The sequence below is a fragment of the Thermobia domestica genome, chromosome 6 (assembly GCF_964235325.1).
Source record: "Thermobia domestica chromosome 6, izTheDome1.hap1.1, whole genome shotgun sequence".
Lineage (NCBI taxonomy): Eukaryota > Metazoa > Arthropoda > Insecta > Zygentoma > Lepismatidae > Thermobia > Thermobia domestica.
This window is the reverse complement of record NC_137459.1, coordinates 46,319,004-46,379,951: the sequence shown is the minus strand read 5'-3', so window position 1 is coordinate 46,379,951 and position 60,948 is coordinate 46,319,004. Positions and strand designations below refer to the sequence as shown.

Sequence of the window (60,948 nt, the reverse complement as noted above, 5' to 3'; positions counted from 1 at the left end):
TTCTAATTCGTGTAGTTAGCAATACCTATTTAATGAAACTCACGTTTTTTTTTTCATGTAGATTACAGAATGTTAACTTAATGTGTGTATGTAGGGGGGAATAATAGAATCATGTAGAAGCAAAATACTTAAACATTCAAGAGCAGATTTGATGAATTGCTGATGTTACTATTTGATGAACTATAATATGGTTGGCTTGGACCCCCTCTACATTTTTGGGCTGGCTACGGGCCTGGTACAGAGCCTTCTTGAAAAATTGAGAGGCACAAGGGTGATATATGTATTTTAAAATTCACTGTCTGCATTTCCAATTGAGTTATTTCTCTGAAAAATTAGCCTGTAAGCAATGAACAGGGTGAGTGTTTTCACCCTGGTTTCCAGAACAGATTGCAGATGGAAAAACGTTAATAAACGGAAATGAGTATAACCACTTGACCAGCAGGGAGAGCGCAATATACAATATATACAGGGGTGTCCATAAAGTCCGTTGTCACTCCGTGTATCTTCGAAATGACTGCGAATATGACAAAAAGCAAAAACACCTCCGTTATTATTCTCAGGGGCTTGAATTTTGAGCTATAAGAGGCCCACCCCAGACATCCCCATATAGTGGTACATGGGGTCAACTTGAAAATTTTAAATAGCAAAGGGGGTCGAGTAATATATCGTTGGAAAGGCCTTGGCAATAGAAATATTTTGTTGGAAGTTTCAAGTCACTTTGTTGACCCCATCCAAAATGGCGGGCGTTCACATTTCTTGTCCATAAAATCAGTTGCCACGCCATGTATCTGCGAAACGACTGAGAATATAAGAAAACGCAAAAACACGTCTGTCATTATTTTGAGGGGTTGCAATTGTGTGCTTTAGAAGTTCCACCCCAGATCCCCCAAATAGAAGAACGGGTATAAACTTCTCTACCACTCCGGTAGTACTGACCCCTTTTTCTGATGTCGATATTTTCGCAACTCTTTATTTCCACTTTTGACGTAACCATTCCATAAAACCTTACTTTCATGACAATACAGTATAACACCAAAATTGGCCTCCGCTTCCCAAACTAGGAGCAACATAAACACAAACAAAGTCTCCACCAAATAACTCATCATTTTCTAGTTTACAAACGTATTTATACGATACTTACACCCTGCCTACAAATAACAAGAACATATAAGACCACATTCACAAGCCATATATATCTAAAACTCATCATAGGCCTTCACTTCGAAATTAGATTTCACAGTTAATTTAGATGTCGGCAACCTAGCAAATTTAGAACTTACAGATAAAGATCTTTTGTCGAGCCTGTTCAAATTACTCGACCTCCTTTCCTATTTGAAATGTTCAAGTTAACCCCTTAGCCCTATTTGGGGGAGGGGTCTGGGGTGGAACTTTTACAACATACAATTACAACTCCTTCAATAATGACGGACGTGTTTTTGCGTTTTGTCATATTCGCAGTCGTTTTGCAGATATACGGGGTGGCAACGGACTTTTTGAACACGAAATATGAAACCCGCCATTTTCGATGGGGTCAACATGGTGACTTGAGACTTTGAGCAAAATATTTATGTTGTTGAGACTTTTTCAACGATATATTACTCGACCTCCTTTGCTATTTGAAATTTTCAAGTTGACCTCTCTTACCCCTATATGGGGGTGTCCATGGTGGGTCTTTTATAGCTCAAAATTCAAGCCCCTCACAATAATAACGGACGTGTTTTTGCGTTTTATGATATTCCCAGTCGTTTCGAAGATACATGGGATGGCAAAGACTTTATGGACACCCTGTATATATATTCGGTGAGAAAAGGAAACGCACAGACATTATCATAGACAAGGACAGAACAACGCTAATAGAAGACGAGCAAATAACAAGAAGATGCAAGGAATCAAGGATGTTATAAATAGAGGATCTGCCCATATGTATCTTCATCCTATTAAATCGGTGAAGCCATAAAGCAACCCAGCATCGTCAAGTCTGATTGGCTACTCTCGTCTCTACCATCGTTTGATTGGCTACTTTCGTTTCTGCCATGATTGTTGGCTCAAAACATTGCGATCCTATTGGGCGGAGTGGGCAGAGTAGGGATGGCGAAACTGTGACGTATGGCTTCAAGATTTTGTTGTAAGGGCAGATCCTCTATTTTATGAGATCCTTGCAAGGAATACATTGAAGAACTCTACAAAGGAGACAGAGTGAACGAAGAAGAGATAGAAAAGGAAGAAGACGTGGATGAAAATGAATTAGGACCATCAATTTTTTAGTGCGAATTTGACAACGCTTTGGAGAAAATACAACATAGTAAAGCCCCAGGAATAGATCAAATACCAACGGAAGTGATTAAGAATCTCGGAATAGCAACAAAGAAGAAACTATTTAATCTTATTAATGAAATGTACATCTCGGGAAAAATACCAAGAGACTTCGAGAAAAGCATATTGGTAGCTATCCCGAAGAGGAAAGGCGCACGGAAATGCGAAGAACACAGAACGTTAAGTTTGCTTTCCCACGCATCAAAAATACTGTGCAAAATTATCGCACAACGAATAGAATGGAAGATCGAAGAACGGTTATCAGAGGACCAGTTTGGATTTAGGAGGAAAAGAGGAACAAAGGAAGCAATACTGAGTCTATGGTTATCATGGAACATCACATCAGAATAAACAAACGAATTGTGATAGCATTTGAAGATATAGAGAAAGCTTTTGACAACGTAGATTGGAATATCATGTTCACAGCGTTGAAGCATCTGAAAGTAGATTACAGAGACAGAAGAATTATATACCATAAAACGGGGCCACTTTGGTAGATTTTGTACTATATTAGATGTGTACAGGGGACACTAGCTACAACCACTCAATGATACTATTTTCATCATAACAATCGGTATCTAGGTTATCACATCCACTACTGAACTTAAGTTTTTGCAAGTAGGTTTTGGCGGAAACAATTAAAGAATTACCTGTCAAAGTAGCCCCCGGGGTGGGGCTACTTTGACACCTTATGTATTTGCTGCGTAAGGTCAAAGTTACCCGGCGTATGGAGTTACTTTAACATGGAATTAATGTAAATCCAATGTAAAACACTGTTTTGGTGTATGCTTTTTAACCAGGGAATCTTGATTTGTTTTACATCATTGTACAGTACACCATATTACAAGTGTTACTTAAAGCTTTACTTTTAACATACCTTTACATGTAATAACGGAGTGAAAACCTTAATCGTCAACCCCACAATCGTAACTAGCATACTGTGGATTTTTGGATCCATTATTGCAAATCCCACACACCACTGAATCCACTCTTTTTTGCCCTTGTAGTTTCGAAAGTCACACATACAGATGACACAGGTGTTTTCGTCAAACCCTTTTATTTTCTTCGCCTTCTTTCCTTTGCGGGGTTCTTTTAGACCTGTGATAGTTGTCCGGTTTCCAGTTCTTCTATCAGGGATTCCTCGACGACCATCTCTTCCGACGTCTTCCCCTTCCACCCTCATATCTGGTTCCAGTTTCCAGTTCTTCCCGTGGGAACAACCGCTTTCTAGGAGAAACCAAAACATTTTTCCTGGCTTCCCTACGTTCGTCCTCGCTCTGACATTTGGCCTCGCTATGGAATAGTGAAGAAACTGCAGGAGACTTGCGTCCATGTCTTTCTCGACCTGTGTTCGAGCTCTTTGGATAACTTTGAGAGGGGAGCTTCAACGTTTAGGGGAACCAGACCTGTAGCGCAGAATCCTGCCTTCAGGTTCTCGTCTACGGTGGGAGCCAGGGAATCCATGAGTCGGGACAGTAGACCAAGGAACTGTTTCTTGGGAACTGATCCGCTTCGTCGAGTTTCCTTCCACCATGAGCTCAGTACGGCTCTCCACTTCTTTAGTGGTCCATAAACGCTCACGTCCAACAGCTGGAGCAGATGCCTCGAGATGCAACGACGCTCACAGAATGGAAGAATCACTGATATGTAACAGTAGCCCCGCTCTATGTCAAAGTAACCCCAGTGTCAAAGTAGTCCAACTTTATAGGAACTAGACAGCTGTTATAGGAAGAGATCAGAAGGAAACAAGAATAAGCAAAGGAGTGAGGTAAGGATGTGAACTTTCACCCCTCCTATTCAACGTCTATATAGAAGAGGCAATGAAAAAATTTTTTGATAAAAGCGAGAAAGGCGTAAAAAAAATGGTCAGGTTTTCAGCACAATAAGATTTGCTGATGACATAGCAAATATAGCGGAGAACGATGAGGACATGCAGGAAGCACTTTCAAACTTCAACGACCAACTGGAAAAAACATTCAAAATGAAGATAAATAAGAAGAAAACGAAAGTGATAAAATGCTCAAGAGCAGGACAGGAAAGGGCAAACGTATGGCCAGGTGGAGAGAAAATCGAAGAGGTTAAGACGTTCTCCTATTTAGGAAGTCTAATATCCTCGGACGGAAGAAGTGAAAAAGATGTAAGTTCCAAAATAGCACAGGCTAAACAAGCATTCAATAGGAAAACAGGACTACTAACATCAAAAAATGTGTCGCTGAACGTTTGTAAACGATTTATTAAAACATTGGTATGGAGCGTGGCGCTGTACAGATCAGAGACGTGAACATTGAGAAGAGCTGAAATATCCAAGATTGAAGCATTTGAAATGTGGCGTTGGCGCAGAATGCTACGCATATCATGGACCGAAAGGAAAAGGAATGAAGACGTACTAAAGGACGCGAATGAAGGACGACAGATCACGAAGATAATAGGAAAAAGGAGAAAGAACATGCTTGGCCATCTTATTCGACACTCCGATTGGATCACTGTGCAGATAGAGGGAAAGACAGAAGGAAAACCAGGAAGAAGAAGACCAAGGATAGAATATCTAGATGCAGTTACGAAGAAGAGGCCTTATCAAAGTATAAAACAGCTCTCCCAAGCGAGAGAAAAGTTTTAAAATTTCCATGTTGCCCACCAATCTATGGTTGAGGTGAACAAGAAGAAGAAGCGTTAAAACAGGGGGTCCAGAGGGAGAAAAGGGATATTTTAACAAAAATCCCTTTTTTCGCGTTTTCTCACACTTCAGATACATGTTTTGGGGGAGTAATTTTGTGATTCATTGGCGTATCGTCATGTCTCTCCCGCTGATTGTATAATTTTCAAAACGGAATTTGGGGCCACCATGGATCGTCGCTACGGGGCCGCTAAGTTTTGGCGAGATGTCGCTAGTTCCCCATCAGTGGTTCACCGACGCTTACGGCGTGGGGTAGATGTCATGTCCTCAGGTACATACTGTTCCTTGGTTGAGCAATTTCCCTATCGCGAGAAAATCCAAGGACACGATGTAGTCTACCAAAAACTTATTTGGCCGGAGGTGGAACCAGACAGAAACCCTACGCACCAGAGGTAAGCGCTCTACCACTGAGCCCCCGTGCTCTTCCACTTGCGGTTCAAATAGAAAGTTAACTGATAAGATAAAACCTGTTCTTGGGACGGTGAATTGGTTGCGAAGGAACTTCTTGATATCTCTTACCGTTTTTTTTTTTTTTGTTTGCTCTATGGCTATCAACCCTTAACTGCCCGATTTTTTTTTTCTGATTTGATAATATTTTCAGTTTCGTTTGTTCCATATGATTGTAGCAAATGTGAAAATAACACAATTTTTGTTGTTATTGTTGTAATGTGTTCGCTATGAGCCGTGTCCATATGGATATACTGGGCAGTTATGGGAGCATTTTGAGTAGATTTTCAGCTGATCTTAAAAATAATTTTAATATGTGAATTAGAACTTTCACCTATACATTCACACACACACATACACACATGAATATGCGTATTTACAAACACACATTCGCACAGACACACAAACACAAATAGAAAACATCAATATAGTGATTTTTGAAGAAAATTCTATTTCTGAATGAATACAAATGAATGACAAACTGACAACAATACATATAACATTTTTCCTAATATACTGTTCTGTGAGCATCGCTCATACGATGTATTCCACATCAACGCACTTGTCTCTGACAATGTCTTTTCACTATTTAGATATGTGAAAACTCTAAAACAAAATTAAAAAAAAAATAGACGCACAATCCAAAATTGCACTTTCCACATTGTGTGCGAACAGCTTCAGAAATTACTTGTGAAGTGCACTCATGGGCGTCTGCAAGGATAGTCGCTCGGTCCGTATGTGAAATGTCTTGAATGTCCTAAGTAATAAAATGAAGCCTACATTTTTAGAAATTTGGAGTGACCCTTGGGGCAACTTGTTCAGGAACCTACCCCCTCCAAAATACAATACCTGTTTCCATAATTATGGGTTCTTCTATCTTGTTACTCATTTAATTACAATAATTACAAAATAGAAAAATACGTAGAGTTGTTAATTGATGTAATAATATATTGATTTAGATTCATAAGGGGCAGATGTTTCTGTAAACATTGTTTCCAATTTAACTAGGCCCAAGTTTTACTTTATAGAGTGCATTCAAAGGGTTACACAAGTATTTCTATCTCTATATACAAGACGTCAAACTAAATTAGCGGTTCTTTCATGGTGCAGGTAGTACAAAACTTCCGTGTATCGAAAAATTAACACTTTCTGCATAGTGTACAAGAGTTCTATTTTGTGATAGTCTCACATGGAGTGCGTCATATAAGATACAACCTCCAGTTAGTTTCGTTCATAACTTGATCAAAATTACATCATTACTGCCCAGCGTATCCATATGGACACGCATCAATTTGTTTATGTGCTGAATGCACAGAATTTTGAACAAACGATTTCCAACTATATAACATGTTAGACTACAATGTTGGTAAATAACATAAACAGTTATGGCGCAATAATCAATTGTAATAATTATATAATAAATACATATTTGGTATCTACACTCATATATTTCCAGCGTAAAGGAACGCCGCTAAAAGTATTCAGCAGGCCTAGTTTCAAGTGCTTTCTATCCAAATTCTGCTCTATGCAAACAAAAGACACATGTTTAGCCACTCCTAACAGAGTAGTCAGGTCACAAAATTCCAGACACACAATTTTCCAGGCATAAAAAATTATCCCTATTTACGTGTTCATATGGACACGCTGGGAAGTTATGGGTTAAAACCGAATGTCAGGAGCGTCATTTGGAAGGTGACAGGAGGGGGCAATTACCCCTCCAAGAGTTTGAACAATACATGTACTTTAAAGGATTGTCTACTAGTATACTAGTAGGAAACGTGAAAGTCTTTTGTTAGTCGTGCTCTTGCAGTGGCGTAGCAATAGGGTAGGCAGAGTAGGCATTCCCTACGAGCGCATTGCATTTCGGTATATTCGGGAACGCCCAGATTTTTAATGAAAAAAGCAAGTTATATAAACAGAGCCTCAAGTTTTCACAGTCTTCATTTCCGAACTTGGCAAGAATAAAAATTCCTGCTCACTTCACTCGCAGTTTATTACATTTGCATCAGGGGTCTCTCGGGATAGCTTTTCTGCTCTCATTTTCCCAGGATACTTTGCGGTCGGTGACGTCACGTGGAGGTATCGCGGTATTTTTCAAAATAAATGAAATTCTGCATAAACAATAACACTACTGTTTCAAGATGGAGAAAAGTTATTTTATTTGTGCAGTAGCTCATTCTAACATAGGAAGCAATACAAACGAAATAATGTTCCATCGATTCCCTAAAAATGATGAACTTCGAAGAAGATTGATTTCCCGCTGTAAGCGAAAGAACACTTTTAATGTGGATAACGCATGAATATGTTCTGCTCGCTTTTCACCAGAGGATTATCAAAGAGTTTGAAAAAACGAGTTTCTAAGTTTCCTGCAAAAGTAATGTTTAAGATCTGTTTCTTCATTATTGATACCAAACTGGCATTGGGGAAAAATAAACTAGACACTAGTCAAGTTGAAAAAGAGGTGTGTAACAACAATATTAATTTTACTTTTATGACATTTGTTTCTGAGGGCCTGAAGCTTAAGGAGTTTATGTACGTAAAGTGAAGTGGATGGGGGTATCAACGAGAATATAAATGTATACCCTCATATATTCTTTAGTTTAAATGATATTCGTAAGTTTTGCTAAGTATCTGAAACATTATTCTAGCTAAGAGTTCAAAGTGCATTTGAGCAGAACATTCATAGGAACCTATTACGAACCGAACCTTACCTAACTTTGCCTAATCTAACCTAATCTAATCTTGTTCAACCGAACCGTACCTGTTACGTACAAATCACATTGATTTTATTCCTTCTCGAATGCCACATCGTGTGACAAAATCATTTGTTCTGATCAAAGTGCACTCTTACCATATTCTTATAATTGAAGGGCTGGCCGAGAGAGGGGGCTAAGCCACAAAAACTAATTTCCGATAAATCGAAGGGCAAAGTATAGGAGAAATAACTGCAAATTTTCCCCTGTGAAGGTGGTTCTTTGATGTATGTATACCACTCTATAGATAACTGTGCAACTTATAACCTGTAATACATACTGTAAAATGTGTTATATTGAGTAATAAACAAATATTAGTAATGTAAAGGAAATATTTTGCTGTCACGATTTCTGACAATTTGGTTAATACACACTAAATACAAGGGTTAGGCTATATTTCTAACCTGTTCTAACTTAACATAACCTAATCAAATTAGGTTAGGTTAGATTCAATTATATTAGGTTAGGGTAGATTAGATTTCTAACATAACATAACCTATCCTAACACAACCTAACCTAATTTGTTATTACATACCCGGAATCTCTGAAATTTTTAATTGTGTTTGCTTTATGTATTTTACTACCTATAATGCTCTTATTGAGAGGATTGGTTAATGGAAAGTATTTGAACTCCTTCCACCCTTAGAATTTACGTTTCAATGAAAGTGCAATGACAAAAATCCATAATGCCACCCCTTCCCCACGCCCAAAGAGGATGAATTTGGTTTTAAACGGCATCGGGATGGTCACTATTCATTTTAGTGACTCTGAAAATCATGGACTGGACACCAATTTCGGCTAAGTTAGTTAGTCCTGGCTGCATTAAAGTACCAAAAATCGTTAAAGTTGGTCGAATAGAGTTGGCAATCAAACATTGTTACAATGAATAGAAAATGCCCCCTCTTCCCTTAAAACGGAAATTTTCAAAAACAATGGGACACATTTTTCTTTAAGCTTAATGAGAGTTTGTATACCGAGTTTGATAGGTTCTAACTCGATAGGTTCGTGAGATACTGTATTTTAGGTACAAATTTTGAACCCCTTCTACCCCTTAGGATTCGCCCTTTAATCAAAGTAATAAGGGCAAGGTCAACTCATGTACGGTACTAAAAATTATAAAAATCGATCCAAAGCTCTAGAATGAATTAGCGAGTAAACATTATATTCATTTTTATTTGTATAGATAATTAACCATTATTGACGATATTTATATATTTATTACATTATATTGTCTCATCTGTGAGTAGAAATAACTTATTATTTGTATTTGGAAAGACAAGGAATATCATAATTATATTTTGAATCCAGTTTTACGAATAAAGTGCGAAGTGTAACAAGCAGGCAAGCGAAAACAATCTTCACAGATATCTCCACATGACGTCACGAACAGGAAGCCAATCAGAACGCTAATCGCGAACTAGGGCTACCTGTTATTTTATATACCTTGATTTGCATATCAAATTATTGACATTACTGTAAACTCATTGAGGTTATAACACTGTATGATTAAGAAATTAATTTTCCTGTATTAATACGATATCAGTCCTATATTACATGTACTGAGGGTACTAACTTTAAATACAATTCTCTTGCGCAAGAGGCTTTCAACAATAATGACAAATTCTATGACCTATAAGATCTGGATTAAAACTAGTTAAGAGGTGTTGCCATGATTATGACACAGCGCAAGTGCCACGTACCGCGGCTACACAGAACGAAGCAAAACACCAAGGGTCGTCGTGCATACCGGGCAACTACTTATTGCGCCAACGTCAGGGGGTGCCTGAATGAGCACCCCAAAATAAATTTTCGAACGTATTTTTTCAAGTATTCGAGGAAGCCACTGCTTGCGCGCTAATTTTGGCGTTTCAGATAAGTTAGGAGAAAGAAGGAAGAAAGTGTCGAAAATATTCTTTGATGAATTGGCAAAAAAAAAAAAAAAAAAAAAAAAAAAAAGAAAAAAAGAAAAAAGAAAAAAAAAGCGATTTACTGACCCTGTCAAAGAATTCGAAATCAAAGTGTATTGCCTATCCTCGACTCTGTAATAGTAAACATAAGGGTACGCTTCGATTGAATGAGGGAACTTTGTGACAGATTTTCATTCTTATGCCCCTCAAGGTTACGAACCACTCCTGAAGAAAAGGGTACTACGCAGCCTTAAGACTTTGCTCTTATGGATGCAGACGATTTATTCAGTTACTTTTCACGAGAAATGTTGACTTTCCGAGACACTTTTCAAGACAGACTTTCAAATCTTTCAACCCACCAAATCTGGTGACTGTGCTTTGTTTATATGTAACTCTTCCTGTCACAGTTGCAGCGATCACTCTCTAAGTTAAAATTAATCAAGACTTATCTCACAAGGGAACCTTCCGAAAATGATAGTTACAGTGAAAGATGTGACCTATGCCAATTGAAAGAGCAGTAACAGAGATGTTCATTCCCAAAAAATTAGCTGCCCATAGCAATAGGTTCAAGAAATATAAGGGGTGGAAGTTCGGGAAACAGCAAGGTTGGACAAGGGGAGAAAGTGCAAATTCCGCAAAAAAGGCGGGGCACGGCAAAATACAATGCTGACAAGTGATGTATAGAAAGAGACTTGCCACAATAGAATCCAAATGAAGGCCACCAGTGGGGTTAACAGCGTTGCCAGCTGCAATGAAAAGTACATGTTTTGCAAAGAGCACTATATGAAGTGAGTGCAATATTCAGTGTCAATCTGTCATGTGGAACATAAGATATGACGTGTATAATCAGTGGTACAATCTAACAAAACAGAAGTACGAAAAATACAGAAAAGACGAAGTTAGCCATAATGCGCCACATTTGATCACGAGCTGTGCATATTAGAATGAACAAAACAAGAAAGCACCAACTATGCAGGAAACCGACGTACCTAGAGTCGAAAAGAAAAACGAGTTCCAAAGTTGGCAACACTGGCCATGAAATATGTTAACGTACACTCTGAGGATACACTCCTACAGACATGTTAGTGAAAGTGATTTTCAGGTGAATAAGCGCATAATTGAAGATTTGTTTCAGCATTTATTAATACAACAGGTTCTCCGTGTCTGTATTATCATTTCAACTGGAGCGGGTGTTTTAAAATTAACCCTTCATTTTTCCATCTTTCTTTTCGCTGCACAGTTTGCTGTCCACGCCAATAATGTTATCTGAAAAACTTCAATGTAATGTTTTACTTTATTTGAATAAAGTAGCCCATAGTGAATCAACTCATCTGTAACCTAACAGTAAAGTAATTGTACGTGTTGTTTTCCTGAGCTCCATCACGAAATCGAAATTTCGAGAAAAAAGTCGTGAAGAGCGCAGCTTTAGCGGGGAGTAGGAGCACAAGCTCAAAATTTGAATCCAGAGTTTTTAAATATTTGGCCTTCGATTTGACCTTGATGTCAGAAATCGGGACCAGCAACAATCCATTTCTTGTTTGATAGGCTAATATCTAGATTTTTTTTTTAAAGTATGTCCGGTTTAACTGATAATTTTAGTGGTTTTCATAAGACTGAAGTATGTTTTATTTTTTTGCAACCTGCATGTAATAACGCAAAGTGGAAAATTTCAATATGAGTGGAAAATTAACACATGCTTGTGATCATGGCTATCGCTTGGGCCGAATTATTAACTAAATAAACCTTAGAGAGCTACGGGAACAAGAGTGAGTACAACATTTAAACACGTTCAGAAAGGTTTAGTGGGGTGTGTGTATGTCAGACAATATATATGTGCATAGTTATTGTCGGTAGATTTATTAAATTAATAAATCTCTTATTTATTAGAGATGTCATATATATATATATATATATATATATATATATATATATATATATATATATATATATATATATATATGGGAGTAAGGCATTATTGTCTCATTTTGAAATTTGCACCTTCAGATTTTATGTCCTGTTGGCCTAATTTTATCTCCCCCAATATACTTATCTAATTCGCACAATGGTAGTGATCGTACGTATTCCTACTTTTACTGAACATTCCCTTTCTTTCCTGTTTTCATTATATTCTATATAATTATTAGTCGTTTGAACCTTCGATATAAATTAAAGAAAATAAAGAGCGGCCGATACTGTACATTATTTAAACTTAAGTCTAAACAACGAATGACTAAATTTTCAGGTTATGTACCAAGTTTTATCCCGGTAACACGAAGGGCTCCAGGGCAGGGGTAAAAGTGGATCTGAAAAGGTAGGGGGACGCATGATAACACACCGTTCTCCGTGCCTATGTTTACCCATTATATATTTATTTTTAGGAAGTGGGGTACGCCATAGATATTTTCTGGAAGCGGGGAATAGCATTCTTCCACTTCTCCCTCACTTTTACCCCTGTTCCAGAGTTCAGGGATAGTCTATTTTTAGCACACGTTTTGAACCTCTTTTCCCCCTTTAGGATAAACATATTTTTTAATCAGTGACATGATAAAATTCAGTTCGATGTGTGCAATATATTCAAAAATTTGTTTCAAACGGTATAGCCAAGGATGTTATAAAATTTTATAACATCCTTGATAGCCGTTTCCTATGACAGTAATGGGGCGTTTACACTTAGTTGATTTGCGTTCGATTCAGTTGAATTGACGTCACTTTCAACTTAATGGACCGTGTAAACGGGACTTCAACTTAATAGCTAGTTGATCGAAGGCGACTAATCGACTGGCAACTGAATTGAAAGACGTTCTATTTTCTGTGGTTGAAATAATTGAACACATCCATCGATCTGATTCGGCCTAGTTGCTTCGATTTAGTGGCAAATGCAGCGAGTCGATTTAGTCGTGCGACTAAATCGACCAAGTGTAAACGCCCCATTAAGGAGACAAACAAAGTCGATCTCATTATAATAATGTATTGCATCTTACTGTATTCATGTAAAGCAAATAAAATCAGGGAAAATTCTGAATTCCCTCAGCAGGTGGCAGAAGCTTATTAGTGCAAACTGTCTTGATCTACCACCTTGTATCAATAATAATAACTACGTAGCTTTTCTTCTGCTACATTGTGACGTCATATTACGAAAAAAAATTGAAGTGAGAAAAATGGCTGGTTCAAACGCGAAGAAGAGTGTACTTTTCATTTGCCTAGGTAACTTGCATGATTTGTTGTTTTATGTTGCTAAACTATATCACGCCCTTACGGGGAACTGAAATACATACAAGAAAACAGTGTATCTTATTCACACCTTTCTGTTATATAGAATTTCCAGTACACACGTGTTGCGGTTTCATTTGAAACCACTAGTTTTTCATTTTGTATTTTCAAAATAATTTGCACATTCATGAGTATTTATTATTTTTCGCATGTAAATCAAGCTATTAATCACTATAAGAAACAATTCTATTGTAGTCTTATACGACAGTTTTGCCAGACTTCACAGCACCAACTCATTTCTTGTAAGTTTAGTACTGCAAGTACTTAACGTGTAATTTATGCCTAATTTTTGTGTTATCACATTTTATAGAGACATATTTATAAAATATGAACTTAGCAGGATACACACTCTTGCTGCCTTAGTGTTTTTTGTTTTTGTTTTTAAGGGAGAAGTTGCATTGATGGGTGCAGATTGTCTTTAAGAGGGCTGAGTATAAATACAGCGTGAGGTCGTATGACAATAAGTACTGTGTATAAAATAGGAACTCATAGAAATTTATATCAACTAGCACTAGGTGACCATTAAAAGGCAAGAATACTTTCGAACCGGGTCAGAGCAGGAGCGCAGCAAGAGGTGCATCCGTAGGGGACAAGCACGTCCGCAACGGTGGGTATATGCTCATAAACTAGTATAATAGAAAGCCAGGCTAAGTTTACGTTGATGGCCCCTTGTGATTGGAGGAATGAAATGCTGTTTTAAACGTTAGAGTTAACTTTCCAATGTCCGCTCTAGCTGGTATGCTCAACTAGAAGTGAAAAATTAGTCTGTTAATTTTATGAAAATGGATCAAAATTTCCCTAACCTGAAGCTAACCCGTTCCTACTCCTACCCTATTTATCCCTATGCGTACCTACCCTACCCTACCCTACTCTACTATACCCTTCTAGCGGCCCTACTTATCGATGCACAGCTGGAGCATGTATTGTAAAGTTTACCCAAACGTTATTTTACTGTGTATTATGACTTATGTTAGTATACCTATCCTTTGTGCCATGGAGTAGGTCTAGTATTTTCATGTTGAAAATCGTGAATTTTTTATCATTTATGAGGAAATTCATTCATTCCCTTAAAAAGTGTTTCTTAAGAAGTCCTCGGCGCATATTCATTTTAAGAGGAGTTCTAACGTTTCGCATGTAAATATTGCGTCCAGAAATATGACATGAAAACTAGTATAAAATCACAAATCAACTTGTGCTAAGTGGCCACTAACAAGCATGAATGCTATGTAACCGAATCAAGGCGGCAGGGGATCCGAGCGGAAGCTAGTCGGTGTCCTCAGGGAGCAGGCGCGTCAGCGATGGTGAATATGCTTGTAATCGAGGATGTCCCTAAAAATACTGGATTAGATACCTTCCCATCGACAACTTTGCGTCGTCGGTAAAAGTATCTTTCAGTGCTGAATTTTCCAATGTCATTTCACACCATCATCTGATCTTCCATTTCTTGATTTTGAATGCTACATTTGTCACATTTTCTACTCAATTTCAATAATCTGTTACCGGCCCACATAGCGTAATCTCTCTTTCTTCACCAACATAGCTGGTCATAAAGCTCACGATCGAAATGTCATATTTGGCGCCATTGGAAATGTATGTTCAAAAATTAAAATTGATGGACTAAAATATCGCTATAAGTGTAGTACTTATTTAAAATCAAATAAAATAATGGTTGTAGATGTGTGTGCTTGTTAGTGACTTTTCATTTGTACTAGGTATAGACGGACCTGATATGATCCATTGCAAACATATTTCTGTGATTAAATATGGCTATGTTGTCACTTAATACCTTACAGGACCGCGTTCTGTTAGTGACATTCCATTTATATCCCCTTGGCCTAGTCGGAATACTTCACTAGATAACTACAGTGTGTAAGTTACCTGTAGCATCCGCACATTGGTGCATTCTGTATTCCCAGTATCCCACTTTCTATGACGTATAGCACTTTGCGGCCTACGTTCTCAGATTATTAATGTATGCGCGGTATCCCCTAACTGTCTTGCGTGATCCCTGCAAAGTTCTTTTCTTCCAAACGTTCCGCTGCAGGCTACGACCATTCGCACTCTGATGTATCGTCTTGCCAATCGGAATATAAGTTGATCACACAGGTATACCTTGAATATGTATTTTGTTTTCTACAGTTTCTCTCATTGTAATTGTCATTCCACGCCAAAATTCTCCCTGTATTTCTTGCTTCATTTCCTCCAATTTGATATATGATACACTAGTTATTTCTAGTACAAAGTTGTTTAAAACCTAAAAAGTTCGGTGAAACTCTTTGTATTGTGGTTCCCACCTGTTTAAATGGTCTTTACCTTTTGCTGCCCCCTGGTGGTCAACTTTTGGAATAACAATTCTTTTCTACCAATCTACTAGTCAATGTAAACAAACATCTATAGCAGAAGGATACATGTGAATTCAATGTAAAACTAGATTACACAATAATAAAATATTTATTTCCATGTTGGTTAGTGTATGACAATTCATATTTTTGTCATGATCACTGAAATGTATCCACGACTACACAGGTGGCTGCTAACAGCAGAATAAATGTTTGCAACTCCGATGTTACCAGATATCAGAAGGAATATTAATATACAAATAGTTGATTAACTTGTTTTAGAAGTCTGAAAAAGAAAAACGCGTTGCAAAAATTTATTATCAGTGTTCGTGGCTTCTAAGTGGTATTCCTAGCATGCTTAGTTTACATTTTCCACTGCAGATATTTAGATCAGATTCTAACATTGCGTTCAAAGTGAGTGTCACTGTCCTGGGCTCGCTTTCCAAGCTGCGTCAACGAATTTTACTAAAAAGTTTAACACTTCTGGAAGTACGTGATGTACAGGAGATTCTACGAAGACATGCCAAAGCTGTATAACGCAAACCAAGACGAACGTCTCCAAACAGCTGCTGTGAAAAAGCATTGGCAAAGCCACGTATTCTTCTATACAGTTCTATTTTGATTTTCTAATTTGTTTTACGATACAGTTTGACACAAATAGAACTGCAGGTTCAATGACCTCTCAACCTCTGTAACTGTGCGATGTTCTTCTCGTTTGCTCTGAAGTTTTCCAATGCTGGCTTTGAAAAAAGGAATTATAAAATAAGGATGTCTTTTAGCCTTATTTTTAAATTAAAACTCGAAGATATGACTTCTTTCATATAGTAGTTACATAAGTATCTTATTACTTTATTTTACATATATTTATGAGCTAGCGTTGATTACCCGCCTCGCTGGGTTGACATAAGAACTTTGAATGCAAAACTCCTTTATATATATATATATATATATGTAATCTCCGCCTTACCCAAATTACGGGGCTAATTTAAATTTAAACGGCATCGGAAGTGTTACTGTTCATCTCAGCGACCCGAAGATTATGGATTTGACATTCGATCATTTGTAAATATCCCTTCCTCCCCTTCCCCTAAGTTGCACCGTCAAAGTGAAATAATAAAAGCTATTCCATCCCCGAACCTCATCTATGTGGCAAATTTGATCGAGTTCAATCTCATGGTTCAAGAATTATTAAGTTATATATAATAGGCTTTCCAATGCTCCTATATTTCCTATTTTTCCTATTTTGCGTTTCTTCCTATAAACTCCTATATTTTTGTGACATTGCTACTTCCACTTGGGAAAGTAACATGAGGAAACAAAGTGTGGGTGGTTATAGGGCCTTTTGTCTCCACAGAAGGATGATTGAATGGAGCCCTTTCTGCGTTTCGTTTTTTCCTGCTTATTGTGTAAAGATAATTACACCAAACAATATACAAACTACTGTCTCATGACATGTTCCTCATGCTGGAAAGTGATGGACCTAATGTAAACGTGTCTCTTCGGCGAATGTTAAATGAAGCATGTATTTGCAGATTGTAAAAACATGGATGTCATCATGGTCGACTGGAAACTCTATTCTGTGGAGCCACTTACCGAAGATTCTTGGTTTATGGAAAGAAATGAAATTGGTGATGTCAAATACTTGCCCGTGGATCAGTACTGGGCAAGAATATATGATATAAGAAACTCATGTGGAAATCCAATGATGTCTAAAGTGGTCAGAGCTTGCCTGTCAGTATTTCATGGTAGTGCTGATGTGGTTTCTCAGAGAACAAACACGTTTTAGGAAATGATGGATCCCATCTTGCACACGAGAGTATAAAGGCTCTGAGGACTGTAAGGGACAGCATTAGAATGTATGGAGGAAAAGTTGAAAACCTACCTGTTCCAAAGCAATTAATAGATGCTATGCAGAACGCCAGTAGATGCTATGGAGAAAGTATAAAGATTACTTAGAAGAGTGCAGATCCAAAGAGGCCGCTGTGGCAAAAATTTCCAGAGAAGAAAGTGCGTTAAGAAATGCGAAGCAAGAAGCTATATCCAAGCAAGTTTCAAAGAGTGAATCGTCTCTGAAGAGATTAAATGAAATGGACGTAACAGTACAGAAGGAAATGTAAGTAGGCTACTAGACTGATTAAAGATGCTCAGACAAGATTGTTATATCCGCTATATATATATGGCTGACGTGTTAATGTTGCCCAGTCAATGATCCAGACCGCATCCTTGAAGAATGAACTACACAAAATTCAAGATGAGTAGAACAAAGAGAAACGGAAGATGGCAAATAAGTATATTCAGGCACTGAAGAAAATGAAAGTGTAACTGATACTTTTACTGTTGTATATATTTCCTTAGATGCACTAAGTTCTGTGTGTAATTGTGTATTTAGATACTTAACAAACCAACTCTTTGTACCATGTGTTTTCTCATTTTTTAAAATGAATTTTGTATTGAATTTTACAACTTATGTATATTATTATTATTTATATATATTTTAAAGGAATTAACATAGAATTCCTTGAATTGTGTGTTAGATTAGGAGAGTCACAGGATGCTACATAGTCCCTTTGAGCTCAAATGTGCTCGTGCGCTCCATTATTGAGTTCAAGGTCAGTTGAATGAGGTAGCCTGTCTTGTGAATTTGGACATCACTGCAAAGTGTGTTACCATCTGTATACTCTTTGCATGATATTATCGTTAGGCCAAAATAAATTATGGGCAAAATTCCGTTAGCTTCGCTCCGATTACTTATATTATGATAAATGAAACAGAACCTAATCTAAACTAAACTAATCTCAACCTTGTGATTCTTCACGCCTTCTCCTCTCCTTACCGAAAATGAACTAAAACATAACGTAGACCAATGCACACACATTGACCAAAAGCAATCAGAATCGTCGCAGCTAGAAAATTGGGGACAAACATAGTTAAATTCATTTTACATACATAGAAGATGCACTCCTTCCCACCTCTTAAAATGGGAATATTAGGAAAACACTGGGACTTGGGTCCTGTTATTTTAGATGAAGAATTTCTATACCAAGTTTCATCTTCCTAAGTTGATAAGATCGTGAGATACTCAATTTTTCGTATAAATTTTGGACCTCCCGAGTTTCCTCTTAGAATACACATATTAATCAAAGTAACATGATAAAAACCTAAGCTAGGCAAGAGTCAAGTCTGGTGCCATGTCATTAAATTCTGTCAAGCGGTCGATGAGGAGTTGAGTAACATAGTTACACTCATTTATATATATAGAGAATATACAGAATATACAGATATTATACAGAATATACTTAATTCATTCTCTCATATATAGATCGTGGCGTATAAAACAAAGACTTTTATAACATTTTAATTAATTTTTGATGTATTATTTCCGTATCAGGCAGAGCACTTTAGATTTTGACATTAGCGCCACTAATCATTTAACGAGATATTGTGGCAGTCGTGTTACAATTTTAATAATCAGAAAAGAGAGAGATTATTTGTGGATGAATTACACACACACAAATAGCTTTGAGTGCTTTATACTAAAATAATTTTGCAACTAGACTTTGAGTTTAATATTTGTTAAGAGATCTGTCACTCAAGACGTTTATACATTTATTAACAAATTTGGATTACTGAAGCAAATAAATGCTTCGACTGAGTATTTTTCAGCCTTTTGTGTTGATTACATATATACATATATATATACATGTTGCTTATTTTTTTCAGGTAATATATGTCGTTCACCTATGGCAGAGGCTGTATTTAAACATTTAGCAGAGCAGAAGGGTATAATAAATAACTGGTGTGTGGATAGCGCTGCACTAGGAGCTTGGCATGTTGGAAAATCTCCTGACCACCGAGCAACTACTGTGTTAAAGAGACATGGAATTAATTTTAAACATAGTGCTCGGCAGGTAAATTGTCATTTTCACCTTGTCCTCTTCAGTCAGACTTAGTTGTTTGTACTTGCATGATTTTTTTTTTTTTATATCGTCGCTGCGCCTCGAAGATCCGCTATGTGACGTTTTTGTCGAAAATGAGGTTTTTATGCCGTGCAAATAAACCTGAAAGCTGTCAGGCAGCGTCCCTTATAATGTGATAAGTGAATATTCAATTGTTTCGCCACAATAATGAAAAAAATAATAGATTGAAATTAAAGGCTTTAAATTCTCATCACGTACGTATTGATTCTCTATATACTTATAAAGGCGCAAAAGATAAACCGACATGTGCTACGTAAACACAAAACTAATAATATAATATTGTTAAAGCAAGCTACAACAATGTCCAGTGCATAATATATGCAGAACCGACTTTATTATATTTTTGTTGTATATTTGACCCGTGCATATTTGACAAAATTTTAAGTTTGGAATGTTTTTTGCTTCTGAAAAGTTGTGGTTTTAACACAGTGGTTCTTCGAGGTGCAGCGACAATATAAAGTACCAGATAATAGGGAAAATGTAATCGCATGCTTAAAAACATGCACTACAAGTGCTTCACTAGATACGAAGAACAGGAGAAAAATACCAGAGAAATAACTGTCAAGTGTCCAAGCGCACACTGCCGTATTGGAATGCAAGGACGCTCAACAGTTGGTTTTTTTGATATTTCAAATTTTCTCTCTTTTTCTGGTTCTTTCCATCTAGTGAAACGTTTAGTGAAAGAGCTTATAATGTAAGCTTTAGTGTGTGTAATTGGTTTTTGTCTTTTGTCTAATTCATTGTCGATTCCCGATGTGAAATTCCTATTTTCAGCTATTTATTTTCTGTATATAATATTGATTTTGTGCGCAGGAATATTAGTTGGGCTTGTAGTTTGACATTTCATTTTTTTTCCAATATACGTTAAGTCACAAAATATGTCCTCATATGTAAATTGAGATCTTTTTCTTTCTTTCAGTACAGAACAGAAGGCATTTCACAACCGTAGAGACACTTTCGTTGATCTTGAACATTTGTGCTGAAATATTGTCTCATTAATAAAGTGTTTTAGAAGACCGCCCTTAGTAAAATGAAAGTTACGGGGCACCACACTAGAATTTCTCACTCTGATTTCTTAAACTAAATCATGTTGCAGTTCTTAATAATAATAATAATAATAATAATAATAAAAGAAGTGGAATACGAACAAAGCGTTTTCGGAAGACTTTTTCCAAAGAAACTTATCTCCAAGAGTAATGTACCATTTGTAGATTTTTCCATGAGAAATGGCGTACACTATACGGTGGAGTTATTAACGAAATATTTGTTCATAAAATAACAACAGAATCATGAGTAGTGTTTACAAAATTGTCGAGGAAATTCACTTCAAATCAAAAGTAAACTACCCTTTGTAATATTTTTCGTAAGGTTTAATTTACAGAACACTATATAAAGTTATTAATGAAAAATTAATTTTTTGAAATATGATCGAACTTGCTTAAGTCGTCTTTGATAAAATCGTCCAAGTAGAACTCTCCCCCAAGAACAAATTCCTCGTAAAGCTTTTCAGAACAAATGAGTTATGCCTATTGTCAGGTTATTAATGAGATGTTTTTGAGAAAATTGTAATTTTTTGATTTTTACACTTCAGAAAACTACTATTAGTTTAGGCGTAGGAAGAAACTGCGAAACCCTCCCATGGATAATCATATAAAAACTTCTAACTTATTACATAGCCATTTCCCGGATAAGTCTCTGCAAGGTATCCGAAATAAGAAGTGCATTCTGGTTCACCAGAATAGGCTTTCTGGGTAAGTATTTAGGAAAGACTCAGATAATATATTGGAGGAGGAGTTAGAAGTTTACCTGAAGTTAATTTTCAGGATGAAGTAGGTCAAATAGTTTACAGAGGTGTTTTGTGGTGATAAGGATAATAGGTTGCAAATTAGGGAAAAATATAGGGTAACTCAGCTAAGCAAGACTGTCTCTTAATTGTTTATTGGGGCCCCCCTTTGAGCGTGCCTGTGGTGCGAGGAATCCTGGGTTCGATCACAGTGGAAGACATTTTTTAACGTCGATGCTACTTCGTATTCTGACTGACTTTGGTCGCGATCACTGATACCACGATAGAGGGGGTAAGGGGGACAAGCCCCCTCTGTCCCCAGACATGTTGTATGTTGTGTAGGTCAAGTGGTAAAAAATTATTATTTTCATTATACCAAAAACTAACTGCTCCCCCCCCAAAAATATATCTTCCCTCCGTTTGCCTCCCCCAAAGATATTAAAGCTGGCGTCGTCACTGGCCGCGATGCTGAAATGGGATAACAAAATACAATATATTGATTTGAGAGAACGCAGAAGCGTCAGTTATTTAATACGAGATGCTCTGAAACATGCGAAACACTTTAAAAGTGTACAACATCAAAATTAATAATAATAGAAACATCAAGCAGTCCAACAGACTACTCATGGTCACCATTACAGGAGCTTTACCACAAGATCTTCATTGTGGTTGGGTTGGATGGTAAAAAGGTCATCGTTATCTTCTGAGCTACTTTCGAAACTGTCCTCACATTGCCGAAGGTGACAATAATTTTCTGCTATACTTTCCTTCTTTCACACTTCAAAATTATCCCTTTTGTATGCTTTACAGCACGTGCCAGTTTTTGTATGTCACTTTTCTTACGGCATCTTGCGTTAACTGGAGAACCTTAGCTGGAGTGAAAAGGCGTGAGGTATTTTTTCGCGCTATTATCCCCTTTACTTTTGCCCAAATAAGTTTTATACTGTAAAGTACCCAAAATCCTTACATGTATTTTTTTAAATTTACTTTGTTTACTATAAAACAAGGAAGTGATATTCAAACTGCTTAGAAAAAATAAAAACAGATAACGTCGGCATCACACCACAATGATAGGAAGTTTTCCTATACGGAAATAACTAGGTAAGACATTGCAGAAAGAGACCTGAGCTAAGCTCTACGCCACAACCAGGAAGCACCTGAATCCCGGAAAATGGGTTGTCCTGGTTGAGGACGGGGAGTTGTAATTAAGATCGCAAAGTGTAAAGACATCGATTGGAGATTATCTGAGCTGAACTACCTGTGAGTACTGCATCTATTTACGATGTTGGATAATCATAATGGTTAAGTTTCTGTGCCATTACGATGTAGTAGATTTTTATAGTTAAAACCATTTCGAGTCCTAATAACTTGTGGTGTGATGTCGAAAATATCCAAAAGAAATTGATTATTTTATTTCGTATCCTAAGATGATTAGTTAAATTCATCCTTGAGTTGTCTAAATACGCGGTGTTACAAATTTCAGATGAGCTGCGCTCTACCCCCAAGTATAAAAAGTTTCTAAGATACTAAATCATTCCAGTTAGAAATTTGTAGCACACGTTAATACTGTTATACATGTAATGATAATGGGGGAGGAGGGGGCAGTTGCACTACTGTATATCCTCCTCCTTGGGCTAGCACATTTACTGTGTATGCTGAAACTATTTCTTAGATATTCTTACAAGTTCCAAGAGTTCAGTTTGTCGTAAGCCATCACTGCATGGTACATTCTGACGTTCCAGCCAACTGATTTTCTCCGCCTATCTGGAAGCTACTGTCGGACGTCTATTTACTTGAGTGCAGTGGTACGTAGCATTATCAATCATGATAATTTGTCCGGGAGGAATTTTTTTAAGTAGTTTCTCTTTGAGTCATCTCATATAATTTGCTGCCATTTCCTACAACTTGCTGATCTTGGTAATTCACGCTTTTTTTTGGACTGGAATGCCCAGAATTCTCCACCCACATTCATGGACAGATCTTGGATGGTATATGATCACACTCCCTCTTCTACCCAGAGGTTGCCTTTAAGTTCTAAGAAGCAGTATCATCTGTCCATATCTGGGAGACATCATTATTAGCATTAACCTGTGCCTCGTCTGTGAAGATAATATTGTTAAAATCCACTGCAGTTAGCTTGCGCAATAATCATCAGCTCTAACTAACAATGCTCTTCCGTTCCATTAATACTTTTCGTGCGTTGAATTTTTTGTATTTAAAATTGAGGGCACAGAGAACAGGGAAACAGAGTTTTTTTTTTTTTTTTCTCAAGAGAGGAGGTATTTGCATTCAGAGAAAGTACTAATTTTTCCTTCGTCGGAACTTCACCACAAGCATTATATATATATATAAAAAATATATGCCTTCGAATTGCTTCATAATTGTCCAAACAGGTGACATTTCTGCGTTTTTTTTTTTTTTTTTTTTTTTTTTTCTGGGGGCTCGTAGTTTGTTGTCTTCACTGTCTTCCCCAAACTTTTCTTTCATCATTTAAGACCCCTTGCACTTATTCACCCCAATAGCAGCTACAGTTCTGCGAACAACTTGCATACTTGGTAGTAAAGGTCCGCTGTTATCTAGCTTCCCCAACATATTTTCTCACATTTAGCACAGTTTCCCTTCCCTGGGAGATAATGTATTCTGTTTAACGTGATTGAAGTACATCGATAAATAAACAGAAAACAATATAAAATAACTAACAACAAAATAATTGCAGAAGAACGTAAACAATAATAACTAAACACTTCAACTTCAAAATACAATAATAACATGCGAATTTAGAGAACACACACGCACACCCCAATAAGGAAAGGTTGTACAGGTGTAACTGACTGGGGAAGTTCACGGGTGTGCTCTAAATTGCAACTCAGCATTAACTCCACGTGCTTCCATGTCAGCGAGGGTAAACAAGTGGGTTGGGCCAGGCAGGGAGTAACAGCGGCGGAAGTATAATCAAGGAATGGAAATAAAGGCCTAGGTATAGCGTACAAATGAGTTTCCCTCTCTTACATAAGGTATCTAAATGCGAAAGAAATAACTTTGTTTGTGCTTCTCCATAAATGGGATTCTGGTTCTTGATAAGTTGATGGTACTAGTAGAGGTGAATTTTCTAAGATTTCGAGGAACAAAGCATGGGAGTTACATTGTCAGTTGTAGTTAGCACTATTAAAACATCCTTAAAAGTTAGTAGTTCTACAGCACAACACGGTATACCATTATTTAGAAGTGGAGAATCCCACCGAGTCTGTTTGAACCTTCCTTTTGTCCTATGTTATAATTTTTTTCATTTATTTATTTGTGATAAAGCTAGTTTTTTAAAAAAGTTTTTTTTTTCCTAAACCTAGTTTTTTAAAAAGCTTTTTTTTTCTTTGTGTATCTGTGTTCTAAGAGGAATACATGGTTCATTCATCTAACCCATCTGTACATGCAGTTAAGTACGAAGCTCTAAAATATACTTTTGAAGTAAATTATCACTCGGAGACTCAAATTATTATTATTATTATTATTATTATTTAAAAAAAAAAAAAAAAGAAGTTTAACCTGCTTAGGAGGGGATTTCCAATATATTGGACACTCTAATACTTATATGTCTATAAGGGCCATGGTATTACAGAAATAAAATTCACGTATGATCCCATGTGTTCTCTGAACTTCGAACTTAAAGATAATATGAATATAATGTAACAAATAATAATAATAATAATAATAATAATAATAATAATAATAATAATAGGATTTTACTTAGTATATAATGCGAGCCGTAGCTAAACTGCAGAACTTCATTTTCGCTTCTTCTTCCGACGCGTTAACTAACAGTATTGTAACAGCATGTCACGAAATAAAATTACTTCGGGTTCTAACGTTATCTTCAAAATAAATAGGCACATCTAAAACCATTTTTCGTTTAATTATTCTGTCATTTCTGAACGTGTAATATATTGGACGTTATGCTCTTTTGGGTTAAATTAACAGTTTAAGGTGGAATACAAAAGAAGTTAAAAATTTCCCACGCAAAGAAGCCATTGGACAAAGTTCTTTTCTTCGAAAAACTCTGTTTCTACAATAATTCAACTCCAGGAATATGTAAAGATTCATGATAAGGAAAATATCAATCCTCACAGTGATTTTTACCTCGATATTAATTACATGTGATTTAAGTTAACCAGCAGAAACTTGTCATGGTAAATGACACAGGTAATCTAATGCAGACTCTCAGATAAACAGGCTGCAGCCTACACGAAGCACCTGATATTTTTGGCTTCTGGTTTTCTTTAATCCATTATTATCATTGTTAATATCATTGGTAAGCTACATGTATGATTTATAGCTGTACAAAAATATGTGAAAATTCTATTTGATTTCTAGCAAATTTAACGTTGCTTTCGTGTTTTGTTTGCTTAGAATGGTATACGACTTTACTCCTTAAATGAAAATCTAGTCAATTATTCCACAAATTAAGATTTAACTTTGTTAAAACGTTAACTAGGAGAGTGAAAGACTGATTGTTCTAATGAGAGTAGTTAGAAACAGTATGCATAAAATCTGGCAGTCAGTTTATAAGATGGCACATCATTTGAATTTAGGTCTGGTGTGTCTGTGGTAAAAATTCAATTCATGGTCGCGCTGGGTCGATGTCAGTTTCATAGAATATGCAAGCTCAGCATGTTAATACCAAGTGATGAGAGCGGTAGTGTAGCCAAATGTTATTTTTTCTTTTGTTTTTTTCAGATCAGAAAGGCAGACTTCACAACCTATGATTACATCTTTGGAATGGACGAAGAAAACATGAAGGAGCTGAGGAGGATGAGTCCAGCAGGGGCAAAGGCTCAAATTTTGTTGTTAGGAAGTTTCGATCCAAATGGTCGTAAGATAATCCGCGATCCTTATTACGTGAGTATTGTGTATTAGTTTCTTCTCTGCTTGTGTAAACAGTTCTGCATAAAATCATAATCCTTCATGAATGTCAGGTACCATAATATATACTGAGATGTGAAATAAATTGTCACACCACTTGGTAAGGTGCGTATCAACTTTTTGCCTAAAGTAATTGTCTTGACAGAAAATATTCATCAGATGTTGGAAATCGTAAACAATAAGTAGTACTTTACAAATACTGTAAGTATTTATTAACTCCATTTGAAACCAAGATACATTTGGTATTTGGAGAATCAGACAGTCCTCTATCTTGTTTCAAATACACTTAAAAAAAAGGAAACATGTTACACTATTTAATACACATTATTGCAAAGATAACCTGCTACGCTGTAATATACTTTATCCACTAGGAATCTCTTGAGTTTCTTTTTAAAAACATTTATATTTTCTTCATTTTTTATTTCTCTGGGCAGCTTATTGTAAATTTATACTCCCATATGGCTTGGGCCTTCCTGTACTGTTAGTTTTGTAAAATATTGTCTTCTTTCATTTTGCTGTCTGGTATTATAAACGTGACTTATTTGGGTTCCGTCTTTCAATTTTGCTGCATAGATTGCAGTTACGTATACATGCATAGATGGTAGGGTAAGGATGTGGTGCTGTTTAAATTTATCTTTGCATGATGTTCTCATGTGTAGACCAAATATTATCCGTATTGCTTGTTTCTGTTTCATGAAAACTGCTTTGCTGCTTGAAGATTTGCCTAAGAAAATTATGCCCTAATTTAGTATAGGGTGTGTAAGTCCGTAGTATACTTGGGTCAAAGCTTTAGTGTTTAACGTTTCTTTTAATATCCTGAGTGCATAAAGTCTGGAATTTAATTTTCCTATTATTTCTTTTATGTGGGTTTCCCAAGTTAGATTTTCATATATATTTAGTCCTAAAAAATTAATTTCATGGGTGAAATCTACTTTCAGATCAGTCAGTCTATTTTTGGTTTCTTTTATTTTTGTGTTTTGTTTTGTGTGAAAAAGTAGGTATTTTGTTTTTGTACTGCATAAGCAGTTACTTTCGAATCATTTTTTTTTTTTTTTTGGCTTGATCTAATACTCTGTATATGTTATTCCTTAGCTCACTTATGGTTTTACATTCCACAATTACGCTTGTGTCATCTGCATATAAAATTACTTCGAAATTCTTCAATATTCCAGGGAAATCATGTATATACAATAGAAATAGGGTTGGACCTAATATTGAATCCTGAGGCACACCGTTGCGGACTTGTCTTCGGTTTGATAAATATGTTTTTATATTCCCATTTTGTATGTGGGTCACTTCAACTGCTTGCGTCCTACCCTGTAAATAGGTTTCCATCAGCTGTAACACTTTTCCCCTTATGCCATAGTGCTCAAGTTTTCGTAAGAGTATTTTGTGGTTTACGAGATCGAAAGCTTTGCTTAAATCATAGAAAATGCCTAAAATTAGTATTTTATCATTTAGCCCTTTTAGTATGTTTTTTATAAGCGTATATGTTGCCGTAGTTGTGTTTTTCCCAGTTACAAAACCGTGTTGTTCATGCCATAGTATCTGTTGTTTGTTCAAGAAATTTATTAGTCTCTTTTTAATTAGTTTCTCAAATATTTTATTTATTGGGTGTAAGAGCGATATCGGTCTGTAGTTTTGTATCAATGTTCTGTCTCCCTGTTTAAAGATTGGTTTTATTTTAGCTTCTTTTAATTTTATGGATATTTTCCTGTATTGAGACTTTCATTGAATATGTATGTGAGTATTGGTACTAAATTCCGGCTGTTCTGCTTGATTATTTCAATTGGAATTTCGTCGTTTGTAGCTTTATTTGGGTTTAGTGTATTTATTTCATAAAATACCTCATGTTCTATTATCGGCATGAGAAACATAGTTTTGCATGTCCTAGGTTTAAAATTTCTTAATAGTTCAATAGCCTTTTCGCTGTCTTGCATCTTATTCGTTAATTTATCTGTAATATCGATAAAGTAGTCATTAAATATTTCTGATGTTTGGTCAGGATCCGTGATCTGTGTCTGATTGACACAAAGGCTAATATTGTTTTGTGTGCGTTTATTTTTCCGTCGTGTAATTTGATTAACTACCTTCCACAGTGTTTTTGTTTTGTTATTTGCTGTCATTATTTTGTTTGTGTAGTAACCTTGTCTAATATTACGTAATTTTCTTTCGTATTGATTTACAAATGCCTTATTTAGTGTTTTATTTCCTGTTTGTTGAGAGTTTTCCAGTAAGCGTCTTTTTATTTTACTGAGTTCCCTAACTTCTGGTATCACCCAACATTTTTTTAGTGTTTTTTGTATTATTTTTTATTATTATTTTCGGGAAGGATAAGTCAAAAATACAGTGAATACGATCAAAAAAGGCGTTATATTTTTGGTCAGTTGTGGATTTGTTATACACGTCCACCCATGTTTCGTTTGTTACTAATCTTGTAAACTTTTATTTATGTCTTAGGCTGTAGTTTGTGATTGTGTGTGTTTCGTGTGTATTGTCAATTTTTTGTTGTGTTTCTATGTACATCATCTGGCATGTGTGATCAGATAGTCCATCAATTATATCATATTTGATGTCATCTTTTATATTAGTAAATACATTGTCAGTAGCCGTTTTTGAGTGCGTGGTTATTCTTGTGGGTTTATTTATGATATATGTTATGTTATACGTGTTTAGAAGTGTAATTGCGCGTTCTTTTTGTGGGCAGTTTTTTAGGAAATCTATTTTGAAACCTCCGCATATTATAATTTTTTTCTTATGTATATTCCGAATGCTTTCTAGAAACATTTTGAGTGAATTAAAGAAAGTGTCAAGAGATCCCCATTGGCTACGATATACTACAGCAATTATTAAATTTAACTTTTCTGTAATAATGACTGCACATTCATAACCGAACTCGGTACTTGGCATGTCTATTTTTTAACATCTTGTGTCAAGTTTTCTACGACTAGGATTACTGATCCTTCCCCGCTGTTTATTTCCCTACAAAAGTGACTTAACTACTTCATAGTTTCGTATTTTTATTTGTTCAATATTGTCTTTTGTTAACCAATGTTCGGTCATGCACACGATTTGCGGTTGTTTGTCTATAGTATGCAAGAATGCTTCAAGGTCAGTTATTTTTGATGTCAGTCCTTGGATATTGTGGTGCATTAATGTCACAATGGGTTTCTGCGTGTTTCTCCTTATCTGGATATGTGTGTCGATGCCCTGTCCTGTCTGTTTTGCATTCGTTCCATCTGTTCTTCCACTCCCTCCCACTTCCCCCGTCTTCTCTGGAGTTAAACGATAGTAGACTCTGTGTGTTAGAATCGTGGCGGAGTATTTCCCATTCTGGCTTCACCTACTTGTTTATTTATGTTCTTTCCGGAACGCATAAAATGGCTTGGTGTTGCAAATTTAGTAGCGGAACTCTCATCTCCATGCCAGTTAACGCTGTTCAGCTTTCGTTTTAATCATGGGTGTGTACTAGGGATGGCCAGATCCGGATATTCGGATCCACTTGGGTTCGAATCCGAAAATTCGGATCTTTGGTCCGGATCCGAAATTCCGTGTCAGAAAATTCGGGTATTCCGAATCAGCAAAGTTTTCGAAATCATTGACAAAGTGGTTTTCAATCCTATGATTAAAATAAGATTTTAAGACACTCGTGGCACGTCATCGTGTGACGGCCATGCGTTCTCTTCATTCTGTCGATATTTGATTCCCGTGCCTTAATATGTCATAGTTACTCCAAAGTAGATTGACTAACACTGTTGACTTTAGTGAGAGAAATCTCACTGTCAGATTCGATTCTAGTGGAAACACTCGACCGAGAAGGTAGTAAATCTTTTTTAAAGCAGTCGTCTTGATTGAAGTTTGTCCTTTGTTTTCTGAAACACTAGTCAAATGCTGGGATGAAACCTTAGTTGCAAGCCCAGGCTTCTTCATTAGGCTCAGGCTGTGCTTCCTTTCCTAATCCTTTCTGAGTTATTGTAGTCACTGAATGGCATCATTTCCTAGTCGTGATGGGCTGGGCTATAGCTAATAGAACAGCTCATAAAATATAGATCAAATCAAATTAAGGAGCAACTTTCTTCTCTTGCTCTTGATGAGCTTTTTTTTTTTTTTTCTTTAAAAATACCTTTCTCTGTGACCGTACCACCCAAGATAATATTAAGAATTGTAGTAGAGATAAAGTTCCAAATGTCAATTAAAGTATCAAAATTAATGTATTATTGTAGCTGTAGGTGTATACAAAATATTATATGCAGCCTCAATCAGTAACATGTATCTTTATAATTAGTAATCCACCACTATTAAGTCTGAATAGGTTGTATAAGGAACTTTATCATTCACGCAAACACATAGGCGGATCCAGGGGGAAGGCGAAGGGTCGTTCGCCCCTACTCCAGCGGTATCATTAACAGTGTACTTTAGTAGTAATTTGTGACAATTTCAGATCATCTAAGTAATTTTTCACTGCTAGCATCCCCAACCACCCCCTAAGAGTCCATCCGCCCCTCCAGGAGTCCTTCATGGATCCACCCCTGCGCAATCATAATATACAACTCATTCAAGAGTATATTTTGTTGGCTTTTTAAAATTTTTATTTTAAAGGATTGTCATTTCTCGTGCAATTTTGTCTATAGGTATACATGCAATTTCCAATCATTACGCATATACATTTATATACTTACTAGCCTGCGGCTAGTGGGGGCTTCGCCACCAGACCCTAGTTACTGCTCGGCCTATGACTTCGCATCACAAAAGCCTCTAATCATACTCAATTTAAAAAGAAATGTTTGGGGATTCGCCCTCATACCCTCTGACATCTCATTTGATCGTTCTACGACCTCGCACCTCCGTCGTTTCTTCAATCTGCACCTCTTGCTCATCTACGGAAAGTAAGACTTCAGGATCCATTGTTATTATTGGATGTCGTCCTTTTATGTGTTTCCACAACGCGCTGGTACTTCATTTATTTCGTATTTTAATTTCGCAGTATTTGCAGGTGGCAGTTCCTTTTGATTTTTCACTTTAAAAGTGTTTCCAAATAGCACTCTTGCCCCCTCCTGGATTACCTCTATCGTAGAACACAGTCACACAGCACCAGGACGTAAAATAAAATGCCGTCAAATACAGTTCAGTTTAGCGTTGCCGTTGTTAATCCAGACAGTCAAATGAGAAACCATACAGCAGTGCAAGATAAACAAATGACGATTAAGTACAAATCAACTTTGCATTACCATTACTACCAACACAAAGTTCAAATTTCGGTTACGGTACGACCCACGTAGTTTGATAGAAACGGGAAAGTACCTACTAAATGTTTTTTCTAAGGTTAGTAAACATTTTTCTTAACATGACGTAAGTCGCATGTCACAAAGCAGTAAGTTAGCAAATAAGAGTGGCCAACCCAAGGGCGAACAACGCCCACAAAAATTTAATGATTACTCACCTTTCCCGAAAACACTTATGTAATTTAATACATATATAAAACTGCGAAAATTGTCAACGAATAGTGTTGCACCCGAAACGAGACGAGACATCCACGAAATGGTAGAATTTAATACAACTTTCAAATTTAAATTTAGAACCTACTGAGTATTAAACAAAATAAATAAACAAATAAAATAAAATAAAATAAAAAATAAACGTGATATTATTTTCTCACCTATCCATGTTCAGGAATACTTTTTTCTTTAATGATTTTAATTAATACTTTCTTGAATGGATTGTAGGATGTTCACTTAAACATTGTCATTCACGTTAGTTCGTTAGGCTTAAATATTTTTTAAAAGGGATGCAGTATTGTTCGAAGATTTTAAGGCACTTCTTTCCAGGGGTGTACATTTCAATAAGTTTGTCAGTTAAGAGCAGACATACAACAGAAGTAACGGATAATTACCATGAATAACGAACCTAGGACAACGCCACTAATAAACATTGTTTTTAACCTTTTGCGTATGGCTATTTGAGAATGCGTTTTTGATGCGTTACCCCCGCAGGGAGTGCGGTCAAGGTGGCTACTCGGTAATTTTAGGGGGGTGCGGTGGCTCAGTGGTAGAGCGTTCACCTCCGGTGCTTGGGGTCCCTGGTTCGATCCCAGCTCGCGCCGTGTGGACTTTGTGGTGGACAAACACCGTGCTCGTGGGTTTTCTCGGGGTTCTCCCGTTTTCTCCCACTTTCTTCATTCCACCATTTCACTCATCTCTCATTATCACCGTCTCCTTTACCCTAACCGGCATAACCGTGGGACGTAAAACTTAAAGATTTCATTTTTTTCGGTAATTTTACTTTCGCCAGAGTTATAAATCATATTGTGAGCCAGTCAGAGTTTCCGGGTCTTTTTACCAGGTCCAGGTCTATAATAGCAGAGTTCCAATTCTCTGCACAAAGCATCTTCCAAGCAGCTGTTTTTTTTTTTTTTTAATTCCCTTGCTTGGCAACACGTTTTTCCTTTTTGTCCTTCCTTTAGACATCTTTTAAACAGCAGGCGGTCTATTGTTCCTAAACGCACCAAATACGCTCGAGCTGACGTTTTCTCGGCGTTTTTATTACTTTCGCGTTTGCAGCGCATTGTGATTAGCCATCCACATTTAAATACATGGTCAGCGTATTCCAAGCGTACGCATGAGCAATAAATACGCTTTGCGAACGCTTATGAATAGCCACGTGCTTAAAGGACGGCAAGCCATTTTGTTGGCAAATCTGGTAAACCTTACCGGCCGGGAAGCCACTTTTGTGGCCCATACTACATGGGATTTTTTGGCCCGCGTGTAATAGTTTGCCAATCACGGAATGAGATCAAAGTTTTGCCTGAAGGGTTCTCTAATATTGCAGTTATAAGATATGTTTGACAAGTGATGGTATAAGCATTTGTTTCAAATACTACAAATAATTTTTAATAATCTTTAAATGGCCGCCGACTGGTGATGCATACAGGATTTCCTGCGCCGTCCTTTAAAGGTTAAGCAAATGCACAGATCTGCAACAGTTTATTTTATACATATGGATATATTAGTTCTGGGTCTGAATCTAAGATCAAAAATATTCAAAACAGGAGTCCGAATTCGAACTTCGAAATTTCGGAGCTGGATCCGGATATCCGAGATCGGATTCGTCTGGCCATCCCTAGTGTGTACTTTCAAAGTTCTTATTGTGCTATTCTTAGCGCTTTTATCATTAGGTTCAGTTAGTGTTTTGCTGTAATTTCACTTAGTCCTAAAACTTCTTATAAATGTTAATGTAGTAATTGTCTTATTGTAAAGATATATATATATATATTGACATGGAGTTGAACAGAGAGGGAGATGTGCGTGTGTTTCTTGCTTATTAGACATGGCATTTTCAATGACAGGCAGGACCCAATTGAGCAGGGAGCAGCCGTCTACTTTTAATGTTGTTTACGTGATTAGAAGCCAATTCGTTCGTCACCACGAACATAGAAATAAGATTGAAATCAGATCTGATTGTGTCACATTCACTATGTGGCCTCCAGTAATCAACATTTAGGCTCATTGTTGTGCTGGAACTGAATACACCACTGTAAGGATGTGTGTTGTGTGACGATTTTGCTATGCTCGGGTGAAGCACATAGCTCACTGCTAAAAGCACCAGTTACATCTTTAGGTGGCAAAACTGTAACTATGAAAGGAATATTAGATAGTGTGCGTAGTTAACAAGTCGCTGAACACAACATTTAATTTGATGATCAAGCGGTGGCCCATTGCTCAGCATAACAGGGCAAGCGACAAAAATCTTGACCTCAGTAAGAGTAATTGGTTTCACAGCCGCTACCAGAAAAAAAAAGTATCTCTGCCACCTACATTGTTTTTGACAATAGTTTTCTAATTGTTGTATTATTCTGAGTACAATTTCATTGATATACATATAATGTAGAAACTGTCATCATCATAATAAATTCTCGAATCTGTCATGCGGCCGAATATCTGTGTAGGAAGCCTCTCCAATGATCAACTACGTTTCACGTTTGTCATCCGGAAAGCTTTCTTATTTTATCCAGTTCTTCTTACATCCTGTAGCTTCTGTTGGTATTTCTCGTGGCCGTTTCCATGTCGTTTTCGTAGGTGAGTGCTAGCTTCTATTATTTTTAGATTCTCATACAACCTAATTTTTTTGTTCTTCTGTTCTGCAGAGACTTTCTTGATTAAGTGTATTCCTGATAGTTTCGTACCTTATTCGATGTTTCCCTTCCATGGATGTTTCTTAGGAACCATGTTGCTGTAATCTCCTAGTGTTTTTATTTGGTCGTTTTCATAAACTGCGTTATCCAGGTACATGGAAATTCGTTACCTTTAATAACAGTTTTCTCGTAGAGGTTTTTTAAATTTTAATTTGTAAGTAAAAACAAGAGCTTTACTTTTCTCTTCGTTTATGCAAGCCATATTCATCTATACATGTGTCTTAAGCATCCAGTTGATTTTATACTTTCTTGGTGTCCCTTTCTAATATAAACACGTTTTTGCCCTGGTGTTCTTTTACTCTGCTAACTATGCCGTCCATAAGAGTAAGTAGGATGTTTCCTAGCGGTTTCACAGCATAGAGGAAATCACACTGTCTTGTTTGAAAGCATGTTTCACTTCGAACCATCCCCTACTTCTATTTATCTGTTGACAGTACGGAAAACCACGTTCAAAGAGATCTTTAGTTTCGAAGGTTTTACAATTCAAATAATTGAGATGAATGACACTTTTTGCTGGGCACTTAAACAAGAATGTCGCTTGATAGTCTCGACATGCTCATGCATGATTGTAGACAAAAGTCCCAAATCATTTATTAACTTTAGAATGTTTCTAGCCTATGTACCTTGGTCCAATAACTAGGCTAGGTTCTAAGTCGATAACTTTGTCGCATATACTTTTAGTAAATTATTAGCTTAGAACTGGAATATTGCTTTTGCCACGGTCAGCATTTGCTGGGTATCACATTAATCAGTTATTAGCTCCTGGCGTAAGCATACGGGAGCTTATAGTTTCACTCTAGGTGTAGATGTGTGTGTATGCGATATTTTATTTATCGGGAACTATTGGCCAGATCTGAGCTAAATTTGGTGGGCAAATAACCCATGGCCAAATAAATAAGAAATGCTCTATTTGGTGACCGGGCTAGGCTCGGCTCGCCTTGCATGTGGTACTTAATTTCTCCTTAACTACAGGCTGGATCTGAACGGAATTGGGCGGGCAAGTAGCCCATCACTTAGGAACTAAAGATCGCTCTTATTTGGTGACTAGGGACAGGCTCGGCGTGACAACAGAGGCTGTGTTCCACAGCTTTGCAAGCTTGCAACTTCTTAGTTCGATTCACTTCAGCTTGTTACTATATAGTGTCGAATTAAATACTTTTTTTCTGCTGCAGTGTGAGAACTTACTTTGTTTTTGAAAACTTAACTTTTTTTTTTTTTTTTTTCGTAGGAAGTGCTTAACCTATTTGTTAAATTCTAATTCCGTGTTTATGTATTACATGCTATAGAGATTCATGCTCTAATAGGAATTTAATACAGGACCATACGTATCACAGGCAACGATGTTAACCAGACGGCTACTCTGCTAAGTTTCGTGCCTTAGTAAATATATAACTCCTGTTTATTCATTTATTTGAAAAAAATAAAAAAGCGTTTAAATAATTTGTTGTAAAGATCTTGTTAAAAGTTTAAAATTCTTTGAATTTAGTCTCCAGAAATGAAATGGACGTAAGAAATATTTCATTGTAGAATGTAGTAGTGTTGGAATCAGTTGATGTTTCTGTGACGCAATTCAGATCGTATTTTCATTTGTAAATAGATTTTTTATACGGCGTATTTTAATATGATGGACCTAGATCTTTACGTCAATATTTCCTGAATTATACATTATGTCTGATTGACCTACACAGCAATAAAGAAATAATAATAAAAAGCTTCTAAAGTTTCTAATACGACCACTAGAGCGTTCACTTAGTGCAGTCACACAGCAGCGTCAGTTGAGAATCAAAATAATTTTGTATGGCAAACAGATGTTTATGAACTGTTTTTATCCGCTAAAAAGATAAAGTACGTCGCCATGCTGGAAACCTGGCTTCTTCCAAGTGAGTAAAAATTCAGAAGACAACAGACAACTGCGTGAGACATGTAGAACTACCACCTGAAATATCGAAGAAACGAGAAACGCTAGCGATATACGATTTGTGGTAAGCAGCAGTATCAAATGAGGCTCGTCAAACGGAGGTATGGTGTGGTAGGAAAAATATCGACAAGTAGGGCGTCAGGACGTGAGACATACTGAGGCACTTATATTGTCAATCGTTCCATTGCAAAAAATGGAACGATTGACAATACAAGATCCTCAGTATGTTACGACCAGTACAGCTCACGCTGTGTTGTTTGATTTGGTATCTAGCGTCCCATTCAGCACTGAGGCTATATGATATGTGAACCTATTCCTTAACGTGGGATCCAAACTACATGAGCCGTCACCCTGAATCAAAACCAAATTTTCTGCACCAAAGGCGCGTACGCTAACTGTATAACCATGAGGGAGTTCATGGCACGAGATTCTGACCAGCCAAAGCTTTAAGATCACCTACCTAATATCTGGTACGTCCACCTTTGGCTCACAGGAAAGCAGCAGTGCCGTTTGGCATTGAAGCAGTGAAACCTTGGTACGTGCCTAGAGGCGTGGTGCACCACATCTGCACACACAAATCATTTAGGCCTAGTTCCTATAAATTCCACAATGAGCTCAGCTCTGACGTTCAGTGACAACCCAAAGGTGGTCAGTTGGGTTAAGATCAAGTAAGTTTGGATGCTATTGCAGCAAATTCACCACTGTACTTCTCGAACCACTGCGGCATACAGTTGGCCTTATGACAAGGGATACATGTTCGATATAAATGGTATACAAATACATGATCAGCAATGACCTGCCGGTAGCTGAGAGCCGTCATGGTGTCCCCCACACGCAGTACTGGGCTGATGATGACCATATGAAAGTTCCACAAATTATAATGAAGTTATCACGGACCTATCGTCACCCTACCGCGTACGGTTCGGGCAACTGTTTCCTTGCAAGACGACAGCTTCTGACCCTTCCATAGATGCAGTGAAGGTAGTATGTGACTCATCGGGCCATGCAACGTTATGCCATTGCTGGGCTGTCCAATGACAATGGACACCTGTCTATTTCGGTCGTAATAGACAGTGCCGTGAGATTAAATTGGTTCTCATGTTCGGCGTCAGCTGCAAAAGCCCGTATCTAATAGTGTACAGTGAACTGTGTGCTCAGACATGCTCGTGATTTGTTCACTGTTAAATCTGTTGTTAATTGTGCCACAGTTTGCACCCTATTCTGTTACTCTAACTTGACAGTCTGTGAGGTCCGATATTTTTTAATGAGGTGTGACCGTCGTACTTCTTGTCGTTTGGTGCTGGTTTAACCGACCTTTTCCCACCTTTGGAAGATACTAATTACAGCAGTTTGTAAATACCCGATAAGTCGCACTAATTGCAAAATATTTTTTTCACAGCTGTATGGCCATCACAAACTAGTCCCTATCAAATTCTGATAAACCGCCGGCCTCCTTCCCTCTACACAGGAGCACCATTCTGACTGATCGAGTGAAATCCTTGTCACCGTCTGGCGAGCGGTTTTTTCGTTCCCCCATGACTCTCACGTCATCTCAACGACTTCGTTTGAAAAGTAGCGGGTGGTTGTAATGTTTTGACTGTTCAGTGTACTTCTCTGTTCCTGGTTTGAAATATCAAGAGAGAGAAAATATTTGCAGGACGTATATCCTCAACATCAATAAATTGAACACCTCTCTCTCTTTCTTTTTTTCTTTCGTCGTGCATTTTCTGCCCTTTTTAGCAGATAGAGATGGTATTCACACTTTATCATCTGGTGATCTAGCCAGAGCCAACTGAGATTGTTAAAATGTTTAAGATGTATACCTGACCACTACATAAAAAAAAAAAAAAAAAAAAAATCTCAAACAACACTAAATACCGGTTAAACAATATTTTGTGCCTCTTAATGTGAAAGGAAATGAACAATATAACTGTAAAAAAATCTTTGTACTTCTCGTTTCGAAAAGTCTAAGAGGGGACAATGACTATGCTTTCAAAGCAAGTTAAGGTCACAGTTTACTTCCGAAATCAACTTACTGTTGTGAAACCGCTATGAAGTATTTGAAGTACGTCGAAAAATTATATAGTAAATATACATTTCACATATTTTTCGAGAAAAGAATTAGCCGTTAATTTTTTAATCGTTGCCATTTTTTTAAACGATTAGCAATTAAAAATTAACTCTCGGACAATTTAATTGATTAAATTGAAAATTAACAAAATTTATAACATTAATTTAATTGTTTATTTTTTAACGGATTAATTACAAGTCTGGGTACAACTTTTGGAAAATTATTGTTAGGTTACAAAAATTATTGTAATGACTAGCTGAACCTGCGCTCTTTACACAGCGCATCATTCGCATATGAGCATAAATATCCTTCTCATTCCTCACATCTGTACTTTCCCTTTACAGACACAAGTGAAAAAAGTCTTGATTAAAAAAAAAAAAAAAAATCGGCAAGGCATATCATAAAGGGAACCTCAATATTTCGCACCGTTTGCAAGATTTGAGCCTACTTCCGGTTGGAGTTTCTAATTCATGTGTGATCAGTGTTTTCTTTCTTCTTGCATGCAGTATATAATAAGCAAATATGTTACATACGCAATTAATTATAATCGCAGTTATATGTGGTGTTCATTGGACAAATCACTCCAAAAATAAAGATTCATCTTACTGGTTAAACTAGAGAAATGGTTATCGTTCCTTTTTCATTATTATTTGGCCATGAAATAAACGCCTGAGACATATGCAACCCCTATATACACAATAGGGTGGTGTTGGAATGTATAACGCGTAGGATATGGTGCTTTATTATTATTTTTTTTTTAATTTCAACACTTCCATGCGTACCCTAAAAAATGTAATAAAGAAATAACGGCCACGTTTTTTAAATATTCAATTAGAACTGGACAATCTACGCAAAATTTCCAATCGATCAGTGAAAACGTCATCTTTCTAGAGCCTGTAGTTTCCGAAATCTCATTGTCGAAAAGATTGACCACAAACATATAAATTACCACAATATATAGTTTAAAAGAACTCGGAAGATGGAAGCACAATTCATGTGCATTGATTTTAGAGAAGGCTTATTAAAATACAAAGGCTTTGAACAACAATTTTATATCATAAACTTTATGAAAAAGATCTAGCTAACTGATTTATTTAAAGTACTCGTACTTAAAATGTTTCTCTCTGTTAAACGTGAAATCACACATAACCGTAAATGGAAGATTTGAAAGCCATAGTTATACGTTGGAGCTCGGGCGCTTTTAACTGGTATTGTAGCATTTTAATAGATAGATAATTTAATGTATTAAGGAGTTTATAAAAAGAACATGTTCGTTTCCTCATTCATATATCGGCATGACCAAAAGGAATATCTCACTAGAGTTATGGAATATGTGAGGGAGGGATTTCAGGAGAGAAGACCCCTTCCCTTCACACACACACATCAGATCTTTCCAAACACAAGAATCTCAGCTTCAAATTGGTAGCATTATAGTTCTACATCTCTGTTTATCCAACACTGAAAGAACTGTTTTTGAATCGTTCTGCACCAGAACTGAGAACTCTTTTGTAAATCAAGACGAAGGAAATTTAAATTATAGATGGGATTATCCATTTATTATACATTTTCAGCTTAGAAACACTCAAGTCTAACAAATAAAATTAACTTTATTACTTTTAGTGTTACAGAATTCGAGCACTAACAAGATTTGAAAAGAAAGAACGAAAAAAATCTTTTATTTACAGTTTAATTCATGTATAACAGCAGCATAAAAACTTACTTAGCACGGATGCCGCTTTTCATTTGTTTACCAACACAGTAGATTCTTCTTGAAAATAATAATAATATTTATTCCATACGCTATCTTCACACGTTAATGAATATCTATTTCTACAACCTATATAATAGTGAATTTAAATTTGTCCAGAAACTTACTCCAGTATCTACACATAAGATGAACAAAGTGTTTCAAACTCGTTGTTAACATTTGATCGATGCATCACACTTTTTGTAAGAAGCCTGTTTTATTGAAGTGGAAATTGATCAGCTATTTCCTGGAATTTCGTTAATATTTTACTCACAGGAAAGTTTAAGAACTAAAGACCAATGATAATATTAGTAATACAACACACTAGTTTACCTAAATGATAAGCATTATTTCTACAATTTTCGGGGATAATGGTTTTACTATTTTTAAGAATAGTTGTACAGAAAGAATAAACCCAACAATGCGTCCAGTTGAGTAATTTCAAGATGTTACTAAAGAAAGTGGACATTAAGAAAAGCTGAAATATCCAAGCCGGAAGCATTTGAAATCTGTTGGCGCAGAGTGCTGCGCATATCATGGACCTAAGGAAAAGGAATAAAGATGTACTAAAGGAAGCTAATGAAGGAAGACAGATCATAAAGATAATAGGAAAAAGAAGAAACAGCATGCTTCGCCATCTTATTCGGCACTCCGATTGGATCACTGTGCTGACACAGGGAAAGACATAAGGAAAACAGGAGGAGAAAGACCAAGGATAGAATATCTAGGTGCAGTTACGAAGGAGATACCTTTCCAAAGTATAAAACAGCTCTTACAAGGGAGAGAACAATTTTAAAATTTCCATGTTGCCCACCAACCTAGGGTTGAAGAAGACGACTATAGAAAGTTGCAGAATACACTGGAACTGTGTAAGTGAATCACCAAAACTCAGAATACAAGGCAAGAACGCTTTTAACTGATAAAATCTTTAGATAAATCTTGCATCACACTTCGGTACATTTACAGTGCTAGTAAATCACAATAACAATAATCCACTCCAAATGAAAAGTGATGACCTACATTTTTAGTTATCATGATTGTTAGCTATAGCTCTTAAAATTCTGTTGGACGGAAGGAGACACGGTCTCACTGGTGGAGCGCTTACCTCTAGTGCGTGGAGTCCCTAGTTCGATCCCCGGCGAAGTAAGGTGTTGCTGGACATCATGTCCGTGGGTTTCTCTCCAGGTACTCCCGTTTTCTCCCACTTTCTCGTTCCACCAATTCTATTATTATTCATTTCCTTTAATCATCGTCTCCCTTAGCCTAAAAAGCGTAATCGTGGGACATTAAATTGAAAGATTTCATTTTTCTAACGGAAATGGTTATGCATCTTATTTAATCAAGAAAGACACCTTATGCCCGCTTGTACAGTAATGAATCATCTAAATTAACATAAAGCCTGTAGCTATTATAATGTTTTAGTAATGTCTTGTATGTATTGTAATGATAAAAGGTTAAAAAAAAAAAAAAAAAAAAAAAAAAAAAAAAAAAAAAAAAAAAACCTCATGCACTATGAATTTGAGTTAACAACAACGATTTTTTCCCCCCAAATCTTCGATAATTCCATAAGAAATATTAACATGTGGGCACTTTGCCATTCTTGGATTTTGTAAGCTTAAGGACTGTTTTATTTGTGGCAAGTTAATGATTATTTATTTGTTTACTTTAAGGACGATGGTGATCAAGGCTTTGAAGACTGTTACGAGCAATGTGTTAGCTCAATTGAAGCATTCCTGAGTCAACATGGCTAATATGCATGTAATGGTAATTATCTGTTTCTCTTATTTCCATTAGTATTTAGAATAAATAAGTGGGTAAGAAACATAATAATTCTTCTATTAATCCGTCACGCAAAAGCTTACCTATATAAGAATTTAGTAACATTGTTTACTACGTTAAGTGAAGATATTAAATACTCTAGTATTTTGTGTAATGTTCGTTTTGTGCTTCTAAAAGGGACGCTAAAGAATTATATGTTTTCAAGGTACGCTAAAGATATGACTAGAATGCGGGTGTTCATGGAGTAAAAGCATGGAAAATAAACAAGCAAGTGGGTACGTATAATTCACAAAAGAGGCACTAGAATCTAACTCAGATAATGAAGATAAATATTCGATGAAATTAAGCCATCGTGATGTTCAAATAATCTAGAAACCATTGTTTCTAGAAAAAAAATCTTATTCTAAAGAAAGAAACACGATTTCCTTTACTCATGTGTATCTAATAAGTATGTAGATTATTCCAGTGTTCGAGTCTTGGAAAATATCGAAAAAATTTTAAAAAAAAAGTTCAAAAAATGATAAGCACAAAAAGATAAAAATAATCCGCACCTTTTGTTTTCTTGTGGACTGGTAGGATTCTATCATTTGGTTCGACAGATTCTTTCTTTTAGTTCCAATTCTTTTTCCGGGGCCACACGTTTCTGTCGTCGAGAATGGTTTTCTTGCACTCCATTACCTTGGACCGCGTACGCCCCACACAGATCCTATGGTGAGGGCGTACTTATAGGATAGCCAGAAAGTAGTGTAAGTTCTTCTCGCAAGCGTCCCGGTGTGAAGATCCAGCGTTCACACACATTTTTTATTTATAAATATATATGTAATACCGACTTTATATGGGTACCTAAAGAACTTTAAAATCGGGCCCGGACTCACTGTCTCATAAAAAGCCCAAAACACGCGAGAGCGAGGCAAACTCTCAAGTTGTACAATCCGCGGCAAAAAACCTGCAACATGAGCATATAAGTTTATTATGAAATGCCGAAGTCTTTTGCTCCAAAATAAGTGTGCACGGGAGGAGGTCGAGGTTTATCCTGGCGTGATTCGTTCCACTTAGACATTATGTTCATTCCCTGTGCTGTTAGGCGTAGTTTCACAATAAACTTACATCCTCATGTTGCAGGTTTTTTGCCTCGGATTGTACATAGGGTGGAAAAGAAACGTATCGCGACGCTAGTAGTCCGATATCTTGTAATTAAAAATACTGATAGTGCCAATGCTGAAGCAACGCTCGATCCACAACAAAGTCAGTGGGGGCTAGCAATCGACAAGTTAGTGTAAAAGACAATCACTTCATTCACTTATGTTGTGGGTCCAGGTAAATGGCAACGTTGCATTTTCATTTAACATTGGACGCATAAAGTGTGTACAAGTCAAATGGCTCGTCCGATTAAAAAAAAAAATCCTTCACTTTGGATTGAAAATATCATATTTGAAGACACTTTTTGCTCTTGCATTTTGTTGTAATTGTGATAATAACAGAGTTACCCTATGTCAGAGAACTTTTGAGACACCCTGTATATTACTAATAATCCATAATATATTCAGATATATTTACGAGAAACAAATAAAAAGTAAGAAGAATAAAAACCAGCATCTTTGTCCAATATTAGTAAGTCTCGAGAGATTCATGGATGGTCTGCTCAACCGACTTCTTGAATAGATTGATTGATTGAAATTGTCGTATGTTGGATGGAAGATCATTCCATGCACGGATAGTGGATGTAAAGAAAGATTTCCAGTAATATTTCGACGAGTGTAGGGGAAGTGAAAGTAGTTCATTTACATCTGATGTATCGTGATCGTGATGAGCATTTAATGGTTGCAATCCTTGAAATGAGTAGGAAGGTTGTTGAAAGCACAAAGACTTAAAGAGAAATGTGAGTCGATGCAGATGACATCTATCGGCAAGTTTCAGAAGTCCCAGCTTTCTGCAGTATGGAGTTAAATGATTAGATAGTTTTAGATTAAGCAAACGGTATGCAGGCATTTTGGATACTTTGTAACCGGTACACTAATTTTTCCTATAAATCTGATAGAGCTACATCACAATATTCGAGGTGAGGAAATAGAAATTTTACAAGGAGTAATTCTGTGTTAATAGGTAGAATTTTCTTTAGTCTAGTGAGTGAATGCAAAGACCAGAACGTTTTCTTACATACAGCATTGATGTGAGGTTTCCACTCAAGAAATTGATCTATTAATATCCCTAGATTTGTGATAGTTTCAGAAAATGGAATACTTGTTCCATTTATCTGTACTGCTGGTATATTCGAACGGTGCTTTTGTATAAGTCGTTTAGAGGAGAGACAAATGCATTTAGATTAAAATGGATATATGGTTAACCCATTTTCAATTGACCACAAGTAAATGCGGTGCAAATCATTATTGATTTGTTGAATTGAATCGTTCAAGTTTTCGGGTTGACCTGAGATATAGATTTGAATTTGAGAGACAATAAAGCGTAATTTGGGAATTGAATATTCCCTTTCAGCACCGAACTATTTAAGACATGGACGGTGGAGCTTACAATGATGACGGGAAGAAATATATTCTAGATGGAATAATAATAGAGGAGTAGCGAAAATTGATTGGGTGGTTAATTTGAAGTTTAATGTCCCAGTTCAGCACAGAGGCTGTACGAAACTTCGACCTATAGCTTAACATGGGATCCGAACCACATGAGGTCCTACTTTAATGAATCGTTCACGCTCTTCCTGCACGAGGGAAAGTTGAGTTTCAAGTGTAACGTTAATGCGCTTCAGACTGAAGGAGACATTGAGAAATGTAGATGAATGAAGAGAAGGCACGGTAGGTCAGTGGTAGGAGTCTTCCTCTGGTTCTTTCTCAACCATATCTGGCTGTGGACATTGTGTTTTTGGGTTTTGTCGGGGTTTTTCTTCCCCCCCCCCCCCCCTTATCAGAATTTCGTCAACTCTTCCATCACCATTCGCTTGAATTTAGTATCCGTCTCGTTTATCCTAAAGAGAATCATGGAATATTAAGATTTGTCACTTTTCACTTTACAATGAATAAAGATTAAATATTATGTGGTCTATATCTAATAAGAAAGGTCTATATCCATGGGCATCTCTGGCATGTTAAAATTGGGGGGATGGGGACGACTAGAATGCGAGTAGACCACAACTAAAGTTACGTCAAAAATGAGGAAACTGGAATCTAATTTACTAATCGGATCCGCTCTTTCTACCTTTACCAACACAATTCGTCATAATTTTCTTTCATCACTGGTAGGCTATTTTCCGGAAAAAAAAAATTATATAATATGGTTCTTAGGTAATTTCTTCACCTTGACGTTCCTACCGGTGAATTCCTGCCCAGTGTTCTTAAACGCATTTGCAGCAGTATAGTTTTATAGTCCTCATATATTTCGATTTTCCAACTAACAAAATCTTAACACTCTTAAAGAAGTCTTACGATGACACTCTTGATTGCGAATTTTTGATTTTCATTCTTCTTGTATATTCTTAATAAACTCAAAAGGTGTATTACCTACCTTTTTGTTCTTCATTTCACTGTATGTTTCTGAAGTTGGCCAATGAACCATCCTCGTTTATTTCGTTTTTCGTTTTAATGTCTAAAATGTACAGTTTATTTTTGCTGTCATCCGGCTCCTTAATATATTCTTTCCATCTTCCTCAAGCACAATTCGCTCATTAAACACTCATTTCTATCTTTAGTTTCTATATTGTCATAGTAGTTGTCCCTTGCTGCCCTTCTACAGTATTCGCATGAAACTAACCATCATATATCATATTCAAATTTCTGTATCTTTTTAAATTCCTCTGTTACCTTCGCTTCTATTTCCCTGTCTTTGTAGATTTCCTTTCTTAATTCGCAGATAAACTTTCCATACATCTTTTCCTTTCCTTCGTCATGGAAACCAATTGTTACTGGTTAAGCAATGGAAAAATAGTTTGCCTGCAGCCGAGACTACTTTGACCAACCAAGATTTTTTTTTTTAATCTATCTTTGAAAGTGACACATCAGGTAGACATTTTAACCACATTAAGCTAATGTTTAAGAACAGGCATAACTTTAATTTGTTCTACCTATGTCTTTACTTCTTCCATATAAATCAAATACTTTCAGCATTGATCCACTTATATCGTACTCAAAATTTTTAGTGGGGACGCGTCCCCCCTTGCCCCCCACCAGAGACGCCCATATCTACATCTAATATTCTACGCTGTTAGAGTTTAGAAAATACGAGGGCCGTTTTTCTTGATGGCAATGTTATTGGAATAGGCTCGTTTAGATATTCTGTGACAAATGCCGAGCTAGTTCTGGAATTTTCTGTAAACTAGTTTACGTTTTGATTATGGATTATTACCTCGTTTTAGTGAATTAAAACCGGTTGAATGTGGTGTGTTTTATCGTCCTAAATAATGTTTACGCGCCAGGAACAACAAGCGTTCATCAAGGTTGAATTTGCTCATAAAAGAAATTCACTGCAAATTTACAAGGGGTTTTGTGAGGCTAGCGCTGCCTCAGCTGTACCGTACTGTACAGCGGCCTGATGGGCAAGAGCATTTTAAGGTAGCTATAACTCCGCTTTCAAACACATGGCGGACCGGCCCCTCGTACTGTAACGTGTCCAAATCACCACACACGTCGCGTGTTATTCAAGAATGTCTGCCGATAGGTTGTTAGTTACAATTAGAAGTCCCATTGAACATTTCACCGTCTGACTAGAAACGTGGACATACATAAAGTACCGTCAACATTGCTGCCACATCTTACTATCTTACAGAAGTGGCAGAGATGGGAATGTGCACTCATTCACCCCGAATATTACGAAGAGAGACCATTCCTTCGTGACATTATTGCAATTGACGAAACTTGGAGTATGTTCTATGAACCTGAATTGTAACTGCAATAAAATGAATGGCGTCGTCCGTCTTCGCGACATATAAAGAATTGAAACAGAATGCCGGAAATGTGTATGTTAAGATGATGCTGACGTATGACTATCAAGGAGTTATCCAAAGTTCTTTCACAGAGAGCAATAATTTGCACGGCCTACTATGTTTAGTTTATATGTAACATCATCTGAACCGTTCTGTCAAGCAAAATGGATCACATAGTCTGCAGATGAGAAACTTGGTAAGAGTTCTTCACGGATACATCAGGTGTCTGGTCAACATGACGTTTATACTGCAGAAATAGGGTCAAAACGCGCAATACAATGAATCGTTACTACTCACCAAACATGAGTCATTGTGATTTCAGTTTGTTTCCAAAACTGAAAAGAATCACCATGAAATATTTCGTGATATTTCTAGTGCGCCCTTTTCTAATATTATCATAAAATAATGCATTCAGCAGCATATAACGCCTGCTAGACGTTTGAAAACAAATTACCAAAGTAACAAATCACACCAAGAGATTATAATCACTTCCATGTCGGACACGTTTGTATTTTGCATATGGTACATGTTACTACTTCAAGAAAAACGGCCGTTATATAATGTATTTTATTAATTATTACTTTGTTTTTCTTTTAAATATGATGTGTCATATTTTTTCTTTTTTTTAGAAAAGTGGAAAAACATGAACCAGTGGAATTTGCAAGAAACGTTCGTTAAAGTTTTAACATTTAGGACTTTATATTTAAAATATACACTGAAGACTACAGTGTAAGTTTGTAGGAAGATAATGTGTGAACGTGTGACTGGGCTACATCATTTGGAGAAGATTCAAGAGTTGATGAGCATTTGTTATATCTGTGACGAAACAAAGAAGAAGAAAGGTTTGTGTATGAATTTGTAGAACTCGAAAAAATTTCAAAGAAGAGGAAAAAGACAATATCTTTTGATTAATCTTGCAAATGTTTATAAGTACGGTTGTACTGTTAATTCTTACAGTAATATATATTTTTACTTAAATACCTCAGTTTAGTTACTTCCATAACTTCTTTTATTTAATTATCGACTCATTTATAGTTGCTATGATTTACTGTTATTCAGGAAACAGTTATAGTAGGAGGTGGTTATTTTCGGAAAGCAGTTAATCACGGTCTCCCAGTTTAAAGGTACTATCCGGCATTTATGACCTGAAGAAGAATTCTAGAAAACTCCTGCCAAATTGACCAGCTGCAGTTTCGAACCCAATACTTCACAGTAACAAAGGGCGACTTTCAACCATTCATTCAGTGGTGCCTTTTTTCTTTGTTACTGTATTGTAAGTAGAGCATTGGTTGTTTATATCTCTTATTGTTATAATTATTGTGTTTATTTTAATATTTTCCCATTAATTAGTTCAACACATCAATTATTATTAATTTATTTTATGATCACAAATAACACTTTGTCGGAAATACGATGTAAAGCCATTACAAGTTACTGCACCAGAAGTGGCAGATAAAGGTGCTTGGATGATAGAATAAATGAATAAGTTTGTTTTGTGTTTAGTATCTCATAATTATGCTCCAAGGCTAAGGGAGACGGTGCTAATGATAGTGAAGGAAATGCTGGAATGAAGAAGGCAGGAGGAAACGGGAGAACTCCGAGAAAATCCATGCAGAATATTAAGTTGATTTGTTTATTATTGTTGTGAAATGTTGCCACATTTCACCACCTTCGCCTTCAGTATTAACTAGTAAGTAATTCTACCATTACTGCCACTTATTATCAACTGAGAAAATTCCTGTAGCACGTTCCTGAGTTAACTTCTCTGCCTTTACGTAGTTATTACCCATTTTAATACTGTTCATTAGCGGTAACTTCTTTTTCGTTCCCTCTCTCTTTTTTCTTCTTACTTTTCTATCACGTCCATCAAGATACAGTTCCTTCTCAGTCAGTGTCCAAATGAGTTTTTCTCTCTCTACCACACTGTTTCCAGCACCACTTTTATTTTCCATTCGATCCAATCTTTTTTTTTTTAATCTGTTCGTCTTGCTTCACACACGCGTTTCGAAAGGTTCTTAATCCTCTTCGTGTGAATGCTTCTACTCTGTAGACTACAATACTACACAAGGAAAAAAATGCGTCTTTTTCTTCATTTGTTATTCAAAGACCAATCAGATGTACTTTTATCTTCCTGAAATGCTTTTTTCGTCATGTTCCTACTCCGTGTTCGTCCCTGAAGTTTTCACTAACACAATACAATGTACAGGCATCGGAAACAAATAATCTGTTCTGATTTCTCATCCCCTCCCTCCTCGTTTCTGTGTTTGACATGAACCACTTCATCCAATCATTATTATTGCTGTCCATATTTCTGACCAAAAACCAGATCACCTTTCTGCTTGCATGTGCCTTCGTTGGTGATATCCCGGGTTCGATTCTCAGTGGGAGAACATCAAGCTCTTTACAGTGATTCAGATCCCCCTTTAAACTGAAGGTCTCGTCCTACATATTCTTGCTGCTGACAATGGACGGAAATATACACAAATCAATCGACCGAATGCTTATTTTAATTTCGCAGCTTTTCTACAAGATTTTGTGTTAACATCGTATTAACTTTCTGTTCCAGATTCCACTACTGGCGCCAGAGTATTTGCAAATTATACACCTAATCTTTATACTCCTACCAAAATGCTTTTCTCCTTATACAAACCATTCTTCACTATCTCTTCTAGATATTTGTTAAATAACGCTGGCGAGAGGTAACATTCCTGTTGGATTTTTCTTCTGATTGTTAGTGTATATGCAGGGTGGTAGGCATAGGTATGTACAAATTTGAGCAAGTGATTCCTCAAAGAACAGGCAACAAAAAACTCCATATCAATATGTGCATGATACTGCACCGTTTCGGTGGTATTCTCACTACGTGGGGGCATGCCCACTGTGCAAAAACATGACGAAAATAAAGGAGATGCTGAACATGCCTATGTATGTAGCACGTACAAATTGAGATGTTAGCAAATGAAGTTGAAGACGATACTGTACGATTATGTCCCTACCTTCTCCCGAGAGGGGTGTGCCATTCTCAGAGTTGTGTTAATTAAATGTTGCTTGTAGTGTTCGTTGTCATCATTCCACTTATCATCATTTCATTCGTTGTCACTATTCATATCTTGTGGCGTATGTCGTGTATTACGGTTCACCCTGTATATCTCTGAAACTGCACTATACTACGTTGCATACCGGATACCCTCCGAAAGACAAGTAGACCTGTTCAGACGGCACCGCTCTCGCTTTTGCTTCTAGCTGTCCCGAGTTCGATTCTCGTTGAGGACATGGCCGAAAAAGTGTAAATGGGTCAATTCGTCTGAAGTGATCCAAAAATGGTGAAAGTAGTTGCTCGACCATCTCCGAAAATTATAAAAAATTTGAGTGCGATGAACCTTGTGTATGAGAAGGTCAATAACACTATTCATGTTGTTGTATGTACAAGTGTTCCTAAATGGCAGCCATCTTTGTTGTCGGTGGAGTGCCAATTTTTGCATTTGCAAGCGTCGTATGAAAACTACAATTTCTCAGGACGTACGAATTAGACGAACACCAAACAAAAACGAGATTACACGGAGAATATATAAATATGCGGGGTTGCAATCAACAGGAAAAAAGAAAATTTCAGAAAATTACACTTCAGAAGGGGCTGTATGTTGGAACGGCATAAAGTGGGGGGTTCATAAATTTTGTACTGAATACTATTGCATGTAAAGAGTCTGCAGAAATATCCACAGCTATGATACTACTGACGCCGTAGATTTATGGGGGTCCGAAGGTTGAAGTTTGTGATTTTGGTGTCATTTTTGGGGCATAATATCTCAAGATGGCAAAGGGCTAAAAATTGCTGCTTAGGCCACAAAGTAATTCTGTATGTGAATAAACCATTGGAAAAAAAAAAAATCGTGACTGATATTACATGGAGAAAAAAAGTGTGAGTACCAGTGGTGTTATTCTAATTATTTAACAACCGGTTCTATATATTCCGGTTCTACAAGAAAGAGAGAGAGACAGACAGACAGACAGAGATGATAAGTGGATAGATAGATATAACTCTCTTAGGGAAATAAATTATACAAGGTAGACAAAAAGCATTTTTCTTACTAGATACCACAAGTGTCCAAGTAGAAAGCTACGTAGCACCCTAATACAAGATGGAATGACGAAATAGGGAGTAGCACTGCAAATATCTTGGAAACGAATTATCCACAATAGTTGTTTGTCAAAAAGTATTAGAAAGACCTTAATCCAACAATGGATCGACAATTGTTAATAATGGTATGTATGAGTTTGAAATATAAATAATTCTCACTGCTACACTCATGTGATTTCAGTTCTCATTCTTGATATCTTGAGCGTTTAAGATAAGAGATAAATAAACACTGATACCTTGTTCTGAGAGATCGTATGTTTAACCCTGTAGCTGAAAGAATTTCTAAAAAGCAAAGATGGTTAAACTAAAAATTTACTGTCCCTGGGTATAACTGGGTAAAATTTATTGTTGTCTTGGTATAACAAATGGTTCTGCGAACTGGAAATATTTTAACAACCGGCTCTAGCGAACTTGTGCAAACCGGCTGAATAGCACCACTTGTGAGGACATGGTAAAAACGCGAAGAAAGCACGTGCGTGATGATGGTCGTAGCCCGGAAAAATTTAAACGTTTGGATATTTTTCATGCTAGATCTCAAAAACTACGCATGGTTCAGCAATTAGGCCTGCTTTCATTTGCGTTCAGTTGTGCAAAAGCTTGCGAGTGGCGTTTGTTCCATCTTCCTAACTCCATGATAATTGCCACGTATACAGGGTGTTTCAAAACAACACCGACAAAGTTTGGGAGGTGATTCCTGACACCAAGATAAGACAAGAAGTATAGACTAACCTGGGTGACAAATGCTTCCTTTCGGAGTTATAGGCTGCCGAAAACTTGAAAAAATGAACTTTAATGGTCCATAGCTGCAATATTATGGGACCTACCGTAGTCGGGTCAAGACTTCACTTAGGAACTAGTATGTACCCTATCCAAATATCCATGTTTCAGAATCCTGTGGTACTTCCGCAACAGTTTTTATAGAGGTAGTTTGGCTTCGGGCATATAATTTGAAGTACTCATCAACTACCTTTTTAAAAATGGTTGCGGGAGTACCGCAGGATTCTAAAACCTGGATATTTGGATAGGGCGCATACTAGTTCCTAAGTGGTCCTGACCCGACTACGGTGGTCCCATATAATATTGGAGCTATGGACTTTTAAAGTTCATTTTTTTCAAGTTTTCGGCAGCCTATAACTCCAAAAGGAAGCACTTGTGCACCCAGGTAAATCTATACTTTTTGTCTTATCTTGGTGTCAGGAATCACCTCCCAAACGTTGTCGGTGTTGTTTCGAAACACGCTGTATATGGGAGACGGAGTTAGCTCCCTCTTGCACCCACAACACCCATCCTCTAACTGGACCGCGGTATTAAGGCACTCAGTGTATCAGCAAAGTGTAGTCATTGAAATCTAATCTCAGTTAATGTGTTCACAAGATTGCGTTATATAGCATAGATAGATGTAAAGCAAGCTTTTCAAGTACACTATCTTACTAACTCACTAACCGTTAGTGGTTTATTCGGATTTTGGCCAGAATGATTAAATAGTGACAGAATGATTTTTTAATAGTTATTTATCGGTATTAACATGTGAATGAATGGGATGATAAAAACTTGCCTCAACAAGTACAACCCGGAGAAATCGTTCCAATACCCGGAGCCTGGAGATAAGGTCTTCAAACCCGGAGAGGTCACCTTTAGCTATCTAGCTAATGCTTCAAACTTCAATAATGTTTCAAAATCAACAACTAAAAGTAGGCGTAGCTGCTTCATTGACATTTGAACTATCATTCACTGTAGTCATGGATGATGGAAAGTCATGGAAAATTATTTTAAAAATTTTGTGGCAACCCGTATTAAATTTTGAGGGTAGAGGCACGAGACGTCGAAATTTGCTGTATAGATTTTCACTGTGATCTGATGTAAAATTTCAAAATTAGTGGTTTGGATCTAACTTTAACAAAAATACCTGTCTCATATAGCCTTGCTACTGATGCAAGACTGTAACCAATCAAACTAATTTTATGCGTTTCGAACAAACTTGGGTTGCAGGATAAATTTGGCTCCAACTCAGTTTTTATAAAATATTTTTAGATATGGGGCGTTCAGAGCACAAGGGATCCAAGTCCAGTTTCAGAAAGGTTCACTTCTGCTCAGAAAACATAGTATCTTCGTAGCCAAGGGTACCAAATAAATAAAAAAAAAAACGTGAAAGGGTGTGAACTAGTGTTTTATAGGACAACAACTAGACAAGTGCGTTGATGGAATGGAGGAGGAGGGCTAATTTCCTCTTCCTTGATCATAAATTTAAGATACTAACATCATATTGTGTACGCTACAGCGTGGGAATGATTAACAAATCAAGCTCTGAATCTCATAGTCAGTGATGCATAATTACGTTAAATAAATGCAGTGTATGTCCAAAAGAATACACCGATGGAAAACATATTTTCCCAACTACTAATCCGAGATGAAAGAAAGGAAAACTACATGACAAAATGTAATCTAAAATTTTATATAATTGCCGCTAGAGGGGGGCGTTCGTTTAGAGGTCATCCGCCCCTTACCCTGAATTTCAGATTTTGGGGGCAGTAATGTAGATTTAGAAACCTTCTGCTGAGCAGAGTTCAACATAAAAAATTTGAAGTCCTTACACCGAACAAATACGGATTTTGATCAGTTATAATCCATTTCCATTGGCCGTAAGGAGTTATAGGCCTATATTGCTTTCTTGTATATTTTTTTGGCCCAAGGATTTCAAAGGTGGCCTATTTTTGAGTTTCGAGCATGCTTAAAATTCTGTAAATTGGGCCTAAGCAACTTTCTAGTTTTAATAATTTGTATGTTCTCTGTATTGATTCGGTGTAAGGACCTCAAGCTTGTTCTGTTGGACTTTGATTATAAAAAGATTTCTAAAAGTGCCTTACTACCCACAAAATTTGAAATCCAGAGTGGGGATGGAGGCGGTTGCCCTCCTGTCCCAGTGACACCTCTGTCAAGCGGCTGTCATATGAAACGAAAGCGCGACACTTACAGTATCGACATTTGCGGTACTTCGAGTATCGACATATGTGGTATTGCGACATTTGCGGTACTATTCGAAATAACTTCTCCAAGACAGGATATTTTCGGGTGTTCATTTAGAGGATAAGCACACACTATCAACTGCTATACAAAGACCAAATTTTATAACATCAGTGTAGCCACCAAGTTGTTCTAGGGGAGAATAACATGAGCTTTTCAAGGGACTTGGGGCTTTTTTGCATACTAAAAGCAAACTATACATATACCACATTGACTTGATCCCTAGTCTTCCGTTGCAAGCGCTGCTGTCGGCTGAAGGAACTCCACTCACTTTCTCTCGCTTAGCAACAGCTGAACCCATATTGGTTCAACACGAGGCTGTGTGAGGGTGTGAGCTTTAGTTCGCATTTTTGCCACGGCTCAAGACATTTTGGCAGCACAATAAAAAATCTTTTAGAATATAAACCATTAGGCGCGCTATACACTATAGGATAGATCCTAGGAAATCTCTTGCGGTTTGTCCCAGAGTCAAAATCTCAATGTGTATGGCATCAGATCGCATGTCATTTCCTGTGTTCTGAAAGATCCTATGAGATTTCTCTTGTTTAGAGCACGCTCTATTTCGGAAAGAAAAATCGTAAGATTTTGATTTAAGCGACATCAGGTGAGAGAAAGTGAAAACAAAACAAGTGAAAATACAACTGATGACAACCTTGACTGATGAGGTTTCTTCTGATCGTGCAGATTTACTTTAGGTGTATCAATCGAAATAATTGTTGAAAAATTATAGTTTATCACTGTTTCCTAAATGATTTGCGTTGACCGACATGAAAATTATTCACATAGCATATATAAAATCCCTCAAGGGGACCATCGAAAGCAATTGTTGTAAATTACAATTCTTTTACGATTTGCGTACAAATACAGGGTCCAGATATATAGTATAAAAAAACTATAGTGCAATAAACGCAAACCAAGTTGTGCTAGGTGGCCTTTGGAAAGTACGAATGCTGTCTAACCGAGTCAGGGCATGGTGAAGCCGGGGCCCGAGCATCAGTCAGGGGGTGCGAGCGAAGTTAGCAGGCGCGTCAGTGAATGTAGTGGAAACGAGTGGGTTTCGGCAATGATACGAAATTCAATAGCAATTGTCATGGTATCGTGGTATTAGCGCTCCACTTGTAAACATAAACTATAGCTTCTGTAAACTATACAGAAAGAAACTGGTGGTGGAAAATAGTATCACCGGCCATCTTTCATATGCACTCACTTATAGGTAAATGTTTCGCAGAAGGGGTCCAGAAGTAGGCAAAACATACAAAATTTACAGGCTAACCAAATCTAGCCTAATGAAATTAACTAACTTAAACTAACCTAATATGAATAGAAGTAAGCGAAATTCTATCACTTTTTGAAAATTAGCTGGAGCCATATACTAATATAATCTAACGTAACATAACCGTAACTAACTTGAACCAGCCTAAACTAAATTAATGTAAATAGAAACTACCGAAATTGTAACATTTCTTAGAAAAATTAGCTGGACCCGTTCTGCTAAACATTGTCTCACCTATTTTATCCCTCGTAAAAACATTTATAATGATTTTACACTAGTAACCCTACAATTGTAAACATAAAATACAGCTGTATTATTTTGTATTTAATTCTGTTGTTAGCAGAAATTTGATCCTTATAAATATGTCTTTTCATGCAAAGTATTAAATTTTATTTGTAAATCTTTTAAAATGTGGTGCGCCAAAAGTATACCAGCACCCTTCCGACTTTTTTTTTTTTTTTTTTTTTAGAGATATCCAATTTAACAATATAGTGCCTGGTATTAATATCAGTGGGATATGCAGTGTGGTTAGCATAGTAATTCTTCAACTTTGTATTAAATAGAACTATTTCACAATGTTGATAAATGTCATTCGGTCAGACAGGAAAACTCTTCATATGTATGGCACAAAAAGGGTAGGATTTCCTACAAGATATGTCATAACATTTTTCCGAAGATAAATTTTAAGATATTTCCTAGGATTGATCTCGTAGTGTAAAGCGCGCCTTATTAATTCACCATACATACATAAAACGTTTCTCAGAACACTAAGAACACGTAAACCCAAAAATAAGGATCACTTATACGGAAAAGTGAAAAATATTTACTAGAATACATGGTGGACACCTGAAAAATGTAAACAAACTTATTTGTTATTGGCTAAAACTAGAAAATAAATAAATAAACAAATCCTTATCTGTGATTGCTCAAACGCCTGTCCATGATATTTAAAGGGAACTTCCAGAAATATTTATATGTTTTTGTTTTCTTTTATATGTTTCATTAACAGTTTTCCAATAACTATTTGCCAGTGTTTACTCAAAGTTGAAATATTCTTTCTTTGTTTTCAGCATATTGAGATATTTCTAATTATTTCGAGAAAGTATTACGGAACTATCTAAAGAGCAAATTGTTTGCAGATTGATTTATCACAAGTAACTCATTTTGCACTCAGTTGTCCAATGTTATGAGCATATTTAGCGATCCTTGGTCAGATCTAGCTCGGAATAAGTATGAGACAAAGTCAGAATTAACCTTCAATGAATTAGTAATTTATTTGTATGATTTATAATAGGATTCAATTAATACATTAGAGATAAACACATAATGCGAGGGCAGAACACATTCTGAGGCAGTCTCACCTCTGGAACTGATTTATAGTCATTTATAAGTCACAATTTCTTAATTTTCCTCCACTGATTGAAATGAAAGTTACACCCACTAATGTGCGTTTCCTGCTGGAACAGTGCCCAGACAGCACAATGCATGTACAGTACCCGTATAGTACATGTACAATTGCACGGATGCAACATGTGCATGACCTGTATAAATTCACGCCTGTACATGTGATGCACATATGCGTCACAGGTCCTATTCGACATCTTCATGTGCTCAGTAAATGTGCAATGCACACGTCCTGCAAAAGTGATTTATACCTACCGCACAGGTGATCTACATGTAGCACGTATTCGATTTACATGTAGTGCACAGGTAATTTACATGTAGAACAGTGGTGATTTACACGTAGCACACAGGTGATTTACCTGTAGTGCACAGGTAATTTACATGTAGGACAGAGGTGATTTACACGTAGCACACAGGTGATTTACATGTAGGACAGAGGTGATTTACACGTAGCACGCAGGTGATTTATATGTAGGACAGAGGTGATTTACATGCAGTACCCAGATGATTTACATGCAGAACGCAGGTGATTTTCTCGTAGTGCAGAGTTGATGTAAAAGCATATTCGAGATCCAACGAAGAAAAATGGGTTTATATAATTGGTACCTTACGCTGTAGCACCAAAGACATCACCTTTCAAGTATATCAGAAGTAACTAATAATTGTCAGTGAGAATTTTACTTTTGGAGTTTATTTGCAAGGAGCAAAGTTTTATGTAGTATATTTGACATGTTTGCCCAGTAACAAATAACGCAACATTTTCTGCTGTAATCGGTCACCAAAATTATTTTGTTAACCTAAGAACTGTCTGACAGTAGTTACATCAGTACAGTGCTGCCACCTATTGATGGCAGCCGCTTCGAAACGTCATTTTTCCTTCACTTTGGCAGCTATCCGCCAAAAGGCGAAAGCGTATCGATGGTAGTTGGCGGTACATTGGACATGGGGCACTTTCTCCAGAAACAAAGCTAAAAACTATCATTTAAGCTCAATAAGTCATCACCACCAGCAAGATAGGCAGAAGTATATACAGTAGTGCACTCTGTATTTCTCTCGGGGGGCGTCCGAGGATGGTTTAGAGCAGAGATGGAGTGGATCAAGTGGGTCAAGATTTCTGGGTGGGTCGTGGGTCAACAGCATGTGACCCACCATCCACCATGACCCACTGCGACCCACCGACTCAGTCTGACCTACCGACTCACTCTGCTTACTGCATTGTAGAAAGTATCTTCTGAAGACTGGTAAATTTGTCTGCGTTTTACTTTCAACACCTTCATTTCCCTTCTTTTTTAATTTGTTTCCGTCTACTTACTTGAGGTAAGTAGGCTATATCTAAGTGAAAAATGAACTTCAGACACTTTTGGATTTGATATTTGTAATTGTAATAATAGCAATAGGACTTATACTACTACTTGGCTTTGGAGGCCTGTCAGATTTTAGAGAAGCTAACTACTGGAAAAATACATTTTTGAATCACTGTAATGTATAAATTATTATATAAAAAATTTAATGTAACTGTGTGTGCCTTATCATAACGGCCAAATTGCAAAGTCAAATGAAATGACTTTTGGTATATAGCTAGGCCTTAATCCAAACTGGGATGTTATATCGCTTTCATTATAATACACATCCTAAAGAGGCAGTGAGGATCCGAATTTTTGCGGAAAAGAATGATTATCTCGCAAGCCGTTAAACTTACGAAGCTGAAGTTCAGTGTATTAACTCTTTATTAAAAATAAACAGAATCTGTCCTAGCATTTTTAAAAAAATTCTCCTTTATGGTGGTGGGGGGGGACTTTCTATATTTGGAAAATTGGAAATGAGTTGGTTTGTAAAAATAATCAAAAACGATCAATATTAGTTAAGAAAAATTCAGAAACAAAAAATACAGTGCTTCGCTTCATATATCCATTGCTTTCTACTATAATAATTGCTGAAGCTTATGTTTATTATATGGAGCGCTTACAGCACAGGGCAATCAACCCATAAAGTTGTCAGAAAAATAGACAAAATTGTATGCATAATTATATGGAAAATTTTACACTATTTTTCCTTTACGTTGGTCTACTTACCTTGATTTGGGACTTTCAAATTTCATCCCTTTTTCCACTGAAAAGTATCTATAATTCAACAAGGAAATAATTATACTATGATAATTTAATTGAAATTCATCGTAATTTGGGCCATAACAAACAACAGTGTGGTAATTGAAGGGGAAGAAGGGGGAAATTCTCATTCACCTCTGAACACTTTCCAGGAACCTCGTTCCCTTTTGCCTTCTAGGGGGAGGGAACTTCGTAATGACATCAAACCTTCATGTGTAATTACAAAAAAATAAATTTATAAACAAATAAGAAATCATCAGTTTATTAGGCTTTAATTGATAATTTATGCACAAGATCCCCTATCGAAGGTGTGGTAGATGAAGTTTCTGTTCTCCATGAGTCGACATTGCCAACTGATATGGTCGATATGGAAAAGATGTTGTATGGTGATAGAGAGGTGATACTTCTTGCTGAGTATTTCAAAACTGACGAGAAAAATCGTTATCAGACTTAAGTCTAACATGCAGATTGTCGAGTGTTACCAATTTCCACAACTAAGTGCGAACGGGGATTTTCCCTTATGAAATTACAGATGACTGACATTAGAAATAGACTAAGTGCTCAAGCATTATCTAACTTGTTCATCAATGTTAATGGCCCACCGCTAGACAAGCTCAAAGTAGACGAGCTAGTTATTTCTTGGCTGAAGGATGGACATCATTCCGCTGCGGATGATTTACCACGAAAAAGTCCTGGAGGCCAACAGGAAATAAACTCGATTTCAGATTTGTTTTAAGGTGGCAAATTACGAGTTATGGAAAATGTATACTTGTATTACTAATGGCTGCCTTGTTTGGGGAACTGAAAACCCTCATGAATATGAAACACACGAAAGAGACAGCCCAAAAGTGAATGTGTGGTGTTCCGTATCAATAGACCACCTTATAGGCCCGTTTTTCTTTGACGGAAACACTGTGACAGAGGAGACATGCCTCCAAATGCTTACAAATTTTCTGATGTCAGAATTGGTTAGGTTGAGAATGAAGAATCGCATCCATTACCAACAAGATGGAGCCTCCCACATTTTGCACAATTCGTCAGGGACTACCTTGACTATGAGCTACCTGGCAAGTGGATTGGGCGTAGAGCCCTCCCCCCTGGGCCCTCAGGTCCCCCGATTTGGCACCTTGCGATCTTTGGTTATGTGGTCACATTAAGACAGGTGTATGCGGAAAAACCAAAGAACTTGCAGGACTTGAAACTAAGGTTAGTGAAGTGATCCATGTCATTTCTGACGGCGTCAGACGGAATGGCATTCACAGATTTAGCCAGCTGTTGCAGGAATGTATGGATGTTAACAGAGCCCATTTGGAGGTGTGACCATGATGGCGGCGGTGTATCTATGAATGATGATACAAAATGGTCTCAATAAAGATCTTAACATTTATTTCACTGTAATATGATTATTTTTAAAAATAGTCACAAGCATTTGTTTTATAGCAAGGACTTTATAACAGCCCTGTATATTATCATCACCAGGAGCAAAAAGTTCGATCCACTGAAAACAAATTTTGAATTAGTCAAAATTTTGATTTGGTGACGTATTTACTTGAATATGTTGATGCTAGTGGTCTACTATTTCCACGCTTAACTGCATGCATAGAGAGCTTGTCCGCGACCGTTCGGTCTCTTTAATGGGCGGGTACTGCTTACATTGACCCCGCCCGTAATTCCTCAATTTGGACCGTAGTCCTCATGCACGAAATGCACCGCCAGGATTTGTCCCCTAATCCTGACTCACCTAAGCGATGTAACCCCAATTCTCTGAAGGAGTGGGATATGCCCACTGCTCGGCCAGACCGAAGTCCTGAGTGCCTACCAGTTAACCAACTGGTGGAGGCAGACTGCTAGCGAACCAGTCCTACCATGCTCTGCAGGCATGGCGCCGGAGCGTTTTAAGGCAAGCTCACCTCTCGCCCATGCTCACCGTTACCCAGATTCCTGGGATTGGCTCTCATGAGCTTCCGAATCCCAAGGTACAACTACAGCCTGGCAGA

At 36.9% G+C, this 60,948-nt stretch overlaps 1 protein-coding gene across 3 annotated transcripts; it reads left to right on the top strand.

Annotated features, from left to right (window-relative positions):
* Positions 1-13,144: 13,144 nt before the first annotated feature.
* Positions 13,145-47,988, top strand: LOC145687969 (low molecular weight phosphotyrosine protein phosphatase 1-like). 3 transcript variants are annotated; one of them, XM_081761583.1, is made up of 6 exons: positions 13,204-13,298; positions 13,751-13,971; positions 19,424-19,611; positions 26,192-26,353; positions 41,972-42,065; positions 47,640-47,988. In XM_081761583.1, exons 3-5 carry the CDS (start codon positions 19,444-19,446, stop codon positions 42,050-42,052), a joined length of 411 nt encoding a protein of 136 aa, XP_081617709.1. In that variant the 5' UTR covers positions 13,204-13,298; positions 13,751-13,971; positions 19,424-19,443; the 3' UTR covers positions 42,053-42,065; positions 47,640-47,988. The 3 variants fall into 3 exon arrangements, with proteins under 3 accessions (XP_081617708.1, XP_081617709.1, XP_081617707.1); XM_081761582.1 differs by lacking the exon at positions 13,751-13,971 and having other exon boundaries at positions 13,145-13,298; XM_081761581.1 differs by lacking the exons at positions 13,204-13,298; positions 13,751-13,971 and adding an exon at positions 13,370-13,606.
* Positions 47,989-60,948: the final 12,960 nt, after the last annotated feature.

Excerpts from the sequence above, each read along its gene's own strand:
- LOC145687969 (XM_081761581.1), top strand. The coding sequence starts at position 13,492 with ATGAGTATTTATTATTTTTCGCATGTAAATCAAGCTATTAATCACTAT. Across the intron at positions 13,607-19,423 it reads ACAGCACCAACTCATTTCTT|GTAATATATGTCGTTCACCT; the intron begins GTAAGTTTAGTA and ends TATTTTTTTCAG. Across the intron at positions 26,354-41,971 it reads TAATCCGCGATCCTTATTAC|GACGATGGTGATCAAGGCTT; the intron begins GTGAGTATTGTG and ends GTTTACTTTAAG.